The 53274-nt window shown below is 37.6% G+C and overlaps 2 protein-coding genes and 2 long non-coding RNA genes across 7 annotated transcripts; 2 read left to right on the top strand and 2 right to left on the bottom strand.

The window, feature by feature from the left end:
• Positions 1 to 25144: 25144 nt before the first annotated feature.
• On the bottom strand, positions 25145 to 35000 carry LOC116215686 (protein DETOXIFICATION 48). 4 transcript variants are annotated; one of them, XR_004158541.1, is made up of 9 exons: positions 34720 to 35000; positions 33406 to 33508; positions 32975 to 33162; positions 32332 to 32504; positions 30175 to 30761; positions 29051 to 29264; positions 28625 to 28950; positions 27785 to 27923; positions 26570 to 26959 (listed from the first exon to the last, which is right to left on the bottom strand). XR_004158541.1 is itself a non-coding variant. In XM_031551503.1 (2 exons), exons 1-2 carry the CDS (start codon positions 27237 to 27239, stop codon positions 25421 to 25423), a joined length of 1695 nt encoding a protein of 564 aa, XP_031407363.1. In that variant the 5' UTR covers positions 27240 to 27778; the 3' UTR covers positions 25145 to 25420. The 4 variants fall into 4 exon arrangements, 1 of the variants encoding a protein (XP_031407363.1); XR_004158539.1 differs by having other exon boundaries at positions 29055 to 29264; positions 34720 to 34995; XR_004158540.1 differs by having other exon boundaries at positions 29055 to 29264; positions 34746 to 34995.
• A 2176-nt stretch (positions 35001 to 37176) lies between these two features.
• Positions 37177 to 39342, bottom strand: LOC116192509. The gene is made up of 2 exons (XR_004154101.1): positions 38111 to 39342; positions 37177 to 37620 (listed from the first exon to the last, which is right to left on the bottom strand). It is a non-coding gene; the product is annotated as an uncharacterized LOC116192509 (long non-coding RNA).
• A 3542-nt stretch (positions 39343 to 42884) lies between these two features.
• LOC116192508 lies at positions 42885 to 44655 on the top strand. The gene is made up of 2 exons (XR_004154100.1): positions 42885 to 43200; positions 44253 to 44655. It is a non-coding gene; the product is annotated as an uncharacterized LOC116192508 (long non-coding RNA).
• Positions 44656 to 48312: 3657 nt separating this feature from the next.
• On the top strand, positions 48313 to 52181 carry LOC116192507 (receptor-like protein kinase 7). The gene is made up of 2 exons (XM_031521067.1): positions 48313 to 51115; positions 51283 to 52181. The coding sequence occupies exons 1-2, from the start codon at positions 48532 to 48534 to the stop codon at positions 51675 to 51677; spliced, it is 2979 nt and encodes a 992-aa protein (XP_031376927.1). The 5' UTR covers positions 48313 to 48531; the 3' UTR covers positions 51678 to 52181.
• Positions 52182 to 53274: the final 1093 nt, after the last annotated feature.

Genomic DNA, 53274 nt, shown 5'->3' with positions numbered 1-53274 from the left:
CCCCGTCTCTCGATTTATCACGTGCATAACATAAGCATCCAAAGACCTTCAAGTTAGAATAATTCGGTGATCTCTCAAATAAGACCTCATATGGACTCTTACCTCCCAAAAGTGATGTGGGAGTCACATTAATCAAATGTGCTGCCGTTGTGACACATTCTCCCCAGAATTCAGTTGGAAGTCCAGCCTGAAAAAGTAACGATCGTGCGACATTCAATATATGCCTATGTTTCCGCTCGACACGCCCATTTTGTTGAGGTGTGTCTGTGCAAGATGTTTGGTGAATAATCCCTGCAGTAGAGAAAAAATTCTGCAACTCTCGCGAAACAAACTCCTTTCCATTATCACTTCGCACTATTTTCACAGTGCGATTAAACTGATTTTTCACCAACTTTCAAAAATTTATAAGATGTTGCTGCGTCTCTGATTTCTCCCGCAATAAATATAACCACACTGCACGACTGTAATAATCCACAATCGTCAAAAAATACCGAGCACCAGACATAGATGCCACTCTATAGGGTCCCCACAAATCACAATGAATCAGTTGAAATGGAAAAACAGCTTTATTCATACTTAGGTCGAAACTTGACCGAGTCTGTTTTGCACGAAGGCAAATATCACATTCCTTATTCATAGCTGTATTCAATTCTAAAGTAATACCATTAAACTTGATTCGCCGTGATGGATGTCCAAGACGCATATGCCACAAATCACCCGTCTCTTCACTGATGACCCGATTAGCCTGCTCCAGAATAGCCACACGTCGAAGATAATACACACCCCCTTGGAGCTCACCCACTCCAATCGTCCTCCTCGTGGTGCGGTCCTGTATTAAACAAAAATCAGTGTAGAATATTACACAGCAATCCATATCTTTTGATAACCGAGATGCAGAAATGAGATTGCAATTAAATTCTGGGACCAATAAAACGTCTGATAAGACGAGAGGGCCTATATGTACTCGTCCAGTTCTGCAAGCAGTAAAGACACCCCCATTTGGTATATGAATTCTTGGCCTCTCAGTAAGTGGCTGTGACTCAACGAATAAGTTGACATCTCCTGTCATGTGGACCCAAAAAATTGAGAAGCTTTTGAAAAGCCGTGTCTGAAAGTTGGGATAATCTGTTCAGCCCACTTTTCGGCTGCCCAGAGGGTGCATGATGGGCCTGAAGCCCGCCCATTTCATTTGGGCCTAAACTGGATTGCCCAATCTGCGCCTGATGGGCTTGCAGCCCACCGAAATGGCCCATCTCACCAAGTTGGCTCAACCCCGAGTTAAAGGACCCAATCTGCGCCTGATGGGCTTTCAGCCCACCGAATTGGCCTGAGCCCAAGCCCGTCCGCTGTTGCCCTGCCATCGTCTCCCCGATCCTCTTCCCTGCAAACCCTAATTTTCCTTTTTCCTTCTTCGAATCCCAGGTACCCGGGAACCCATGGAGTAACCAGTAGGAATTCTTGAGATGCCCGGGACGACCACAGTGATAGCAACTCTTACTCGTCCCTCCTCTACCTCCTATCTGTCCTCCGTAGCTAGGGCCGCCGCCACCGCCCTGCATCTTCGCTTTATTCCCGGTAAGTTTGCTCAGAAATACCGCAGCATCCGGTGCTGAATTCTCATGAGACAAAGCCACCATTTTTTGTCTCTCTTCATGCAAAATTAGGGCATGTACCTTGTTCAGAGAGTGGGCCGGTTCGTGGCTGAGGATATTCGACCTCACCACCGCATATTCCGACCCTAATCCCATCAAGAATTGATGGATTTTCTCCCGTTCTCTCTGAGCCGCATACATTTTGGCCGCCGAACAGGTGCACGCCGGAATCTGGAGATAATTATCTAATTCATCCCAAAGCCCCTTTAGCCGAGAGTAATATTTCGGAATCGTCATGCCGTCTTGCTTCAATTTTCCGATCTCTGCCTTTAATTGATAAATCCTTGTCTCATTCCCTTGCGAATATCGTTCTCTGAGATCTTCCCACAGGTCCTGAGCCACGGTCGCGCAGGCCACGATGGATTGGAGCTCCGAGTCCAGCGTATTGAAGATCCAGGATATCACTAAGGCGTTGCAGATTTCCCATTTTGGCCGATTTGGGTCTCCTTCCAGTGGCCTTGCTACCGTTCCGTCAATCATCCCGACCTTGTTCTTAGCAGTTAGTGCAGTCAACATGGCCCTCGACCACGTCAGGTAATTCGATCCATTTAATTTGCAATTAATCAGACTAACCCCAGTGTAGTCTGATGGATTAACAGCAAGAACAGAAAGCCAATATGCTTCCACGCTTCCTGTACCCTTTCCTGAGGTTTCGACCCCCTTTTCCATATCTGCCTCCACTCACAATCAACTAGCAAACACTAAACCTGAGAAGGTAACACTCTCCCAGAAATTTCTCGAACCTGATATTGCTCTGATACCATGTTAATTGTTGAGCTGAAAAGCTTGAATTTCATTGATACTCAAACGTGTACATATACTGTTGATTACATCAAAAGAGGAAAGAAATTCTAATTATCTATTGCCTAATTTGTATGTAACTTAATAAGGCTAGGTAATATACAAGGATAGTAAATCTCCGCTAATCTTGGCAAGATATATTCTGCAATACGATCCTCACTCTCCCCGTGACACGAAGGTCACGGCCCGAGAGCCGTTCCACTGTGCAAACTACCCGAATTTTTTATTTCTTTATTTTTATTTTTCTTTCTCTCTCTTTAAGGTTTCACGGTTTTTTCTTTGTTGATTCGGGTCAGCTAGGGTACTCACCTCTTGAGCACCATCCACAGCCACTTCCGTGGACCTCTTAACAACCTTGAACAAACCGTGCCTGATCGGAGGAGACACCCCTCCTTTTCCTCACAGTCTCACCTCACCTGAGCTCCAAGGAAGGCTTACTCGGATCATTGTTATACCTGAGCATCCAGCAGATCACCTCACACTTTCCCCGACTCATTTTCATCCTTAAGGCATAGGTATGACATCCACTAAACCCTTAGAGGATTTAGGTCTTTTAATTTTCGAGTATTGTGGGGGTGATAAGGCGGTCCCATATCGATTTCCATGCATGTTTTGGTATGAACCGATGCCCCTTTTTATCGATTTCGTTAAATCCCATATTGTTATGCATGCTTGAATGTTTTGTTTGAAATTTCGAGATTATGTGGATACCGATTTCAGATTTGTTTGTTATTGTCGTGTTGTCGATTCAATACTCGCATGAATTGTGATGATGAGAAATGTGTCTTGGATGAAAATAACATGAATCGGTCTAATCATTAAACCCGATTTTTAAAAAAAATGAGGCTTGTGAAAAGAAATCGATATGAATACGAATTTGAATATTTTCAAAGAATCGGATTTAGAATTGATTGTTTGAAATGAGAATGAACCCACACGAATTAACCTCATGCTCATTCGGCTGTTAAAGATAAAATCGACTAAACAAACCAAGACCGGTTTAATTAGTCACTTGGACTTAAAATCGACGAATTAATTTTATTGTGATCATTTTGCCCATATTCTTGTGCTTGGAATGATGAATGTGTCTTTGATTAAAACCTCACATGAATTGGTTTAATCACGTAAAGTTGATTAAAAATTTTGATTTAACCCCAAGACGGTCGGAAATTAAAGTTTATCGGGCGGTTCACCAATGGCCATTCCGATGGCTCGAAACCCGTAAATTAAAGCATTCGGCAAGTGTTAATTAACTTAAAATTCCACACACGGGGTAATCGGGACGTTAAATTTGGCTAAATTAAATCACTTGACTCTTTTAAATGAATTGCACGAACCGATTAATAATTTGTAATCGCATCGACAGTTCAAGAACTGTTAGTCATTCCCTTTTTAAATTCACAATTTCAAAAGCATTGAGATACGTGCCACGTAATCTTGATTTTTCATACACACATATATTTTTCGGTTCAAGGGCATGACTACCGGTTCTTGTCTTGCGTCACTCTAGTGTAGGTTTGTATTTAGAACGGGTTAAAACATGGAAAAACAAATTAATCTCAAACTCGTCTTAAATCAAACATGTGCAAATAGTCAAGTAGAGGGTTATGTTTCGGGTTTTAGGTGAAAATACTCTTAATCTGTAAAAGCCATATTATCACGATACATAATAATCTAAAAATAACTCACACATTCGAGACTTGATTACAGACATTGTGTTTTGTCAGGTCCATTAAAATAATACTGAATGCTACATGCCCTCTCTATCACTCTTTTTGTTTATTTTAAGGTAGGATTTGTATGCCAAAATACCCCGGTTAATAATAAGTTAATTCACGTAAATTCGGCTATAATAAAAACTCATTGTTTGTTTATTTGAGCTTGCTTGTTACATTTTTGCACTTGTTTGTTATGCGAGTCGAGCCCGATCCTTTAGGACACGATTCACACAGGGTCCAACGCCCCTAACCGTCGATCACGGGGTCCAATGCCCCCATACACCGAGTGCGCATTTAATTTAATTTTCGGTCTTTTCCAAAACCATACGGTGAGCATGAGTGGAATAATGGCCGAACGCGAACCGACCGGGATTCAGTTATTGTAATTTGTCTTTTATTTATTTGAGAGAACAATGTAAGGGTTTATATTGTATATTTATTCATGTAATAATCCCGGTCGGAGAGTGTGTGGTTCGAGTGTTTCTTCGAATTTACGGTGTCAAAACGGGCGAGTCAAGTGCAACCCTAAATCATGCGGTAAATAAATAAAATGGCAAGCCTAGCAAGCTAGAGTACCGAAAGGGCGTGTGGGATATAGACCCACACGTAATAGAACCCCCGAATTCAGAATTTTCGGTTCCGTACAGACCATTGCCTTAACATACTAGGTGTATCCCATACCCCTAAACCCGGGCAACTCACCGGCACTCGACCTTCGGATCGTAAACATGTAGTGGCGACTCCTTCTCACGTACATCCGTCGCGCGTCGCCGGGAAGATGGACACTCCCAAGCCGCATTACATTTAGGCGCGCATGCGTGCCCCGACAAGACGAAATTCGGGTGCGCACAATATGTATTCCTATGACAAGCTTTTGTTGTGTCTTCTCTCTTTTTAGTTTGTCTTGGCGTTGCAAATGTTGTTTGTATATACATACACATTTATTAGTTGCGACAGTCCAACTCAGTTGAAGTGTATAGAATCGTTTCCGTTATCCATTTGACCAATCATATAAATATATATTAGATTTTTCTTCAAAAGAAATATAAATATATAAAAACTGATTCCATATCAAAGGTTACTATTACAGTCTCGATCTCTCTTTTTTTTTTGCACTAAATTAATCGGGTCAAAATGAAATTGTGATGAAAAGTTGACGATGATTGGTTTAAACAAAAAGGAAAAAAAAGGCATATTTTGATTTCAAAATATTAGAGGGGAAATGGAAAAGAAAAAAAGAAAAAGAATCGTCACAGACAATGGCTAGATTCAGGTTAAATTTGTTATTGCTGTTGCAGTTTTATTAAATAGATATTTCGAGGCCATTTGTGGAAAATAATTAAGTATGAGTTGGCAGCAACAATTTTTTTTTTCAATTTAATGTCTCCTTCAACATATGGAGTATGGACTGGGAATGACCCGAGATCATCATATTACATGCCAAGAGGAATTAATATGAACGTGTGTCGGTTCCACTTGGGCATGTCAATAATAAATTCAAGTACTATTGAAGAGTCCCTATCTCAAAGAAAAAAAATTATTGTATTATATTCCAATTTTAAAAATACTTTGATATGAAAAATATATGCATGTGCAACTCTTTAAGATAGATAAATATGAATTTATCCAAGAAAAAAAAATATAAATATGATATAATTCAATAATATATCTTACATATTTAAGTTATTAGAATATCATATATCGTCCCGTTATTTGAATAGTAATAAAAGGTGTTGGATTATTTATCTACATTGATACCAATACATGATTTAATCAGCTGGTTATATGAAAAGTCTTTACATGTATTATGATGAGAAAATCAATGGAAAATCACGGGCTATGAATTGTTATAGTTCTAAACTATTCTTAAACAGATAACCTCAGTCAAAATAATAGATCATCGAAGGAGTTAAATTAATAACTTATATATTCATACTATTACAAAAGAGATAGAAAAGCTTTTGATCTAACTTTCACTTCCTTCTTTCAATTCCAATTAAAAGTATTGTAACTACTAGATTAATTCTATAAATTTATTTCTTTTAATCTACTTTTTTTTTCCCATCTATTCAAGTACTATATTTATCTTCTCCCTCCAACATCCCTATTTTTCTCTATTAACATATGCACGGCCGCCTTCCCTCTCTTTATCTTTATTTATTTATTTTGTCTCCATTTCATATTAATTTCCCAATTAACTTTCGAGGTACAATAACATTTTTTTTAATAAGCATGAGCACGAACATTAATTCAGGTTATATTATAACTTCATGTCGCAATGAACGAAAAAATTATGACAAATTTTTTTAAAAAAATTAAATAAAATCTGCGCGTTGCGCTTCTCGTCATTATCTGGTGACTAATGACTCCCTCCAAGGACCGAGAGGATCGAATTGAGACGGCACGAAACCTATGGGGGGCGGGAGTGAAGTTAACCACAAAGTTGAAACCTCAGCCTAGGCCACGGTTTGATGAAGAAACCGGCAACCGGCCCATAGGATTGACCGGATTCATGAATTTCAGCCCCCAATTCTTTTCTATTTATGGCAATACTGCCCCAAGTAAACTATTTCCACCCATAGTTTCTTTCAAATGATATATACGACGTCTGCCCCCTTTGCGTATATTCATCTTCTTGAACTAATCAATTTGCTGCCGAGAAATTCTTTACGGTCGAGGAGGGATGGCACCAACAGCCGCAATGCTCACACTGCCTCACCACTCTCCAGCTGATGTTCCGGGCGCAGGGCAATCTGCAGCTCCGCACTCTCACCATGTCCTCAGTCTTTTCTTTGGGAACTGGATGATGATGGGACTCGGGCACGAACAAGAGACCAGGGATAGCTCGAGGAGCCCTCCGTCGAGCTCGAACTCGGTATCCTCAGAGTCCTTATTGGCCCAGAGGTTCGACGAAGCACTCAAACTCAGCTGCTGGTCCTCTTAATCCAGATGGTCTCCTCTCGTTAACGTTTCTGCAATCAACATGTACATATGAAAGTTTTTTGCTCTCCTTTACTTACGGCAAGAAGAAAGGAATTGTATATATGTTACTATCTTATTTTCTCAAGAAACCAAGGGGAAAAAAAAAAAAAAAAAAGCTCATATAGTTCTAATATCGCTGAATTCATCACCTGATTCGATTTTCCTAAAGAGTCTAATAACTCGTAGGAGAGTGCATCGACAACTCAAATCATGTACGTATAATCTGATACGCTCGCCCGTGCCAATCACCAAACTTAAAACGAGAGTTGCATCCTGGTACCATTTCTCAAGCAATTGATAATTATCGTGAATGTTTAAACTCATGTAAGGCATGTAAATAGTATATCACCCCACCGGGATCGATCATAGACACAGATCTTCTAGGGGTCGGGCCAACATTAGCATATGGGCTTACATGGCTGTCCCAATTTTGATTTCTGTATGGATCTAGTTTCCATTTTGTTGCAATTTTGCTATGTCTTTGTTTGTGAACTTATGACAGTCTTTTCGGATAGTTACATTCGTCCGATAACTGTATGCATTTGTGAACTTATTTTTTTTTCCCGATAACTATATATATTGCATATATGGTATACATGGACCGGAATCAAATCCGAACTGATTTTGGCATAGTCAAACTTAGCCTCATACTTGGATTGAGCTTGCATTTTATGCCCTTATTTAGCAAGGCCAGACAGAAAGATCAGACCAGATAATCAATAGCCCAAGACCCGATTATTAGCCGTACTTGGCTGTAACCACGTAAGCAGGAATGAGAGCGACCGAGTTCTGATCTTTGTTCGTGCATGAAAATCTTGTTTATCTATGCTCATTGCGTCTAGAAAATCAAACTAAAAAACCGCAACTTTAGGGAGAATGATGTATAAATAAATCTGCTTGCGTGATTGAACAAGCGAGATCTGTGGGGTTGGATCTGATTGGTTGGGCTCAGGAAATGTTGTGTTGGGCCGTTCAGCCCACGACTACTTTTTCCACGGATATGAAATCGATAAAAGCATTTTTGGGCATAGGAGATAATTCACCCAAAAAAAAATTAAAAATAAAAAACAAAGGGCATACGAAGAAATGAATGAGGTTTAATGCAGCAACACTCGTTCTTAATTTGGAATTAACAGTTTCCTGATTGGATTCTCACTCTTGGAACTTATATATTCATAAACCACGCTATCGAGCTTCCCTCATAAACCCAAAAAAGAAGATGAGATTTTTCCTCTACACATCACATATACATTTACATATTTGTTACAAGCTAGAAAAAAGCGGAGGCAGATTGGGGAGGATAAGGTCCATTATTTTGGAAAAACCACATGACAAGAATTGAATATCTAAAACTTCATAATTTCAAATTATGAGGTGTCACACTAAACTCTTAATCCCTTGTCTTGAATTCATGGCAAAAATTGTAAATGAATTTTACCTCATTATAATAATGTGAAGAAGAACCAATAGCTAGGATTTCCACTATTGGCAAAAATTATGGCATATTTTTAGTGTTCTTAATACCGATGTACCGTCTGCTACATTTATTTATATTAATGATTCCATACGTCACGTGTCGTTGATGAAATTCTTAATATATATAAGAATGTCCAGTATTAAGTTGATATTTGTCGTTAGTGATAAGGTTCCCACGGAAGAGAAGAATTGCTTATTAGTAAACCCATTATATAGTAGTGATCATCATATTGTTAAGAATTTTCCTCTTCCTCTTTCAATTTGTCCTAATCGTAATAACATGCCGTCTTTCTAGAAAGAATATTTACTTACGGAATGCTGTAGTTGTCGGGTCGACACCAAGTCGCCACTTCCAGTTCACTTCACTTGCAAACGTACCTAATAACCACAAAAACTAAAAAAGAGTCCAATCTGAATTGGTCTTTTAGCTATAGCTTAGGTAGTGCTTTTCTTCTTTTGACCCTGGTCCCCTATCGACATCGACAACGTCCTCGTGTCTCTCGCAGTTACTTTGACCACATCTGTGTAATATGGTATTTTCTCGTAAGCCTAAGATGTCACCGATGATACGGGGACGATCTTGCTTACGACAATAGAAAGCATAATAAAGAGATCAATGTGATCTTGTCAAAGGTTGTGTTCCACCCAAAGAAGGATAGATGAGTTGCCGTTCAAACTTGACGAAGAGAGGTTTATCCCTCTGTCGTTGCTGTTGTTCTGACCAAAAAATTATCCCTTTCTTGGCTTTGAAGCACATTTCTTTGGACTTATCCTATTTGTATTTTTTAAGCTGAAATTAATGCTTTTGTACTTGAATTCATATGCCCAATAGAGTGGCTCTTAGAGAGCTGACCACGACTCCCAAAACATCATGCATTTCGCTTTTTCCCCTAACTTAATTTGTAGACTTTGTGAGGAAATATGGCACATTTTTTTTCTCAACTTTTCATTTTTAATAAAATTACACAAGAAAAATATTGTAAAGAATTATTTTCATTTTTATTTTAAGATATCAAGGGGCATCGGTGTCTCGCCATGAATTTTGGAATAGTAAAGAGTATATCTGGACACAACTTCACAGTAACCCAAATTTGGAATTTTACAAAAGAAAAAAAAAAGGAAAGGAAAAAAATCACACCATTTAATCGCCAAACCAACTCCATTTGATTTACAAATAATTATTATCATACATATTCAGTTGCTCTTACAAATGGTAATAAAAAACTTGTTAAAGCGAAAAGATATGTGCATACATATATATATATATATATATGTGTATTCCACAAATAAAAATAAGAGAGTAATGAAAGTATGTTATCAAAGAATGTACAGCGTAATGGCGCAGATTCTCACATGATAATTAAAAAGTTTCAAATTCGATATTTGAAGAGGACAATATATGTCTCTTTATTAGTTATTAATATATTTATTTTGATTATACGAGAGCCTCCCTCCCGCAATTGTGCACATAATTTCCGACCTCATTTGACCCAAGCCCTAGTAATCATCATTGTGAAGCTGAAATATCATTACATGTACTTGTCCAAAAGTTTGACTTCTTTCAACCCCACCAATAAAAGCTATAGATGTCCCGAAAGCATGCTCATGGAGATATCTTTTTCATTAGAGTTCGTAGCTTCTTGGAGTATTATTCCTCGTCCACTCTCTCTCCTATTATTACCTTGGGAAGAGACTGATATATATAATACCTCACATGATTATATAGCAAACTAATATATACACAATTATCTGACCAATATAAAGTATAAGGTATTCATAATATAAAAATTAAAATGAAGCAAACAGGAAAAAAATGATATAAAATCGCATTAAAAGACACGAGATCAACCTGCATTTGTATTGCAAACCTTGAACAGATGGGCATAATCATTATTAAACACCGACTCAGATGGACAGTCAAAACAACAAGATAGTTGGGGAATGAGTCAAAACACTCAAATTGGTTGTCTATATAGGACAAAAAGGTGTGAACAAATTAAATGTCAAACCCCCCACTAATAAGTTCGAAGGAGTGGCATTTCTATATTTGTTCTTTTATGGTTTCTTTAGCTTTGAAGGAAGGAAAAGGCATTTGCAATCGATTAAGATAAGAAAACCTATTACAATTAACAATATGCATGTTCTATTTTTCGACCGTCTTTTAGATTGTCACGATCCACGTGTTGTGCACATAAACTAAAATTTGTTCCCGTGGATTTTTCCATGAAAACAAGCGCGTCTTCTCCCCAGCAAGAGATAGTGGCAGAGGGGCTTATATACCATGTGGCAATAATGGAGGTTCTCAATTTGTGGGGGGGGGGGGGGGGGGGGGGGGGGGGGGGGGGGGTGGGGTGTAGCTATTTATATTGATTGACCTTGGGTTAAAGGCTACAGTTCTATCTGTTTGTTGAAATTAATGCTTTGAAGGGAGTTGCCCTGGGTCGGTGGAGGGAAGTTCTTGATTGGTCTATCTTTAAGATAATATAATGTCACATAGGAAATATGAAGGACACGTGGTATAAGTGAGTTACATGTGGCATAATTCATGGAAGTGTTTCACTCAAACATGTGTTGATGTTGGCGCACTCGAAAATCAATACTAACAAAAGCTTTTCATGTAGTACACAATCAATCGAGATTCATTGGACAAACACGTACTAATTAGCGCATGCAGTGTTACAAGTTCTTAAGATGAAGCTTGCGACGCTGTAAATATATCATATGAGCCAATCCGGACGGCATGGATGAATTTAACTTTCCATCTGGTTGACATTGTTTGTTATGTTTCTCAACTAAAACACCATGCATAAGGTGGGCCTAAGCGAGACTAAATAATTTTTAGGATGAAAGAGGAAGCATTCCCCAGAAGAAGGTCCTTGTCATTTCTTAAATAAATGAAGAAAGGGAAAAGAGGAGTATCTCGCGTACAGCCGACTGGCTGCTTAACAAAGAGACAAAGAATTATAATTAAGTTACTCCTCCGGTAATTTTTCGATTACAAAAGACATTCGTAAATTTAATACATCAAAATGAAAAGGTAAATAAGAGGCATAAGTAATTTCACTGTAAAGAATCAAAATTGAAACATCTTAATTTCTAACGTGCGTATGTTACTGCGCACCTCGCTTTTCTCTCTAAAAAACAATTCAAATGATAAAAGAGGTTAATGTAATAATACTTACCGTTAATATTGAATGATTGGAGTTTTAAGTTTCACTACGACTTCTCATTTACCCCATTATTTTACATTTTCTTTACTTCTTATTAGTCCTACGAGCCTCTCTTGCCACACAAAAAGAAATTTGAGGTTCAAAGGGGGAAATTAATTGTGTGTGGACCTGCCGTATTTAATACTATCAAACCCTTTAAATTCAACTCCGCCATGTTTGTTCCCTCTCAAGTGGTACCCCATGAGATGCGCCCAATTAGGTGAACCTTCCCCAATAAGGTCACAAAACGTGCCCCACAACTATAGAGTTCTTAATTCCCCTCCTCGGTGATGCATATGTTCTGAACAGAGAAGCAAGCACTGGTCCATCATTTTGAATTCAAACCCCGAATATGTATTGAAAAATTAACTCACAAAAAAACAAGCGGGGGGGGGGGGGGGGGGTGGGCATATAAAGTACTGTGAGATGGTTCAAATAGTTTAGCACGTATTTTCCTTAATAAGGTCTCGTATTCGAGTTTTACAAAAGAGAAAATCTAAGCTAAGAGAATTTTTCTATTTAGTGGATCGACGCGGCTCGAACTAAATTAGTTAGGCCTATTAGACTTTCGAAAAAAAATTATTGGGAAAAAAATACCAAAAAAAAACATGCACTAGCGTCGATGCCCGTGCATGCATGGAATGGTTGTTATTATGTGTGCACATTATGGTGTTCGTATATATCGCATGCAAGTTTGTTTAGATTACATCATTTGATACAACTAATTTTGCAAATTTTAACTTTCAAGAGCTTACCGTAGGAGGTTCACATGGCCAATGGGTTGTTTTAGTCGATAATAAAAGTTGATAATATGAGGGCAATCTAAGAGACGGCCCAATAGTTTACGAGAATATTAAGAAAACATAAAAAAAATATTAACAATATTCTAATTCATGATGAAAATAATATTAAAGAAAAAAATGAATTTTTCTTAAGTTTGAAAAATAATATAAATAACACACATAAAAAATAGTGATTACTATCTTAATGAATTAATCAACATGGAGCAACTATCTTAATGAATTAATCAACATGGAGCAACGGAAATTTTTTTATAAAATACAAATCTATTCATTTTTCTTTTTCATGAATTTAATAATTTATTTATTTTTAAATTTATACCTAATAAAACGAAATGACTAAAGTAAAGAATGTCTTTCTTTTCTTTCATTTATTAGCTAGATATTGAATAAATTATATGATAAAATAGAACATAAATAAAATTATATAAAATAGTTATTACAGGTCCCTCTTTTGGCCCTGGTGGCGAGTAGGGATTTTTTCCCACTTCCCTCTTTTTTTTTTAACTTCTAAATTTCAATTTTTTTTTAGTTTCTCTATTTTTTTTATATCTTCAAATCCTACCTGAATAATATATCACGTAACTTGATCGATTTTTAATGACAAATGATGCGATCAGTATAGTTGGATCACTTATTTCTATAAAAATATATATATTTTTAAATTTCTAACTTTTTAAATTTCCAAGTTTTTTTTTAAAATTTTTCCCTTTCCCATTTGTTCAAATCCGACTAAATAAGGCATCTGGTAATATGGCCGAACCGTTAGGCCAAATGCCACTTATTTCCAAAAAAAATTTCCTCCCAATATTTATTTTAAAACTTAGAAGAAATTTCACAGTAGAAGTACTATATATATGCGCAATATTTTTCTTAAATTTTAGGTTGCTAGTATGAAACATTTTCCCTCTCCCAAGTGTCTTTTTTCTTGTTTTAATTTCCTTCTTTTGTCCGATATCTTTAGGTCCGGGTCGGGAAGGTAACAGTATAACTGGGCTGACCAATGGGTCAAATGATCCGATCATTATGGTTAAAAGCAAAGTTATGGAAGCAAACCTCTATATTCATAAATAAATATAACGTCATATTTTTTGCCATATGGTTACAAGCTTTTCTCTCTCTTTTTTTTTATCATTATAGAATTTTACATCATGCGACTCGCATAAGGTATTAGGTAATTTGGTCGACCCGTTGCGTTGAATAATCCAATCGTATAGTCAGACCACTTATTCCCAAAACAAAATTTCCCTAACTTTTCTTAGAAAATTCAAAAGGAATTCCATATTAGAAATATTATATATAAATTAGGATATATGCAATTTGTTTTTCAAAATTTATGTTGTTAGTGGGAAACTATTTTTCTCTCATAGATGTCTTTTCTTTTCGTTGTAATTGTTTTTATCCAATGCTTTTAAATGTTGTCTGACATGATAGCAATGTAACTTGATTAACCCGTCAAGTCAGATGATTCAATCATTATGATTGGACCTTTTATTTCTAAAAAATATTTGTTGCCCTTTTTATCTAGATTTATCCCTAATACATACAAGTTCTTCCCCTTTTTTACTAGTAGTATATATATATATATATATATATAAAGTCACCTATTCAAGCAAATATTTAGCATTTACAAGTAATTATAACATCACATTTTTTACTTATATGGTTACAATCTTTTCTCCCTTTTTTTTTCCCTTGATCACTATAAGATTTGACACAATGTGTTTTACATTATTCTCTCTAACTATTTTACCATTTTTTAAGAAGTTATACGTGTACATACCCTATACTTTTTTGTTTATATAATTTTCATTCATAGACAAAGACTTCTTTCTCTATATTGTATCTTTCATAAGGAAGTATACTAATTATGTACAATTTTTTTGAATTAATATTCTTTTTCTCTTTATGCATACGAGAAGACCCATAAACATTACAAATATATTGTTTTAAGATATTGTGATCATATATAAATAAGCGAAGAAATAATAATTTTTTAATATTATATAGAGCTAAGAAATTATTTGAAATAACTTTTATACTTGTGCCAAAGTGCGGGCAGGTTGCCCAGTATAAAATAAAAGCAATTGCAAGAGTATGAAAACCATGCCAAACACTCCCTTAATAAAGTCCAAAAATATATAAATTTGTAGTGGTTAGAATTTAGAATTTAAATATATATATATATACATGTATATATATTCTGAGGTGCTTCAGAATATGAAGCCATTCTAGACAAGATACATTGAAATGTCTCATATTGTTTGCAGGATTGCTTCACAAAGTAGTCATATTCTGTTTGAATCGAGTAAACTTTGGTTCTTTCAATTTCTTCGTACCCGCGATATGATGAAATTACTAGAGTACAGTGATCAGGGCGCCAACACACTTTGAGCCGATAAAAGCAAGATAGAAAGCTGCGATTGGGGGAGAAAACTAGTATATGTCAATTATAAGAGCCAAGTGCGAAGCCATTGGCTGGTTGGAAAGGCCTATTAACGATGGGGACGATGTGCAATAATAAGTTGAACATAATATGACTCTTTGTATATGTGTCTTTTCGATCGAACTTATTGACCCGCACTTTACTCGGACATATACACCTTATGGCCACATAGAATTCCAGAAAGCTGCTAATATAGCTCTTTCTAGCTCTTTTGGGCCCTGCGTGTCCTTTTTGGACTCGTATCAATGCCACACGATTGGCATCTTTGAATGGTACCCACACCCACACACACTGACTTGATTTAATATTTATTTCAATGTGTCTGTTTTTCCTCCCCCCACCCCCTCTTCCCGTAAAAGGAGGGCCGTGCGTGCTATAGCTAGAGTTCTTGTTTTCACTAGATGAATGATTATTACTTTCTACTATTAATAGCCCAAAAAGCATGAATTTCGTTTCTTTTTAATTTCGGCATGAACTTTATTTTCTGACAAAAATATGCACGAATTTTGATTTTCTTCTCAAATTAGACATTTGTATAATTTTCCGTCCATTCTTCCGACGTGGTGGAAACCAGCACTTACGTGGTAAACGGTGTCACGCCATGTCAGCAAAAATAAATTTCAAAGAAAAAGAGAGAGAAAGGCCTTGATCAAAGAAACTCAACTTGCCACCGTAACCGCGATTGGGGTTGTTGATGACCTCAAAAGGCGTCGACGACCCTAATCGAGGGTGGTGACTGAGATTGAGTCAGCAAAATGGATGGAAAATGATACAAATGCCTAACATGGTAAGAAAATCAAAGATTATGTATTTTTTTTAAAAAAATAAAATTCGCGCTAAAATTAAAAAACGAGTTAAAATTTATACTTTTTTGAGCCACTAACCCTTATTTGTAAGAAAGTGCTAACTTGAACTAGTCACATAATTCTGCCAAGTGTGTATATATATATATATATTATATATATCCTATTAACCCACAACTTTAACAGCTTGTTGACTCTAAGCATTCAATGTGATATATTTTGCCAGATTTCAAGAATTTGCTAGATTATTTCGAGTACCCTAAAACCCCCCTCCGATGACCACAAAATAATTATAGATCATGATTGAACATATATTATATAATATTCTTTGAAATAAAAATTTCAAGGTCCTAATCCTAGCTCCTTCAATTTTTCCACCCCACCATACCATGACCAAAACCCAACGAAAAAAAATTGTCTAATCGATCCAAAGCTAATTGAAGTTAAAAGGTAATGAAAGCTCTTGTTCTTTCGGTAGACGGTAATGAAAGCTCTTTATCCAAAAACAGAAGGGTAATCAAGGCTAAAATATATGCTCTCTCTTCAACAAAACAAAAATAAAACAGTATATATACTACTATAATCGTAAAAAAAAAGTTATAAAACGTAGTAATACTTTTCAAAATAGATTAAATTAGAGAAACTGAAGAGAAAAAATGGATATATATATGGAATAAATTTGGGGAAATTAAATAGTTTTAAGGTGATTCAGAGTAAGAATGTTACGTATGAATTGTTAATTATCCATAAAGAAAAAGTTTTTAATTCACCGAAAAACAAGAAAAAGTTTTTATATATTTATGTTTTTACGAAGTATCAAAACTGGAAATACTAAAAAATATGGGTAAATTACACTGGTGGTCCAAAAAGTTTTACAAATTTTTGGTACAAATTTTTTTTTTGCTATTTGATAGTACAAAATGTTTTAAAGTTGTTTCAATATAGTACAAACCATCATCTCGCAATTAATGCTGTCAAGCTGTCCTTTACAAGATTTGTAAATTTTGCATCATCATGTAACTTACGTAAAACATTTTATACTATTAAATTACAATTTCAAAACATTTTGTACCATCATGTAACGTCCCACAAAAATCAGTTTTGCACCATTAGAGTCGGTTTGACAATGTCAATGGCGAGATAATGGTTTGTATTATACTGAAACAACTTTGAAACATTTTGTACCATCAAGTAGCAAAAAAAAAATTTATACCATATTGAAATATTTATAAAACATTTTGGACAATCAGTGTAATTTACTCAAAAAATATATATTAGTAATTTTATTATTTTATCATATATGTCACCGTCTTATATGTACAGATTATTTGGGCCATTTTCGATGTTCACTTAAAACAATTACCGGGATATATATTGCTAGCTAGAGGTCTAGTTTACTGCCATGGATGCACAATATGTCATGTTGTATATAACACGGCCATTGATGTGACGATGTAGGATTAATGCATCTAATTAATTGAAAAGCAAAGTGCAACCTTTATATGTTCAAATTTGTCTAGCCAGGGCATATATCAAGAGAGACTGTGGTGTGTTGGAACTATACATATACGCTGCCGTGGTGGGTGGGGGCATGCCGCATGCATGCATGTCACTACTTCACTTTTCAGACTTTGATAAACCCTAATTAAAAAAGCAAATAATTATATGTATAAATTAAAAAAAGCAAAGACTTTCGGCAAATGGAAAGGAATCAAAATGAGTTGGGATTTTGACGCTCGAAAATTAATAAGAATAGAACCCTTTTTTTTTTTGAGGGGGTGTTGAAAAAGGAAATTTCTTTTTGCCTCTGCGAGAAAAGCTCTACACTTGTTATGGAAACCTGATCAAAGAGATAACAAAGAAAATTAACAAATAAGACCTATAACCAATTTGGGTCGGTTCAAACAGTTCGAAACTTGTTCCGCTTAAGTAAGGTCTCGAATTCGAGTTCTTGTGAACGCAGAAAATCCACACCGAGAGAGTTTTACCCTTTGGTGAGCCGATTCTGCTCTACTGGATTAATCAAGCTTAATTGAGTTTTCGAAAATCAAGATTCACACAGAAAAAATAAGTCCTAGAAAAGTTGGTTGGCCTCTACTTGTAATTAAGATATTTTAAGATTCAATTCTTACTGGTTTCAATTCTTGTATCTTTTTTTTTTTTCAATTTCACTGTCATTTACTAGATCTATGAGTCTTTATTTGTATTTTAAAAGAAAATGCCAGCAAGGAGACTGTACCAGAAGATACACCTAAGAAAAAAGAAAACAGCTTAAAGGAAAACAGTTAAAAAATATTTTTTTGAAAAAGGAGGGATAAGGTGCAGTTTGCCATAATATCTTCCACATCACAATGAAGGGTGGTGCTGTTGACAAGACATTTATGAGGAAAGCGCACATATACTTATTGCCAATTTAGGCGCGTCTCTGGCTCTTAAAACTTTTCTATAAAACTATATATATGAATATATTACATAAAAATTTGCTTTCATTAAAGCTTTTTTTTTTTCTTCTTTTTTTTGACAATTTCTTATCAAGTTTCGGCTGATTCCTCAATAATATATGCACACGGCCTCTGTTTTTGTGTGAACTGCAGAACCCATCATTTTTTGATCATGTTCTATTTTCTATTATGAATGGTAAAGCAATTACCATTATAGGAGCACTAATTTATGAATATTGATCTAACTATGAAACTCATGCATATTTTAGATCTTCACCTTGGGCAGTCAACATATTGGAAAATAGGAATAGTCAGAAATGTTTGGTAACGAAATCAAATTTACTTTAATTAATTTTATTTTTTTCTCGACTCAACAATACAATTATTATTTTATTATCTTTTCTTCAAATTATGTCTCATATTTTTTATCTATTATTTAAATTAATTTTTAATTACTAGATTATCTCAACTATTCAACTTTTTTTTCTTAATTCAATAATACAATCATTACTTATTTATCTTCTTCTTTAAATTCTCACACATACTTTTTCTAACCATTTTTAACTTTATATCTTCAAATAAAACTAAATCAAATTTAATTTTATTATCAAACGCTATGTAAATTAATTCTCTTTCTTTTTGAATAAAATGTCCATTATTGCTTTAAGCCAAAGTACCTTTTTTTTTCTCCGTCCCTTTTTCTTGATTTTCTGTGGTGCATCAAACCCTACCATTATTTCCACCAATAAGCGGCTCGGGTTGTTGTCTTCTCTCACTTTTGTATTAAAAACCAATTTCTTTTTTGTTAGCACACAATTGAATATTTTTGGTGCTCTACTATGCTTGATAAACACTGTGTGTGTGTGTGTGTGTGTGTGTGTGTGTGTGTAACGAAGCTTTGGCTTAGTGAGCAATTGAGGGTGGCTGCCACGTGTTGGCCCGCCAACGGCTGCTTTTCGTTAAGTCACTGCAGATGACACATGGCATGAAATTATTCGATTCCGAGTTTATGATGTTTTGGGAAAGCGATGGTTTTGATAGAAGGATGGCGATGTAGGGAAGATGCCCATTGAGAGAGGGAAGAATAGACAAAGAAAAAGGTCCGTATTGCTAATTTTTATAGGCTTATCGAAAATGTAAAGGATCTGTCTACTATAGAGAAATCATCATCCCATAAGTGTGTATATTATATATATATTATCAATATATCATCATATAGATGGAAGGGTTTTGATGGGGGCGATGATGACTTTTTATCAAAAGTAGTATTTGTTCGTATCAGTTTAGGATAATGCTAATAAACTTTTGCTAATTGAGATTGATTAGGTAATGAAATGATGTTAGTTTACATCGGATCAATGACATATGTACAGTCCCTAACTGGAAAATCTTACTTTGATTGATGTAGGTCTTAATCGCACTCCCTGCGAATGCTAAACCAAGTTTACAATGAAACTACGTGATGCTTTTTTTTGGTAGATTAAAATCTCTCCTACCAGCATTATATATAGTATACGAGCAAGGAAAATTTCCTTATCAAAATATGAACTTTTAGGTGCTGCAGATGCATCTAGATTGTGGTGCAACCAAGTCAATATTTGGGGTTGCCTAATTGTTTCAAATAATTAACTTGCCTCAGTTCAATCGTCTCTTAATTGCAAACCAAGTCGACACAACATATAGAAAATAAAGTTGTCGCGTAGTTATTTGTACTTTTTCACTCAATCGGATTTAATGAAAGTAAGATTGTGTTTTGTCTATCCACTGAAAAAATAAAAGTTTTGTCTTACGATTTGTTTGGGAGTAGTGATAGTTGTATAAGTGTTTTTTATTGAATTTTAAGCAGAAGCAGTCATTGGTAAATTATTTCAAAACCGTGATTTAGTTGATTTTAACTGTTGGAAACGTGATCTTTTCTAGTAAGTAAATAGGTGTTTTTAAAAACTATTTTTTCTTATTTTCTATTTCAATCTACAAGTATTAATTTTAATTTCAGTAGTTTCGAATTGTTACTCCTAAACATTTTAATAATTATTATGAAATCATTATTTATTTTTGAGCAATTATATTTCTATTAGCAACAGCATCCAAACCAAGCCTTGATCTTTTCCTTCGCTTTCATTCTGATCTTTTGTATTCAGTCAATCAAAGTAGCCCGGATTGTTATATGCAATACCTGATATGTATAATCATCGCATTTGTGATTTGACTAATCTTCTCTTTTAAAAGAAAAATATAGCTCTAATGCAAACATCGCACAACATTCAGATAACATTAAATAAATAAAATAAAGTAGTAATGAATAGTATACACCGAGTATATTTGTATCTACATCTTTAACATATATATCTATCAGTCTTTATATATAATACTTAAAGCACATCCCAACTCTTCATACTGATATGTATGTACGTACTTATATATATATATATATATATATATATATACATATTATCAGTTTGTTGCAAAAAAAATATTATGGTTTGGCAGGCAAGTGGATCGCTATACACAGATCTTTGTTCTTTTCTTTTCCTTTTACAGAATAAAATGAATAAATATATGTATTATTTTTTCAATCCACCCGGAAAAAAAGAAAAAGAAAAAAAGATATATGTTTAGCAAAAGGGTAATGTGAACACAAAGTAGCATTGTCCCATAGGAGGATGAACGCAAAGTATCCAAACATGGAGCTTCGAGAACTCATCGGTATCCATTAAATTAATGCGGACATATTTATATATACGTTTTAGATTAAGAAATAAACATGCATGTGCCGATGCTCTATACCACCCATTATATGGACATGATCAACATATATTCTTTTGCCAAATTTGTGCGGTTGTGCCACAAAACTAGGATGACCCATAAAAGGAAAATTTGTTATATTTGTATATGTGCTGCCACTCGATGGATCACCCACGACACATTATAAACTCATATATCTATATATATATATACACGTGTAAATATGTATCCATCTGGAAGTAAAATGGAAAGAAAAGAAAAGATCTGCAAAAGAATGATAAAGAATTATGTTGCAGATGGGCTTACGCGTACCACTCACAAGAATCTCCAATCTATGTATGGCATATGCAGTCCTCAGTGTCAATACACGAAAAAAGAGAAAAATTTTACACGTACACACACTCGCAACAAAGAAAGTCTTGTGTGAGACGGTTATATGTAACGGAATTCACGTGGTAAAATCACAAAAAACTTAAAATTTCTATTTTGGTGATATGTATGTATGTTAATTAAAGAATGCAATCTGCTTCAGTTCAGCCACATAATTACTCCGATAAGTATACTACGTATGTGTTTGGGTATATGCATGTGCAAATATTGCAGCAAAATACTCTCAGAAGCATCACAAATACGAATTATTGTCGCACTGTATTTGAAAACAACGGGAATATCGCCAAATAACAATTGTCAATACATACATGATACATATATGTGTGTGTGCATTTATATATATATATAATATATATATATATATATAAAGCACCCAAAAAAATGATTGAAAAACTCTGATGTTTCGTTTTGTTTGGGCTCTGCAGTGCTTTTGTATTAAGAACAAAATGGGATCAGAGGGATGGTGCTAGCAGCTATAGGGTGGGGGCACGCATTGGGAGAGAGAGACAGTAGAGAGGGGGAGGCTGCATGCAGAGAGTAATGCCGAGAGAGAATAGAGATGTAGGAGGAGAAGCAAAGACACTCTGCAACTAAAATTTTGTCACAAGAGGCCAATAATAGTTTTTTTTTCAATTACAATATAGTTTCATGGGTCTATTATAACAAAATAGAAATTTTAATGGTGAATTAAAGTGCATTAACAATTTTATCATGAAAATTGAACCTGTAACATCTTGATTAATAGGCAAAAGCGTGTATCACTACAACACATTCTCTTTTTCGTTATAGCTTATAATTAATAGGGGACCCCCACACTCCAGTCCCCTCACCTCACCCCTCTTTCTTTTTCCTCCTTTTTTTTTAAAAGTAATTATAACCAATTATTCCCGCTCGTCCCCTCTATACTAGCACTTCAATTAGCTTGCCCAGCCAATGGCAGAGACAGCAGTTATTTGAGAAGTACGAACGCGATAAGACTCCATTAATTGAAACCCTATCTCCACACTTTCAAGACATTTTCGCGCCTTCTCGTCACATGCACGCTTCTATATAATAGCCAAGGGCTACAATTTGTGGGTACTGTGCTATTTTCACCCCATGTGTCTCTGCCCACATATATCCTGTAAAACAAAGCTTGAGCGATCATATCTTGGAAAGTATATGTACGTATTTACAATCGACTCGTCTAGATCGTGATAAGACCAATTTATAATCCTAAATAGTCCATGTGAAATTAAGGGCAAAGCATAAGGTGCAATCACATTAAAAGTGGTTGCACCATACATCCGAGAAAACTACTTTAAATTGTAGTACAAGAGCTTAATTTTGACTAAATTATACGTCTTTTGAGTAAGTTATACGTAATTTGAGAAATTGATATACTTAGATTCTTAGTAAATTACTCACATTTGAAGTAAATTATACAAATTTCAAAGAGTCTTAATTTACATTTTTAATAAATTACATGAATTTAAAGGGAATTTTCCTTTAGGGTTGGAAGAGGAAACTTTACTTAAATTTTTAGTATAGAACTTATGTGCACCATACTACCTTTTCTTGTGATTGCACTATAGAATTTTCCAAAATTAAGACTATGTGATGATTAATGTGAGAATCACCTTGTTACACGGAGGAAATTCTATTGTCGCGTGGCTGAACCTTCAGCTGCTCAAGTGCGAAAGCTTGTGCGAAACGTTGATCTTCTTTTGCGTAAATTTTTGCACAAGGAGAACAATTTTTTTTGTAGAGGAGAAATCCTTCTGCACTAAATGATAGAACAATTGTGTGAAAAGTTTTCGCATTTTAATTCAAAAGTTTCGTTTAAAAAAAATCACTATGGTGCTTGTCTAAACAAAACATTATTCTTCTTGTGTGAAAACTTTTCATACAAGAACAATGTTAGTGCATTTTATTTTTCTCACAGGAAGTTTTTAAGTGTTCTTCAAATATGAAAACTTTTCGCACTTTGAATGGTGGCCCCTTTGGTTTCAAAATTTTTTTAAAGTTTATTCCACGTAACTTCACTTATTTTTAATTCAACTGCACAATGATTACTTTTAAAAAATATATATTTAAAAACTCAATTCAATTTTAATATTAAATTCTCTAATTATTCATTACTTTTTTCACAATTCAACATAATCATTACTTTCTCTCAATCATTAATTACTTTTTCACATTTTTTCTCATAATTCAACAACACAATCATTACAAATCAATTAAAACTAAAACTCAACTCTACTTAACTCTAAAACCAAACACCAGACTTTCGTCCCAGGACAGTAGAATTTTGGCGTTACACGGACATTTACTGTCGGTGCCTAACATATGTTCAGGGGATAAGATAGTCCTTGAGTGGTACGGGATGTGGTACCCTCCCCTATACGAATGCTGCTTTTGCAAGGTAGCCAAAGTTTCTGTTTGAGCAGGCTTGCTAGGGTTTCTGTTTTTCTTCACACACACCACCCCCCCCCCCCCCCCCCCCCCCCCCCCCCCCCCCCCCCCCCCCCCCCCCACCCAAGAAAAAAAAAACGTAAAAAACATTGCATATCCGCATAAATGTTAATTCTTCCCCATGACATAAAGCTATATCAGCTTCAATTCGTTAAATTTTCTACTGTTCAACACTTCTCAAAGGCCATTTACCAATACATATATATGTACGCGCGCGCACGCGCACACGCACACGCACACGCACACATATATATATATTATATGTATATAAGTAAAAACGCCGTTTATTTAGGGGAAATAGTGACAAACTCTTATTGGTGCATGAATATTCTCTCTCTCTCTCATAAAAGAGAGAGAACTCCATTTCAAGAAAGATTTGTCCACATTCGTTTGGGTAATGCTGCTGCAAATGGGGAAAAATGAATAATATGCGCTGCATGTGGGGTAGAGATTGAAAATTCTAAACTACATTTTCTTTTTGGTATAAGTATGATACATGCAAGTAATTTATAAAAAAAATTAAACTATTTTATTTATAATTCAAGTAAATTATGTAAAAAGTAAACAAATTATACGAGATATACATGTACTTTCTAATTCAATGTACTATAGATTAACTCGGCAGAGATTAAACTGTTTGCGAATAAAGGCGCCCTCTATAGCAACATTGTTTCGTAAATGCATGCATCATGCTATAAGATTAATATTTCTTCTAAGATTGTTGCGCGTAGAATTAGATGGATAGATAACAAAGGGAATCACATACCGAATTATTGAGATCAGATGTATGTGCATGCATGTGAAAAATAATGTTTTGTTGAAAAATAAAAACACTAATAAAAAAGAATGTGTTTCATTATTGGATGCAGTTTATGCTAATTTCCATTTTAGGCGGTCAATGGAATTGCCTAATATGGAAGGGAATGACAAGAAAGTCGGGACGTATCTCTTTTCCGCACATCTCTAAAACAACCGACAGCTATCAAGAGAGGGTATAGTGCAATAGTGCACTTCTCCCATGATGACCAAAAGATCCTAATTCGATATTTAGTAGGACTACCTGTGCCCTTTTATAGATATTTAGGATTTTTATCTTAATGTATTAAGGATAAAAACCTCCCTTGTAACAAAAAAAAACAACCGACAGCTTATTTTTATCTCTCCTCTCTCTCTCTGTCTTAACTATTGTGTGCCAGCATGGACGATTATTTTTTGAAAAAAAAAAGGAAAACTTTATAATATAATAATTATTTCCTTAAAATATATACATACACATCATTGAGAGGGGAAGGGAAAAAGAAGAGAAAAGAAAAACAAATCCACAAAATCGAATAAGAAACTAACTAATCATAGACGACACCCGCAATTGGCAGTCGATATCTAGAGATTAAAAGGGGCAAAATCAAGGGGGATCTGCAAAAAATGGGGGATGATCAAGTTAATTGCTTAGGGATCAATTAATGCGCGCACACGACCGGTCAATCAAGACTGTGTCAAGTTATATCAGCTTGTTGTCGAAGGAGGTATGAGTGAGTCTGCTTCTGATGGAGCCGAGCCGGCCACGAAGGGATCCTTGATGCAAAGAATCTCCTCAAGGTGGACCTTTTTGGTTGCTGCAGTCGGACTCGAGTTGCCCTTATTGTTGTTATCTTTGTTCGCCATGATAGGCAACTTAGAGGGATTATTAGGAGCTATAGTTTCGGTTTGTGTAAGCTCTTTGGCTCTCTCCATTTGGACTACCCAGTCTGTGCAGCCAAGCACGTAGAGCATGAGCAGGGCACACGAAGCTTGGGCTGCAAGCAACCCTATCCACAGCCCCGCGAACCCCATCTTGGCCACGAACCCTAGGAATATCGCAACCGGCATGCCCACCAGGTAGAATGATCCGAGGTTGATGTGGGCCCCAATGGTGGGCCGGGCACTACCCCTAAGGACCCCGCACCCCGTCGTCTGAGGGCAGTTCCCGAGTTCGCAGAGGCCCACGATTGGGAGGGCCACAGCAGTGAGCTCCAGGATCTCGGCGTCCCTGGTGAAGAGCCTGCCCCACTGGTGCCGCACCAGAGTGGTGAAGGCTGCGGCAGCCAGCCCCAAGGCAGCGGCGCAGAGGAGGGAGACGATCATGGAGATGCGTGCCCCGGCTGGCCGGCCAGCTCCAAGCTCGTTGCCGACACGGGTGGAGACACCGAGACTGAGTGAGGATGGGAAGACGTACACGAGAGACGTTGTCTGGATTAGTACCCCCATCGAGGCGACTGTAGCACGAGGGTTGGCAAGGAGGCCGCACATAATTATCATGAGCTCGTACCACCACCATTCCAGACACACTGACACACAGGTAGGGATGGCGAGGGCGAGGAGGGACGACCAGCCCCGGAGGCAGTCGGAGCTGGGGCTCACCCAGGAGTCCTCATAGACCCTCGAGAAGTAGACAAACCCGAGGAGGAGGAGGAACAGATTGAGGTTGGTCCAGGCCATTGCTAGGCCCACCCCTCCGACGCCCAACTTGAAGTAAACCACGAGGAGGAAGTTCAACGGAACATGGAGGAGAACAGAGATGGCCGAACAATAAGTGAGAGGCAGGGTAATGCTCTGAGTCCTCAAGTAGATCCTTAGAGGGTGGAGAAGGGAGAGGAAGAAGAGGTCCGGGATCGCGAAGAGGATGAAAGTGTGGGCCGTAGACGAGATCTCCTGGTCCTGCCCGCACCACAACAGGAGCTGCTTCATGTTCATCCACATGAACGCGATCGGGAGCGAGGTCGAGAGTAGGAGTAGGACCGTCCTCTGGAGCGTCAGCCCGAGGAGCTTCATCTGCTTGGCGCCATAAGCCTGACCGCAGATGGGCTCCATCCCCATGGCGAGGCCCGAGATGACGGAGTAGCCCGTGATGTTGGCGAACCCGATCGCGAGGGACCCGCCCGCAAGCTCCAGCTCGCCCAGGTAGCCCAGGAACAGCATTGAGATCATCGCCCTCGTGTACAGGAGCAGGCCTGTGATGGTGGTCGGCCCCGAGATCCTCCCTATGGCCTTGATCTCCTTTATAGCCTGGGAGAAAAGAATGGGGACAGAGTTCACTACTCATGCAAAAAAGTAAATGTGGGGATTTGACTTAATATTTATCCATTTATACAGTTTGGGTTTACATACATATGCATATATATGTGTTTACCTCAGAAGGAGTTGGCCATCTGTACAAATCATGTTGGAAAGCCATGGGAAGGTCATCACCATCACGTGGCTTATTGGGGTTCATGTACATGGCCCCCTCAGAGAAGTGAAACGAGGAAGAAGGAGAAGAAGGAGATGGTTTCTTTGGGTTGCACATGGTGGTTGAATGGATTCTTGGTGGCAAATTAATGGATCAATACAGACAGATATATATATATATATATATATTGGTAGATAGATATACAAGTGAGAAATATGTTGTCTAGTGATCGGGCAGTTCAGAGAGAGAGATAGACAGGGGGGGTTTTGGGTGTTTGGGTGTTTGTCTGTGTGTTTGTTGTTCTCAAGGATGTTGGGAATGGGGATGGGTTTTTAAGGAGATAGGAGAGACTGGGGGCATATATATATATATTTATACCTGAGGAGATGGGGGACCCACCCCTTAAATTTTCTTTTTGGGATACATTAAAAAAAAAAAGAAAAAAAAAAGAGAGAGTTGGGACGTGACGCTGGGGAAGAAGGGGTGACCGAAAATCTTTTTTTCTTTCACTTTGGGGTCCCCTTTCCCAAGCTTCTCTTTCATATATACATGCATGCCTGCATATATTGTATATGCACACACAAAATAAACATGTGTATATGTGTATGTATCCACCTCCATATATATGTATTCATCTCCAGTTTTAAATGTTCGAGTATTACCCGGTGCCTTCATCGCCATCACACTTTATGAGATCCCAAGACTAGAATGGCTCGGAAGCCAAGCCCTTATAGTTGAAAGGGTAGATATATATCATTCAGGGTCAACTCTCGAATTCGCTTCGCCGCTCCAGAGGAGTTTCTGCGCATGTCCAAGATAAACGACAAAATCCTACTGAGACTGTGATGATCGTCGCTCTAACAGCATGCAATAATTGATAGTTTTTCGAAATGACGCCTAATCTTATCCTAACAATGGAATGGCAAAGGAGGTGATTGGTGGTGGAAAATATTAATAATTTTCAACCGCCTTAACCGCTTTTAAGGTTAAAATTAAGAACATAGTGGGGAGTGGTCATCGTGGCCTCTTAATGGTTGGGATTACCCACTGGGACAAAAATTTCAAGGACCAAACTTGTCGGATAATCTTTTTAACAATGTGTGCTTCTTTAGGTAAATTTTTTAAAAATATTTAAAATAATAATAATAATATTATTATTATTATAAAAAAGGGAATGTTATCTAACAAAAGGAGGAAGCCAAGTGGAGGGGATCTATTAGCAAAGAAAAGAAAGAAAATTCGACTTGAAATGACAAGGTGGAATATTAATCGGCATATATATTATCTTTTTTTTTGAGAAATTATTGTAAAAATATATTTGGACGGATAATAATAATATCGTTGTGGACTTGGTAGGCAGGGGAAAATGTTGTGAATGTTCTGAGGCACAGCCCATGCAAGACGACATATATGCCTTCATTCTATATGCAGAACCCAATCCCATGTGATAAGATCAACTCAGCACCCCCAAAAAAAAGACTAAAAATATATATTCTCGATACCTCGCGTGACTTCGGAACGGCAAAATAAGTCATGACCCTTCCAGCTTTCATGAACAAGGGTCTTCTGGATCGCCCCGGAGATGACGCATGCCGGAACAGAAGGATGCACATAAGATCCATACTGAATATGCGAAACTCTAGGATGTTCAGATGACGTGGAATGCTAGACAGAATCTTGTAATTTTCCCCCATTTCCCAGCATTTCTTATTGCTGTCTGGAACCCTTCATACACCAAAACATCATCCAAGACTACTTGCCCAATTAGAGTGCTGACAGGCTTTTGTGCAAAATCTGCTCCAGGCCCCATCTGTCTCTCTCTCTCTCTCTATAATGGAAAAGTTTCAAAGTGTGAGATAAAAGGACTGCATATATATTACATGTATTACATATAAAATTTGGAATTATGTGGTGGGAGGTTCACTTACTGACCTCTGAGATAGAGCTCGGTGGAGAGGATATGGGTGAAGATTTGCGATCCATCAAGAGATATGCAGAGATACGACCAAACCTTCTTTCTCTCTCACACCAAATCCGCGACTCCGGCAATGATTCAATAAGGTTTGACGATAAAACGGGTGAAGGGTGAGGCCATTCAGTTAACTCCACTGGCTGTGATTCGATTCTCTCTCGGGCTAGGTCCTAAAAAGATCGTACAAAGACATAGTTAGCACCATTGACAAGGCGTCCCTAGTGTGGGGTGTCATCACTATTCCTCACCATACAAGATGATTTTTGAGATTTTTTGGCATACTGTTTGTGTGGTTGATAGGGATTAAACATAAGTAGGAGTACTAATAATGGTAGGCTTCTATAGAGTGGTCTCAAGTGTCAAAATCCGGTTGGTATCTTGACACCCCTTTCTCTCGAAATCTTTATTTTAATAGGCTTCATCTTATCTTCCCGAATAAGTACATGGGTGCTAGCGATCAGATGTGTTCGACCAAACACGATTATCATGCACTCCGTGCACACCCAGTCGGCATGTAGCTCATTGGACACAAAGGTTTCAACCAGAAGCAACTAACAAATGATATGGATGCTGAGCTAGCATCACTTGAATAAACAGATGCACAGATGACGTGGAATGATTGAAGGGGTCAGATATGATGATATTCCGTGAAATAGGACCACAGAGTTTAAAAAAGAAAGAAAGAAAGGTGTCGATTGGTTACAATAAGAACCGGCATAATGGAGAAAGGGAACACACACTAGAACTAGGCAGAGACAACTACGTGCACAATTTGCCACCATTTGAATATTTCACATTTCTTACCACTGAGTTAAAAAAAAAAAAAAAAGATGTCGATTGGTTACAATAAGTACCGGCGGAATGGAGAAAGGGAACACACACTAGAACTAGGCAGAGACTACTACGTGCACAATTTGCCACCATTTGAATTTTTCACATTTCTTTTTTCTTCTGTATCCCATTTCCCACAACAGGGCCGAGACTTCTTTTTTTTTTTTGGCTCTGTTCCATGCAAAGGAGGAGGAAAAAAAAAAAGAGCAAAGCACACAAATAAAGAGAAGCATGGCATGGAGTATTAACCTCTTTTTGTGTTTTTCCTTTTTTCTTTCTTTTTCTCCCGTCTTGAGCAAGAACCAGTTTCCTCCATTTCCTGGAACAAAAGAATTTCCTGTCCTTTTTTCATTTTTATTTTCGGCTTAATAACTTCTCTGAAATCCACATTCTCCATTGTCAGGGTCCATGTGTCTCCAGCTCACTCAGTTGCTGTACATGAGAGCAATGTGACCTGCAACAAAAAAAAAGGGGGGGGGGGGGGGAGGGGGTGCGGGGGCAAATTGCACCATTGTTTTCATCATCCTCATTCATTCTCATCTCACCCGACCTTTTTAGCTTTAATAATGATTAGTGGAGGACAGTGAGAACATTAATCCTCTCCTCCCCATTTCCATTAAGTTTTCCAAAACAGAGCATAGATATGACATTAATAAGCAAAGCAGTTTGATGAGATAAACACATTATTAATTTCTGAAAGATGGCTTCTCAGTTTCACTATCCCAATGGACGAAAGTGGGGCTGACTATAGGGAGGGGGCCGGTCTCACCAGTCTGTATTGATGGAATTGGACAAGCTCCAGGATCACATGGAGATGCCATTTTCCCACTTTGTATCTGAAAAAGAACAGTAAAAAAATCATAAAATAATATGAAATTAATAACACCGAAGTCGGGTCTCAAACAAAATCTTTCTTCTCTACATAACATAACAGTGACTATATAAATGGGAAAAGGATTTTGCAACAGTGACAGGACCTGCAAGTTTTTGGTCCTAATGAAAAGATTATACCTCTCTCTACAAAGTAGAACATATTCACAGATTCTATCCTCCCCCCACTTTTTTTTTATCCCCCTGAACCTAGCGAAAAAACCAATAAAAGAATGATGCCTGATCTTTGGCCAACTAATCTCTCGGCGAAAAGCACCGGAAAATCTCTATTGCACTAGCATTATTTCCACTCAAGCAGTTAAGTTCACTTCCGATTGGGTTTTGTTCGAGTTAGCGCAAAAGCATTCTTCATCCTCTGTGGTGAAAAATTTTACTGATCAAGTATGATAAGACTCTATCCTCTCATGATTTTTAAAGACATTTCTTAACATTGTTACGAGAAAAATAATGAGTTCTCCCTTATGATATTCGGCGGAAAAGAAAATTTTCTTTTAGAAGCTTTTGGAATGATTCCAAAATTAAATTAGTGGCAGCTGAAAAGACCATTGCTCCCAAAAGGGCAGGTTAAATTAATTGATTTCCTCACCAAATGCATTGAAAGAAAGACAACGTCCTCAACTAGATATCGATAAAGTGCAATTTACCAAGAGAACCAATTCCATTTAGATGCAGAAAGGGAGGAAAGGCGAGAACAACTAAAAAGGGGCCTTCCACCAGAAAAAATTAAATCAAGCTTTTGAAAATTCAGTTCAGGCATCAAAACACACTGTCTCCATCAAGGTCACAAGCACAGCACAATCCATATGCAAGCTGTTAACCACTACGCATAATTCACCATACTTGTGCAACAGATTCGAGATGCGTTTCCAATCTCGTGATTAGACCATCAATGCGTAATCACAGTTACATCAACGCGAACAGAGATATTTTTTCACTAGGAATATATCCCAAACACCAACAACTTATTGGTTGGTGAAGAAATAGCATCAAGAGTTAATTCCCCATCCTATCCCTCCACGATTAGACAAATTTTACAAATTTTCCCAAAAGGGAATATGTTTCCAGTAACTAGGTTCTGCCTTTCTAGATTAAATGCTACCAAGCATATTATGCAATCGTATTCAAGTTTCCATCATGCATATGAATGTAATTGCTTTATACGCTGTTTTTATTCACTAATACTCAATAAGCAAAATGTCTACGGCTCTTCATTGTAGATGTATTTTTAGATATAACATACTTAAGGATGTGGTATTCTTAAAAGTTCAACTATCCCAAGAATGTACATATACCATCTCATCTAAATTTACGTTGTTAGGAAATTTGACTTTTGTCAGAATCGAGGTGTCAATGAAGCAGGAGTGGGGGCTCAGCAAACAGTACATTGAAGATACACGACTTCACTAATAAAGGAACTAGCAATAGTAATAATAGAACTAGCAATAGGTATATTAGTAAAATTCTCTCAACCATGCTTATAGACTTCAGGAGCAGAGTATAGGCACAATATGATACCTCATTTGCAGAGAGGGGCCTGGGCCTTTTGGGACTAGATCAAGTGATGAGATGAGCAGGCTATGCTATTAGTCCACTGGAGAAGGTTGCTATAGGTGTTCCCACAGGAAAAGCTGGCAAGTTTCCACCACCCTATAGCTGTCTTCTGGTCTACTCACCATGAAGACCATGATCTGCGTGCAAACACCACGCACTTAAGCTAAACATAACAGCATAAATCATTTAAGCAGAATTCTTTCACAAGATATTTTCTCTCCCACTGCCTTAAAGAAGCAATTAGCTTGTAATTGACTCGAGAATAGGGGGGGGGGGTTGGAAATTTAGCTTCTCATGCTAAATGCATGATAAGTAGGTCAGGTCTCATGTCTTCATCTCAGCTACCAGACAGAACACGGAAATTATAAATACTGATATGCCCTTGCCTTTACATCTAGAACTCATCCAAATTACGCAAAAATAAAGAGTCAAGATTCCGAATGCATAAACAGGAAATACGCCAATGACAGCACAAATGGGCGATTCCCGTAAATCAAATCATGTACAAGGCCACGTAATGCTTCCTACAGAGCTCACAGGTGATGTGGCTGTACCCAGGAAGAAAACAAATCAATAAGAAATGTTAATAAGGAGATGAGCAGCTTACTGGACAGAGTTGGCCTACAGTGCCAACTAGGGCACTGCTGCATATGATAAAAAAGGACCATCTTCTACCACAGAAGTGGTAACAAGTACATGAGATTCATTTGAAAGCAGCACAGGGACAGACTCCAGCGTTATTGGAAATGTTCCTATTACAAGCAAAATATATAGTATCTGGTCCCCAAAGTTAACCTGCAATTAGGTAACAAAATATATCATATTCACCCAAATACATCATCAGAGAGCTCTTCGTCCTTTAGAGAAGTAGTCTCAATCAATTAAACTACAGTTCTAAAAAACATAGAAATGTGTATTTTTCCAAGCGCTCTGCATTTCATGTCATTTGACAAATTGCTCTATCGAAGACAAACATGACATCTCCTGTCAGTTATGATCATCATATATGAGAAGGGTTCAAACAGAAAATGAACCTACATAGATATGTTTGCTGAGATATTCTGTGAAGTCTTTGAGAAGATGGCTTTTGGTAAGCATCATTCCATATGAAAGTGCTTTCTTGTAAGATCTTTTCCTTCATCTGTGTTATGACTTCAGAGGTGTCAGCTGGGACAACTTCCCATGGTGCCTCATTACATATAAAGCATCAATTACAGCTCGAGAAGGATTTTAAAACCGCAGATGTTCAAAGGAGATATGATATATCTTATTCTCAGTGTCTTAACAGAAAGGTCCCATTGGTTTGAAAAAATGCAAACAGTTGTACACTGCGCTTAACCAATATCATAACACATCATCTATTAACTGGATTTCCAGCTCATAAGCATCAGTACAGCCGCTTATGGCTATAAGGAGAGTGAATAAATTCATTGAAGTGTCATCGACATAGCTCAGAAAATATTTTTGCTGACCAATTTCAGTTTTGCGAGGCAAAATTCTCAGGATAAACTCAATTCCCTATTCTGATTACCCCAATTCAGCAGTTTCCTCAAATGCCAAAAGCGATGCTTTAAATTACCAAACAAAAGAAGCATGCCCATCCACATCGATGTACCAAGAATAGGAGACTGCAGCTAGCACAAAAACTCCAGTGCCCAAATGATCTAAACTTCTCCCATTACGGGAATAGAACCAAACAGCTGCATGTACTTTACAAACAATCAGGGGAAGCTAATCTCCTCCTAACAATCAAGACATTCAACAGTTTAAAGGGACGTGTTACATCCGGCAGCATCTTTGAAGGTAAGAATCGGGTTCCAAAGCCCAGAGGAGGTTTAGGTGAAACAATTGATTCTAAGGAACTATTGCTCACCATAAGAACACTTACGAACCCGAAAACAGTATGGGTTAAAGCAAAAAGGTATTATGACTTATGAGTAAGTAGTAACTCAGTGCACAAAGTGATAGAAAATGAGATTTCAATCTTCAGTAGGGGCCTTTAGTCTTTTGATTGGAGTAGGGGTCGCGAGAGAGCAGAGCGGTAAGCTTCAGAGAATCCATCCATGAACATTCAAACCCCATCCCTTAATGAGTTGGGACATACATGATGATGAGCTTTGGCACTAGTACATCTGAGCAACAAGGAAAACCCTAGTCATAATTCAAATCTCAAGCCACCAGAAGATGTACTTAGGCAATTATTTCACTGCCATCACTGAAAAATCCAAACTTTTCCAATTCAGGTATGAGCAGACAGCAAAATGCAGCCAAACCCTAAGGACGGATGGACAGAGTGGTGCAGCGGGAGGACGAGTTGTTGCATTCAATACGAAAAAGATCACACAGTAAGACCTTGGCTTCTTAAGTTGATTGAGAACCTGGTCACCCGCGGCTCCCGGCCTTTGCCTTTCCTTCCGCCACCGGTTGACCGGAGAACGTGGCGGCCACGGCGGTCAGCGCGGATTCCGGCGGCTGCCCAAACCCGACAGGCCCCCCTCTGAGCCGAGGAGGAAACAGAGGCAGGGGGTCCGGAGACGCCGTTATAACGGAGTGTTCTGACTGAGATACTGGCGGAAGTTCAGTGGCTTAGACGAAATAGGACTAAAGTTTGATTACTTGACTGAAAGCCAATCACCACAATTGCACAATGTACCGGCAAAAGGGGGAGCTTTCATTTCTAGTCCTCACCCGTTCGATTACCGGTTTGGTTCGGATAAATTACGACCGGTGATTCCCGTCGAAAATTCTGTATTGAGCCTACAATTATCGAATATACTGTCTTAATTGTCTTGATCAAATAAATTATGTTATAGGTTTCAACAAAGCAAATTTTTCCCATTCACACGCTCAAATTCCTAAAGCCATAACCGTAAAATCGGAGTTCTCTTATAAATAGCTAGCGTCCTTCATGAATGTTTTTATGGCTCGTCATTTATATATATGACCGGATCGTTCAACCAAGACAGTTCGTTTCTAGATTTAGAGTGAGTGTCACAGGGGACGGAGCTACAAGAGCTCCAAGAAGGGCAATTGCACAGAAGATTTGTAATTTGATTGAAAATGGCGTGCTAAAATTTTACAATGATTGCCTCTTTAAAATTATGATTGCCTCCCCTAAAGTATTTTACTGTTTGACTTTTGCCCCAGAATTTTCTTACTAATCCTAATAAAAACTGAAAAATTTCAATTTGCCTCCTCGGAATATAATTCTTGGCTCCATTCCTTAGAGTGCGTTTGTTTCAACTTAATCAAATAAGTTCTTAAAAGTTAATTGTAATTATAAGAGAAAATGAATATAAGAAAGAAAAAAATATGAGAGATAAAGATCTAAACTACTTAGAGTGTGTTTGTTTTCCCAATAATGTTCAACTCAACTCAACTCAACTCCAATTATCTTCAATTCAACATCACAATTATTACTTTTTTTATTTTTAAATTTTTTTAACCATTCAATTCAATTTTTAATATTAAATTCTCTCAACTATTCATTACTTTTTCATAATTCAACAACACAATCATTACTTAATCATTATTTTCTCTCAATTATTTATTACTTTTACACACTTTTTCTCATAATTCAACAATACAATCATTACAAACTAATTAAAACTAAAACTCAACTCAACTCAACTCTCAATCCAAACACACTCTTAATCATTAAGCAAAAAAATTCCTTCATGAAATAACTAGAAAATTTTGACTTAATGAAATATGTCATTTTTCACTTATTAGTACTCTTTATCTCAAAAGGAGTTTTTCTCATCCTTATTCATTTCTCTTTTCTTCCTGTACGCTTCTTTTCTTAACTAATTAAATCTTTAAGTTTTAAACACTTAATTTATCAAACACTACTGTATAATCGCTGCACCGACCCCTTTCTCATGCTGTAATGTGTCTGAAATTGCCACTGGAAAAATGTGAACTTAAGCATGGGCTAAATGTAGGATCGAGCCCTCAGGCCCAATAAGGGTGGAAGTTCTTTCTAGGCCCATGTGTCCTACTTCACTTATACATCTATGCTTCAAAAGAAAAGTAATTAGCAATACAAATATGAGTTAAGAATTAGTTTGAGCTTTTGATTCAATAAACAATTGGATGCTTACTCGCTACTATCTCTCCGTCGGGATTTTTATGAGTTATGATGTTCGAGATTTCATTATCGAGCTCTCTTTTTGCTTCTAAGTCTAAAAACTTCCGAAGTTTGCACTTAATAAACGGTTGCTTCAAAGGGAAATTTTGCAACAACAATTCATACAAGCACAGCACTAGCTGGAATAATAATGTACATTTCCTCTTAATTTATTATGTAGGAATGGATCTTTTATTCAATAAAATTAGGAATAAAATGAGATTTTAAGAGATTGTTTTCATGGGCTGGTGGCAGTCTGTCGTGTTAGGAGGTTCCTTCTAAGGAATAAGGAGCAGTTGGATCTTACTATTAATTATTAAATATAATTATAATTGTTAATATATAATAGTCAGCAAATTAAGTATAATTTGTCTCCTTTTCCTTCCCTTCTCACGAATCCCTTTATTTATACAATCAAATAATTGGCAGGTCTCATACTTTGGGTCATCTCTTGAACCTTTACACCTCCAAACTTTTGTCATTTCTTGCTCCACTAATTTACTTTCCTTTTCTTTTTCAATTCTTCATGTGCACGTGCAGGGATAGACCAGGGATTTAGATCAAGGAGGCGCAAGATCATTCAAGGTTGAATAGAAACATTTATATGTTTATTTCAAAAAAAAAAGAAGAAGAAAAAACGTAAATTTGTACAAATCAGGAGGATGTACGCAATTGTAAAATTTATCAAAAATTGATATATTAATTTCATTGAAATGTCAAAATTTTAGTGGATGTGACAGCCGACTATCCACACAATCCGTTATCCAGCATTTTACACGCTATTGAGAAATAAAACTATTTTTAACTTAAGTGAAAAAGAAAAAGAAATTAGACTGCTTTGTCATAATTTAATGACCTGAGAGTTCTCACTCTCATGTACCAGTCCCTCTTGGACTGACACCTGAGAGGGGAATGGTGCCGGCGAACGAATTATTAGGTATCATAGTTGGACTTGGCTCTGTGAATATATATATATATATATATACATCCTATATATATATACATGTATATAAAACAAGGTTTATTGGATTTGGATTAATAATTCCACAAGATCAGTCTTTGGAGTGGAGAAAGGCTACTGGTTAATGATTGGCTGGAGAGAGCTTCTAGAACGACAACTGTACCTATACAATAATTACACTCATCAGGGAAAAAAAAACAATATACTAATTACAAACTCATTCAGAATAATCATTAACTTATTTTTCTCCCTAAAGGAACACACGAAAAAAGACGTACATAATATTGAAGACGCTCGTTTGAATTCCGTGGAGAAAATGTTCTATTTTCTTTAATTTATCAGTCATGGTTACACGTACATATATACTAGAGAGATATTATTTCTCCAGGAGATACAATAAAATAAAGGGATAGATACTAACTGTAAATACAACAGATTACATGGATTAAATCTTTTGAAACTTGACTCGATCTTTCTGTTCAAACAGTGGAGAAAAATCCTCAACAAAATTCAAACGAGTGTCTTCAATACTCCCCCACAAACCGGGTGTCGGGATAGACCAGAGATCGAGCTTGCAGCGAAATACCTTGAAGGTGTCTCGAGGCAGAGATTAAGTAAAGATATCAGCCACTTGCAAGGAAGACTGAACATACCGTGTAACAATGTTTCCAAGGGTGATCTTCTCTCGAACAAAGTGGTAGTCAATTTCCACATGCTTTGTTTGAGCGTGAAAAAGGGGTTAGTAGTAAGATGAAGAGCCACGACATTGTCCGAGAATAGTAAAGATGGTCGAGGCTGTGGAATGCCAATATCTCGAAGAACAAAAGAAACCCATGTGTGTGCAGCCGCGGCAAAAGCAAATGCCTGATATTCAGCTTCGGCAGTGGAGCAAGCAAATGTAGGTTGCTTCTTAGCACTCCACGAAACACAGTTAGAGCCTAGGAAAGTGCAGTAACCGGTACTAGAACGCCAGGTAAGTTTGTAACTGGCTCAGTCGGCATCAGCAAAGGCACAGAGATCTAGAGAACTTGAGAATGAATTCGAAGACCATGATCTAAAGTGCCTTTAATATACCGCAAAATGCACTTAACCTGTTGAAAATGGGCAATGGTTGGCGCATGCATATGTTGACAAGCCGAATTAACCGCGAAAGCAAGGTCCGGATGAGTCAAAGTAAGGTACCGTAATGCACCTACCTACCATACTCCTGAATTGAGTAACATCAGGATAAGGCTCAGTACTGTCCTTAGATAATGGTGGCTTAGAGGTGGACGGTGTAGCGATAAGCCGACTATGTTCCATGGATGTGCGAACAAGAAGATTAGATGCATATCTGCGTTGACTGAGATGTAGTCCATGAAAAGAACGTGTGACTTGAATGCCGAGAAAGTATTGAAGGGCTCCAAGGCCCTTCATGAAGAAAACCTTACTGAGATGTTGAATAAGATCATCCAATAAACCCGTCGAGTCACCCCTTAAGACAATATCATCAACATACAAAAGTAAGAGATCGTATGGCCATGTTGACAATAGACAAAAAGAGAAGGGCCAACTGAGCTACACATAAACCCATATGTGAGAAGAAACTCATTGAACTTGTCAAACCAGGCATATGGAGCCTGCTTGAGGCCATAGAGTGCCCTGCGAAATAGACAAACAGAATCGGGTCGAGAGAGATCACAGAAGCCAGGTGGTTGCTTCATATAAATCGAGACATCAAGTGATCCATGGAGAAAGGTGTTCTTGACGTCAAGTTGACGAATAAGCCAATCTCAAATAGTGACCACACTAAGGACAATACAAATAGTGCCTGGCTTGAGAACTGGGCTAAAGGTTTCAAAGAAATCCACCCCTTCTTCTTGGGGAAACCCCTTAGCAACGAGCCTTGCTTTAAGTCGATCAAGACTCCTATCAGCCCGAATTTTGGTCTTAAAGACCCACTTGCAGCTCACAGCATTCATCTAAAGTTGTCATGGAACAAGCTCCCAACTATTGTTGCGTTTGAAAGCATCATATTGAGAATCTATTGGGCTTATATGGAGTCTAATCCATTTCCACTTAAAAGGTCAAGTCGATAAGTGGTGATACCCAAAACTTATATAAACTCGTTGGTTTCTTTTTATATTTTCCATATGGGATTAATAATCTCAAAACTTACCCTTACGTGTAACATGTGGGGTTGTCACGTACCATTAAACATCCGCTCTAAAAAATTAACATCGAACTGGACTCATCTTTCGTGCTCGAGTAAGGGGACTAACACAAGACACTCTTTTGGCTGCTTTTGAATATACTAGGCTTTGGACGGTATTGGTGCGCATATACGCGTGGACGCGCATATATGAAACCTGGGCTCTGATACTAAAAGGAAGTAAAGAAACAGAGACGCTAGAAGTTGTGAGAAAGGTTCTATTTTCCTTAATTCATCGGTCATAGTTACACGTTCATATATACTGGAGAGATTATTTCTCCAAGAGATGCAATAGAATAAAGAGGAACAATCTAACTGTAAATACAACATATTATATGAACTAAATCTCCTGAAACTTGACTCGATCTTTCTATTCAAACGGTGGAGAAAAATCCTCCACAGAGTTCAAATGAATGTCTTCAATACATAAGATACTTTACATATTTTCTAGGTTATTTATCTTTTGTTATTCTAAGAGGAAAGGATTCATACGTTTATTTATTGGTAGGGTCCCCCTAAAGTACACATAATTCAATCAATAAAAGCTCAATCTTATGAAAAAGATCGCTTTTAATTTTTAACCTTTAATATTATTGTCATTTTCGTTTTAAACATTTTCTTAGGTTATATCTCGTCCTCGACTTTCTCGCATATGGTGTTATTTTAGTTTTTTTTTTTGGTAATTTCCAGCCAAAACTGTTACATTTCCTGTCTGAATTTTTTAAAAAAATTATTTTCAAAATTTTTAAAATTAATTTGAAAAGAAAAATGAAATGATAGTCACCTTAAAACAAACGGGATTGGGTCAGTGGCGGCCTCGCCAGCCGCCACCACCACGATCCCTCCAGTCTCCTTTTGCTTCCCCCACAGACCCCTTTACTTATTCAATCAAATCATCAGCATGTCTTATACTTTTGTATCATCTCTTGGACCTTTACAACTATAAACTTTGTCGTCATTTCTTGCTCCATTAGCTAATTTCGTTTCGTTTCCTTTCCTTTCCTTTCATTTCGTTTTCCTTAATCTTCCCGTGAACATGCAGGGATAGATCAGTGTTTTAGATCGAGGGGGGCAGAATCCCTTAGGATTGAATTGAAATGCCAATTGTATCTAAATCAGGATGAGGAAAATAATTATTATTTTAACAAAAACAAACCTTTTATGCCAATGGAAATTAAATTAGTTTTACTTGTGAAAGAAAAAGGGAATTCAACTGCTTTGTCATCATAATTTAATTACAAGTGTGTCGTGTTACTCTTTGTTCTAGCTATTCATGTCCCTTTTATACTAACTCCAAGGGGTTTGATTTAATAGTTAAGGAGAAACTCCAGTATCCACTTGATCCCAAGTTCGAAATTTCCTAGAGCCATCGGTCGCCGGGGGTTCACGGAGCCCCGAAGATTAGTCCGACAAAGCCTGAATACCCCGCTTTAGGGAAAAAAAAAAAAAAGAGTCCCTTTTGTACTAATGCCAAAGAGGAGAATGGAACTGGCCAACGAATCATGAAGTATTATAGTTGAACTTGGACTTGTCTTTGTGAATTGACTGTTTCTTCGGTGCGAATTTTTAAATCTTTCATGCTATACAAAATCAATATGAACCCTTACATTTCCCTTTATTTAATATGGACCGTCCATTATATATATATATATATATATATATTAAGTGTTCTCATTATTTACTTTCATATTTTTCTCTCACAAACCTTCAACAATGTTATAAGTTTCTAGTGGCTTTTCCCAACTTAGCTGCCTCGAACTTGCAATCCAAAGAAAGTGCCAAGCCTTGTTGATGTTAATTGATTTTTTTATTCTCAGGAGAGGACAACTTTCTTATGTCATCCTTTCCCACCGAAGAAGAACTGGAAACTCGTTTGAGGCTAAGGGAGATGAGGTCCGATTCTTCAAGTTCTTGATGATCATTGGCATGGGGATAAACCGCGGTTGTTGCTTCCGATTGTCTTGCTTAACGATGTCGAAGAACTGCATCTGCAGTGCCTTGTAGTCTCTCATTATGCGCTCCAAGTGCATCTTCAGCCTCTCATTCTCCTCCCTCACCTTACCCATCTCTGCTTGGGTTGATTCGAGCTGGTCATCCTATACATTTTTACCCAATATTAGCAGCAAAATAACAAAGATCCGAGGTTGTTAGAGAGGTTAAGGTATTATTTATCACATCAAGTGTTTATATTTCCCATGCTAATTATCGTATAGTTACCTGCTCCGATCCTCTTGCAAGCGACAATGAAGAATCGGGTTCGGAAGGGAAATTTTCGATCTTTGAGTTTGTCAATTGCTGATGGGGAGAAGATGACTTCCAATGACTGTTTTCCTTCCGCGTTAAGTGAAGTTACAACCCACGAAAAGTACACTACCGATTTTCACAAAAAGAAGCTGAGTTACATCGGATAAGATATGACATCGATCCTACGTAGACATAGATTTCACGGGACAAAAGAAAATCGTGGCCGAAAATCGCATTTCATATAATAAAATGATAAGATCGTGATTTTTCAAAGGTGTTTTTGAAATTTTAAAACTTACAAAAATGAGCAGTCAAGATTAGATTGAGGGGAGCTAAGGGTCCAGATTAGATATGTATGGCGTAGAAAAACTCCAAATATGCACGGTAGAATTTGGGTTGTGAATATATATATAAATAACGAGGTCGATTGGAATAAGAATTATTAATTCCACTGGATCAGTTTTGGGAGTGGAGAGAGACTACTGTTTAATGATTAGCTGGGGAAAGTACTTAGCAAAAAAAAAAAACAGATGAGCACTGCTATTTCCTTCGAATTCGGAGACTCCGAATGTGTTTATGGGGCAAAATTGTAATGAAAGAGAAGGTGGAGGGCATTTTATGAACAAGAGACATTCGCAGGATTTCGGAGGCACGGATTTCTTGACAAAACATCATTTCCCGGAAAAGATTAGCTGGGGAGAGCTTCTAGAACTTCTTTTACTCTATTACTAGGGAATGGTGTCGCACGGTGCCGTGACAACAATGAAATTAATATGTTTAGTTATTATTATCTAATGATATTTGCATTGTTATCAAACCCGGTCGGACCGGCCGGTCCGGTTCGCTTAAAAATCGAAAATGCATAAAAAAATCGATGAATCCAAAAAATCGGACGGTTTTTACATGAACCCATTCAAACCGACTAGTTCATGGGTTCAGAAATTTTAGGCGGAATCCGACCCGAACTCCTTGCATCCCGACCCGAAATTGAAGAAATCGAAAATTAAAGCTTCAGAATGCAAAGTCGCAGTGCAGAGTTGAAATCTAGAAAGAAATTGGAAACCCTAGTCGTCTTCTCTTCTTCTTGATCTCGAGTTCATCACTTCCTTATTCAATCTCGAGTTCATCACTTGCTGCTATTCTCAATCTCGAGTTCATCACTTGCTGCTCTTTTTCATCAGTCATCTTCATTCGATCTTCTTACAGCTTTGATTCTTCATCAGCTCATCCACTTTGCGACCGGTCGCTTCTCCGATTCGTCTTCATCAGCTCTTCAAGAGGCAGAGTCGAGTCAGTCAACCCATTTTGGTTCGATCTTCTCCTCTCTCTTCTCCTTTGCTTGTGATACTTGTTGTGAGGATATATGCACTTATGCTGGAAAGCCTGGAATTAAATGTGAAATTTAGCTCTAAATGTTACATACCCTTCAGGACTCAACCATAAGATCTTTCTTTTTCCATGTTCGTGATTAATGTCTCAAAACCCACAAATCAATTCAAATCGGAACCTAAAAGTAGGGAAAATTGAACAAGTAAGCTCGGGATTATACTCTGGGGCATAAGATGAGGAAATTATGTGGAACAATCTTTTCATATAATGTCTTTATTCAATATAATGCACGCAGAAAAAAAACGTAGCATATTTAGTAAATCCTAATGTGAATACAATACTCTAACGACCCTTTAACCTTTTGAAGGTTTGACTTTTACATAAATTTCTCTAAAACGAAACTGATTTAAAAAAGTAAGGTAATGCAATTCTCAATTTGTCAAGCAGCCACATACCCAATCAACGAAGCAGTCACTGTCTTAAAGCCAAAGTAAAAGCACAAGCCACCTTAGACAGTAAAGAGAATAGTTATGCCTCCATAGAAACTTCTTAGCATTAGAACCAGGACAAGGAAAGTCTAAGTTTCGGCACAAATATATCTCAGATGGATATGGAACAAGATATCACGAAGACTAGTATAATAAGCATTTTGATTAATGGCTAAGACACTAATATAAGCTGGTTTTCAAAATCATGAAACCAGAATAAAGGACTGCTAAGCTAAGATGATAGCATGATATGCCTTTCTTATCAGTTTTCAAATTTTCGGGAAAGATTTTCTTTAGAACACATTTGATTGAATAATTCTTGAAACTAGCAATGTAGACATTATTGGTGGCTTGTTGTTGTTGTTGCTGACATTATTGGAAAGATTTTGCATGGTGACTTCTTGTTGCTAAGGCATTGGTGGTTGGTTTTGACAATGTTGCTCTTTATTGGTCTTTACTCTTTCGAGCTATTGCTTAGTTGACTATTTTCATTATACATTGTATATTGTCATTTCATTTTTAGTAGTTATATTCCTCGTACAGATTCGTTGAATTTGAATTTGGAAGATCTTGATATGGATGATGGGTCTGAAGATAATATTGATGGAGGGAATGTCAGTGACCGAGTCCAAGAGAATCCATTGTTTGAAGCTTCTGAAGCACCACATGATGCTGCAGCTGAAGACAATATTTGTGAAAATTATGGTGGAGATTGGAGTGCATGGCATTGCTGATGATATTGACGGATTAGTTAGTCTTTGTTGGGTTTGATTTATCTACTTGTGATGGTGAACTGTGGCTTATCTTTATATTTTTTTCGTTGTTAATTTACGTGTTAGTTGTGTGAAGGTTAGACCGATACTTGTGTGCGGAGGTTGTTGTGGTCTTATGAGTGATAACTCATGTGTTTTATGTTGTTTCCAATCCATTCTATCTCTTCAGGCGATTTCTTTTGACATTGGAAAAGTTTCAACTCTTGACTAATTGGACACTGTCAAATGACTATCAGTTCTTTTCTATGAGTCATTTACAATCAGATGCAAATAATTTTTTCTTATATTTTCTTGGACACATTAATTATTATCTAATATATATTACCATTTTTTTGTATTTTATAAATAAACAAGCGGTCCGACCCATCGAACCCCCGGTTGAACCCATGAACCCATGCCTCGACCGGTTCGATGTCCGGTCAAGTTCTGAGAACATTGGATATTTGTAATTTTTAAGTATGCATGTTCTTTTTTTTTATTTACATCTATCTATCTATACTATAATAAAAAGGGAGGCACCTTGGCTTTTTATTTCTTGAAATTTTATGAAATTACATAATTATTTATTTAAAAAGTAATCAATCAATTAAAAATAAATTTATTTATAATATTTTAGTAATTTAAAATAAATCTTCTCTTTCTTTTTCTTTCCTCTTACACTCTTCTCTCCTTTTCTTTTAACATTTATATCCCCACTCACATCTAAATCTCTATTTCTCTCCTTTCACATGTCTATTTTCCTTATACCTCCTGGCACCCCCATCTTTTTTCCCCTTCATTTCAATCTATTTGAAAAATATATATCAATTTATTTCCACCAAAAAATTGTTTATTTATATTTTTTTCAGTTTGTCCTTGACAACTATTATTTTTCTACTAATAATAATTTATACAAAATTATTAATACATTGATAATGGGTCGGATCTTGATTATATATAGGAGCATGGTGACATTTTTCCGACCCGTGGCGTTTAATCTGATGAAATCCAAGAGCATATAGTTTATTTAAAGATTTTGTGCAATTACGAATAAAATGAATTTACTTTGTAGAACATGATCCAAGGAGATTTATCAAGGACTAATAATCATATAATTTTTTAATAAAAAATTATTGTGTATTAAAAATATAAGTTGCAATCAAGACCATATATATACATGAAAGTAGAATATCATGACATCAATTCGTATAAAATCCTCTAGTTTAACCTGCATTATCGTCCCTTAACTATTTCATATGCCTTTTTAAGTTGTCCAACATGTTTTATATTGTGAATGTAAGAGAAACGATATATTATGATGCTATCTTATTAATTAGTTGGGAGTGTTAAAGATTCGTTAATAGTATAGCTATACGAAATATTTATATAAGATTTATAATTTAAATGGCTATTTCTATATTATAGTTGCTTGTAATGGAAAATATAAGAGTGAAAATGCAACTATCTGAGAAATATTAAAAAGAAATGTGTGAAATGATAATTGCTCCATTTTTCCAATACGTGACCTATTTTAGTTGATTATTACGATAGGTAAGACATGCTAATTCTAAAAACTTTTTGTAGAGTATAAGAAAAATCAAATGAAGGAACCCATACTAAAAGTAATTAAAAGCTTGTGCGAAAATATAAATTGAGAAAACAAGGGACTAGAAATGAAAACAAGGGTCAGATGGCAGCTCATGGTTTACATGGACGAGTTTTAGTCTATTTTTTTAATATTAGAAACAATTCAAAAAGTCATGAATCTTTTTAGAAACAATTCAGAAAGAATTTTTACATTTGACTCATTATATCATGAACTATTTTTATTTAACGTAAAATCAAGAACTTTCAATTATATATCATGTATATCATGCATTCTATATTTCTAATTTTCAAACTGATATGCCATTAGTATTTTAAGTATTCTATCTGATATGACATTTTCACCTTATCAAATATCAAAAAATAAGAAAAAGAGTTAAAAAATATTAAAAATTAAATAAAAAAGTTCCGAAAAATGAAAACAAAGCTTGAGTTCGCATGGGGCTCACTGGGGACGCAGGCCTAGCTGGCGGATCCATCACTTACTACTGCATGAGAATCGGAACAAACTCTTGGGCGCAATTACAATGGTCGAGTGGGAGCTTCGCCAGCAACACTCACTCTACAGAATAAGTTTTTTGTCAATCTCAAAAGAGGTTGGCGACCTCATCCTAAGTAGAGGGGGCCGTCGGCCCTACAATTTTGCCCGAGACTTGATTAACCAAAAAAAAAAATACATACATAATCTGTTTATACTTAATTCCTTTGGCGTTCATCTATATTTTAAAATAAAAAAAAATTCATACGTTTATTGTTACTTTCGAAATCGTTAACCAATAAGAATATTTCTTTTTAAGGAATGAGTTACTCAATCGATAAGAGCTTATTATATAAAAAAGAAAAAGGGGGTAAATATTAGAGCTCATATTTAACTCCTCATATGGGCATGTGTAAATGTCAAGCGAAGGCAAAAGAATTGTCGGGAAAAGGAACATCTACCGGATTTTGTTTGAGCATGATGGAGGTTTGACGTGCTGTGTCGCGCGTGAAGGTGGGGGATGCCGACCTATCAAATTCAATGGGAACATTATCCCACATGTTTATTGACCGTGCGATCAAATGTGCCATTTTTTCAACATCGACGGCTTTGACGCCGCCCCCCAAACCAACTTCTCCCTAGTAAATCTGCCACCCATAAAAGGACAAAGCCAAAATAAAAGCAACAAAATTCCCACCCAGTTTTTTTAAAAAAAAACATTAATTAATATTAATCATCTAAATTCATATATTAATCCTCATTCTTGGATGATTTAGTCAGGATGGATTTGAAAGGCAGGTTCATATCATGATTATGATTATCATCATCTGGTAATGATTGTGTTGATTCATATCCGGTTCATAACATTAATTGATATTAATATCTTAAACAAATTCATTGCTTAATTTTGACATCTAATATCGTTGTGATTAATGCATCTTAGGACATCATCACACTATTCCTTGAATGTTCATTTACTTATTATCATGTGTTGATCTAAGTTTAGCCGGTGATTGTAATACTTTACATTTGATTGATAGAGCAATTTTTGGAGCATTACCATCTTTCCCCTCCTTATTATTTCCACGTCTTCATCAACGTTGCTTCTAAGTCAATGTTCCCGTGGCCCATGAGAGGGACAAGGTTGAGCCCACGGATTCGACCGGCTATTGTGTCACGACTTTTCTAAATTTGAATAGTACACTACCTAGTGGGAGACTGCATGAAAGAATTATTCGGTACAATTTTATTTACAACAATAATATTTACGCACTTGAAGAGTAGATGAAATTTAAATGTTGTCGCAATTGACATAACGATGAATGGAATTATAAACTCGATGACAGTAAGGTTAAATTGATAAAGTACACTCGTTTCACTTCGTGAAGGTAAAAATATATACTCAATGTATATCTACCATTTCAAAATCACAAGTCGAGATATCTCTATTAATAATAATATCGCTCGATCAACTCGAGGTAGTAATATCACAATGCAAAGCGCACGGACTAAAAGTAACGAGTTGTTTGTATGAACTCAACAGATCGACTGGCGAAAAGTGAGAAGCTACCATCATTCCTATAATAAACTTAATCAATATTTTTATTGGGTGATAATGAAAATTCGAATAATTATGAAGGATTGGATTGCAATGAATAAAAATAAAATAGAAAGGAAGAGAAAAGTTTCTAAAAAGAGAAAGGACAAAAGAAAGATTGACAGAAAAGCCAAACAGGAAAAGAGAAAGCGGCAAGAAGCTCTCCCACCTGCCGCGTGAAACATTACAATTACCTGACATTACATCCTCTGCCACAGGACAGAGTCAGCCTTGTCTGTTCTATTGAGTTTTCCACGAAGTTTGAACGATGTGAAACGCACACATTCCTCCCAGACTCCTAAAGCAACGATTCTTGCTTCTTCTTCAATCTGCTGACTACCCCCGGAATCTCCGAGGAGAATTCCGGTCTTCTCCGATCCAATTCCCGCCATGTCGGCTTCGAAACCTCTCCGGACGAGGAGCCTTCCCCTGCCCCTCCTCTGTTCCCTCCTCTGTTTCTTCTCTGTCCTCAGAGGGGAGGATCAGGGGGAGCGCCAAATTCTCCTGAACCTGACCTCCACTCTCGAGTCCTCGAACCCGAACTTGTTCTCCTCCTGGGCCAACAACAAGCCGCTGTGCGAATTCTCAGGAGTCACGTGTAACGTGAATGGATCGGTCCGGGAAATCGATCTCTCCAATCAACAGCTGAGAGGGCTGCTTTCGATAGAATCGGTGTGCAGGCTCCAGTCCCTCGAGAAGCTAGCTCTCGGGTACAATTCACTTCGCGGTTCTGTGTCCACCGAGCTGAGGGACTGCGTCAAGTTACAGTACTTGGACCTGGGCAACAACTTCTTCTCCGGACCCTTCCCGGACATATCCTCTCTCAGCGGATTGCGATACTTGTACTTGAATGGAAGCGGGTTCTCCGGCTCTTTCCCCTGGGTTTCGCTCAGGAACGTGTCCGACCTCGTGGTTCTGAGCATCGGAGACAACCCCTTCGATAAAACTCCATTTCCAAAAGAAATTCTAGGCCTTCTCAATTTGAATTGGATTTACATGTCGAATTGCAGCATCGAAGGGGAAATACCGTCCGCAATTGGAGGCCTGAAGAACCTCGGAAGCTTAGAGCTCTCGGAGAATTACTTGACGGGTGCAATTCCGCCTGAGATTGTGAATCTAGACAATCTGTGGCGGCTTGAGCTCTACGGCAATGGATTGACTGGTAAAATACCAGTTGGTTTTGGGAATTTGACCAAGCTCGAGTACTTCGATGCATCAATGAACAGCCTTGAAGGTGACTTGTCCGAATTGAGATCCTTGGAGAATTTGATTTCTCTACAGCTGTTCATGAACAATTTCTCCGGTGAGGTGCCTCAAGAGCTCGGAGAATTCAAGAAACTTACCAACGTTTCTCTCTACCAGAATAGATTGACAGGTACCCTGCCCCAGAGCCTCGGCTCTTGGGCGGAGTTCATCTACCTTGACGTATCTGAGAATTTCTTGACGGGCCCGATACCACCTGACATGTGCAAGCAGGGGACGATGAAGGAGCTCCTGATGCTCCAGAACAACTTCTCAGATGAGATTCCGGAGAGCTATGCAAGGTGCACGAGCCTGACCCGGTTCCGGGTAAGCAACAACAGCCTCTCAGGCACTGTTCCATCCGGGATCTGGGGCCTCCCGCATGTGAACATTATCGACATTGAATTGAATCAGCTCGTGGGGCCCATTACTTCTGACATAGCAAATGCCAAGGCTTTGGGGGAATTACGAATTGGTAACAATCAGTTGTCTGGTGAATTGCCGCCAGAGATTGCGAAGACCGAGTCTTTAGTCACGATAGACCTGAGGAACAACCGAATCTCGGGCAAAATCCCTGATGCTATCGGGGACTTGAAGAAGCTAAGCACGCTTCATTTGCAGAACAATCTGTTGAGTGGTTCAATTCCTGAGTCAATTGGCTCCTGTGTGAAGCTGAGTGACCTTAATATTGCTCGGAACTCGCTTTCGGGCAAAATTCCATCTTCATTGGGGAACTTGCCGACTCTCTACTCCCTCAACTTGTCTAACAACAGGCTCTCCGGTCAAATCCCATCCTCATTATCCTCTCTTCGACTTAGCCTCCTCGATCTCTCAAACAACCTTCTCTCAGGCCCTATCCCGCAATCCCTCTCCGTCGACGCATACAATGGAAGTTTCGCTGGCAATCCTGGGGTTTGTAGTTCCATCATTGGACTTGGATCCTTCCCAAAGTGTTCCTCAAACTCAGGCATATCGAAAGATGTGATGGCCCTTATAGTTTGCTTCGCCCTAAGTATAGTACTACTGCTTGGCTTGCTTGTAATATTCTTGTACCAGCATAAGAGAGGGAAGTCCCACGAACGGTCATTGAAGGACGGATCATGGGATGTGAGGTCGTTCCATGTGCTGACCTTCACCGAGGATGAGATATTGGACTCAATCAAGCAAGAGAATCTCATCGGGAAGGGCGGATCAGGGAATGTCTATAAGGTTGTCCTTTCGAGTGGGAAAGAACTCGCTGTAAAGCACATATGGAACTCGGCGGAGCCTCTCCAGCCAAAGAAGGTTCAGAGCACAAGCCCAATGCTTGGTGGCAAGCGGGCCCAGAAGTCCCGGGAATTTGATGCTGAGGTCCAAACCTTGAGCTCCATAAGGCATGTCAATGTGGTGAAGTTGTACTGCAGCATCACGAGCGAGGACTCAAGCTTGTTGGTGTACGAGTACCTGCCAAATGGGAGCCTGTGGGACAAGCTCCATACAGGCTCAAAGGCTGGGCAACTTGACTGGAACACAAGGTATGAGATTGGGCTCGGGGCTGCCAGGGGGCTTGAGTACCTCCATCACGGGTGCGAGCAGCCTGTTATCCACAGGGATGTGAAATCGAGCAATATTCTGCTGGACGAGTTCCTCAAGCCCCGAATAGCTGATTTTGGGCTTGCAAAGGTCGTTCAGACCGGTAGAGGTGGAGATTTCACGCGTGTTGTTGCAGGAACACACGGGTACATTGCTCCGGGTAAGTAAATCTCTCGCATTCCCGTTTGCTCTCAAATCTTCTTATGTAATGGCCGGCTTTCACTTTTCTATATTTTGGATGATCAAGTAACTGTAAAATTCTATGAAGCCTCACAAATTCATTCTGTATGGAAAAAAATTATTCACAAGCATAAATTCGATGGGCAGAATATGGATACACTTGCAAGGTAGACGAGAAGAGTGACGTATACAGCTTTGGGGTGGTGTTGATGGAGCTGGTAACTGGAAAGGGGCCTATAGAGCCCGAGTTCGGGGAGAACAAGGACATAGTGAACTGGATCTCAGCCAAGTTGAAGAACAGAGAGAACAGTGTCCTCGACCTGGTGGACCCTAAAATCCCGGGAGTCCTACGAGAAGAGGCAGTGAGGGTGCTGAGAATTGCGGTGATCTGCACGGAGAGGCTGCCCGCTCTGAGGCCTACAATGAGGAGCGTCGTTCAGATGCTGGAGGATGCCGAGCCCTGCATGTTGGGTGAGGTTGTCATCGAGAAAGTTTCGGGAATGAGTAGGGCGAGTTCTGTGAAGGAAAGCAGCGATAGTTGAAGAATTATTCTTGATTCCGAGCAACCTTAAGCTCCGATAGTATGACAGTAATATGGCAGCACGGTATGATAGAACACAACAAGAAGGCTGCAGCAATTGGGACAAGCTGGGAATAGAGAATATCCAGGATCAGGAATTGTTCGTTTTGGCCAGTTTCAAATCAAGAAGAATAGAAATGGTAGGATTCCGGAATCCTGGTGCGGGTAAAAATTTTAAGATATGAATTCGGCATTCATTAGGCCGAACACCAAAGTGGTTGTAAGTTGCAATGTATGTATATGATAGCTTAGAGTTATGGATTCGAAAATAGCTACGATAAATTGTAGCCAAGTCTGCCTGATAATATGTAGTTGCTGCAATGCTAGGCATTTGTAACCAAACATGCAATCGCTGATGTGCGGGATCAGGTAGAGTTAGTTGTACAAGATTGAGGCCTATGCTTGGCCATCGAATTGATGATTATGAAGCTCGTACTGTCGACATATATGAACCTATTTCCAATAAGCAGCAGTCACAAGGCCAAACCGTTCATCCTTTTCTTATACTTGCTATCAGTTACGGGTTTGGGGATGCAACACTATGTCTGTCTAGCTATTTACAGATAGGTTAAATGGCCGAGTTCCAAATCAGATGAAGATCAACAACCGGTTTATACTCGAAGACACAAAAATACATCTTTTCCAGAAAATTCAACAATACACTTATATGTATCACTTACCTCACATTTTGTGAAGAGTCCGTAATTGGAACCCAACCCGTTACTATCAACTATCCCAACGAATCGTGTCGTTTTGAAGCCCATTTGTTTTTGCCCAAAGCTCAAAACTGGACTTCACAATCACATGTCATCCTTTTATCCTGGTGTTTAATGATTCTTCCATAAGCAGACCACATCAGATGGGCTTGGACATAAGAAAGGAAAAAGGATCAGTCTTCCATAAGGAGACCCCTTAGGATGTGAAGTTTTATAAAGCTCAAAAATGAGGTAATTGAAGATGTACTTGTGGGGATGATTAGTGACCCGTACAATAGTAAGTCGGTGTTCTATGGAGATGTGACACATTCAAAACGATCGGTTGCTGTTTTGCTACCCTTGATATGGCCTTCTAACGAACTCCGGTGGAACTTGGGAGTTGGAAGAACATGTACCTTAATTCTAACGAACTCCCGGCTGAAAAACCTGATGAGATCCTCCTGAGGCTGCTTCCCTGAGGATTCATAAGATATCCTTGGAGTGCATATGGGTTCGCAGTTCGATCGTTCGTAATGCCAATTTCATACCCTATAAAAAATAACGCCAGTGATATATATGGATCCAGCTACCAGGGCTCTTCAAATGTTTTTATGGATTAGAGGGAAATATGCAAGTGGAACTATCTACTGTTTTTCCATGAAACGATTGATATGAAAGTTTGTGAAGAAAATACTTGATATGAATTTGATGTCATGATTTGTGCTTAACTCGATAGACTTCTTTTTTGTTATAATATAAGAGGAGGCTCATGAATCTCGTAGAGATTAAAGAAGAATAATAAAAGTCATAAACCAATAAGAATCGAACCCACTGTGTATACCTCCCCAAATAAAAGAATTTCCC

Source organism: Punica granatum, chromosome 1 (assembly GCF_007655135.1).
Source record: "Punica granatum isolate Tunisia-2019 chromosome 1, ASM765513v2, whole genome shotgun sequence".
Taxonomy (NCBI): Eukaryota; Viridiplantae; Streptophyta; class Magnoliopsida; order Myrtales; family Lythraceae; genus Punica; species Punica granatum.
This window is presented reverse-complemented; position numbering and strand designations above follow the sequence as displayed.

Excerpts from the sequence above, each read along its gene's own strand:
- LOC116215686 (XM_031551503.1), bottom strand. The coding sequence starts at position 27,239 with ATGTGCAACCCAAAGAAACCATCTCCTTCTTCTCCTTCTTCCTCGTTT. Across the intron at positions 26,960-27,083 it reads GATGGCCAACTCCTTCTGAG|GCTATAAAGGAGATCAAGGC; the intron begins GTAAACACATAT and ends CTTTTCTCCCAG.
- LOC116192507 (XM_031521067.1), top strand. The coding sequence starts at position 48,532 with ATGTCGGCTTCGAAACCTCTCCGGACGAGGAGCCTTCCCCTGCCCCTC. Across the intron at positions 51,116-51,282 it reads ACACGGGTACATTGCTCCGG|AATATGGATACACTTGCAAG; the intron begins GTAAGTAAATCT and ends TTCGATGGGCAG.